Source organism: Megalops cyprinoides, chromosome 1 (assembly GCF_013368585.1).
Source record: "Megalops cyprinoides isolate fMegCyp1 chromosome 1, fMegCyp1.pri, whole genome shotgun sequence".
Lineage (NCBI taxonomy): Eukaryota > Metazoa > Chordata > Actinopteri > Elopiformes > Megalopidae > Megalops > Megalops cyprinoides.
Window position 1 is genome coordinate 36,901,867 of NC_050583.1, and position 60,948 is coordinate 36,962,814.

General features: G+C 40.4%; 8 protein-coding genes across 11 annotated transcripts; 4 read left to right on the forward strand and 4 right to left on the reverse strand.

Moving 5' to 3' along the window:
* Positions 1–704: 704 nt before the first annotated feature.
* Positions 705–10,747, reverse strand: patl2 (PAT1 homolog 2). The gene is made up of 18 exons (XM_036538000.1): positions 10,727–10,747; positions 10,020–10,179; positions 9,579–9,841; positions 9,392–9,457; positions 8,426–8,479; positions 7,933–8,010; positions 7,518–7,666; positions 7,118–7,192; positions 6,693–6,816; positions 5,759–5,879; positions 5,025–5,122; positions 4,869–4,919; positions 4,644–4,786; positions 4,177–4,333; positions 3,783–3,923; positions 2,772–2,869; positions 2,416–2,556; positions 705–741 (listed from the first exon to the last, which is right to left on the reverse strand). The coding sequence occupies exons 1-18, from the start codon at positions 10,745–10,747 to the stop codon at positions 705–707; spliced, it is 1,977 nt and encodes a 658-aa protein (XP_036393893.1).
* A 2,873-nt stretch (positions 10,748–13,620) lies between these two features.
* On the forward strand, positions 13,621–15,109 carry LOC118789997 (cytochrome c oxidase subunit 6A, mitochondrial-like). Its single transcript, XM_036546784.1, has 4 exons — positions 13,621–13,716; positions 14,161–14,249; positions 14,534–14,673; positions 14,935–15,109. Exons 2-4 carry the CDS (start codon positions 14,165–14,167, stop codon positions 15,022–15,024), a joined length of 315 nt encoding a protein of 104 aa, XP_036402677.1. The 5' UTR covers positions 13,621–13,716; positions 14,161–14,164; the 3' UTR covers positions 15,025–15,109.
* Positions 15,110–16,768: 1,659 nt separating this feature from the next.
* On the reverse strand, positions 16,769–26,028 carry LOC118789656 (transforming growth factor beta-1-induced transcript 1 protein-like). Of its 4 annotated transcripts, none has more exons than XM_036546166.1 (12): positions 25,791–26,028; positions 23,397–23,447; positions 22,821–22,990; positions 22,166–22,227; positions 21,656–21,792; positions 21,230–21,356; positions 20,950–21,034; positions 20,175–20,360; positions 18,842–19,015; positions 18,551–18,632; positions 18,067–18,215; positions 16,769–17,843 (listed from the first exon to the last, which is right to left on the reverse strand). In XM_036546166.1, the coding sequence occupies exons 1-12, from the start codon at positions 25,801–25,803 to the stop codon at positions 17,577–17,579; spliced, it is 1,503 nt and encodes a 500-aa protein (XP_036402059.1). In that variant the 5' UTR covers positions 25,804–26,028; the 3' UTR covers positions 16,769–17,576. The 4 variants fall into 4 exon arrangements, with proteins under 4 accessions (XP_036402059.1, XP_036402051.1, XP_036402074.1 ...); XM_036546158.1 differs by having other exon boundaries at positions 22,806–22,990; XM_036546181.1 differs by lacking the exon at positions 23,397–23,447.
* A 3,963-nt stretch (positions 26,029–29,991) lies between these two features.
* Positions 29,992–31,473, forward strand: LOC118789916. Its single transcript, XM_036546657.1, has 2 exons — positions 29,992–30,205; positions 30,630–31,473. The coding sequence occupies exons 1-2, from the start codon at positions 30,136–30,138 to the stop codon at positions 31,232–31,234; spliced, it is 675 nt and encodes a 224-aa protein (XP_036402550.1). The 5' UTR covers positions 29,992–30,135; the 3' UTR covers positions 31,235–31,473.
* A 589-nt stretch (positions 31,474–32,062) lies between these two features.
* Positions 32,063–34,901, reverse strand: LOC118789713 (putative nuclease HARBI1). Its single transcript, XM_036546275.1, has 4 exons — positions 34,840–34,901; positions 33,567–33,846; positions 32,965–33,205; positions 32,063–32,815 (listed from the first exon to the last, which is right to left on the reverse strand). Exons 2-4 carry the CDS (start codon positions 33,837–33,839, stop codon positions 32,106–32,108), a joined length of 1,224 nt encoding a protein of 407 aa, XP_036402168.1. The 5' UTR covers positions 33,840–33,846; positions 34,840–34,901; the 3' UTR covers positions 32,063–32,105.
* A 1,393-nt stretch (positions 34,902–36,294) lies between these two features.
* LOC118789981 (elongin-B-like) lies at positions 36,295–41,792 on the reverse strand. Its single transcript, XM_036546759.1, has 4 exons — positions 41,571–41,792; positions 40,002–40,136; positions 39,398–39,506; positions 36,295–37,605 (listed from the first exon to the last, which is right to left on the reverse strand). The coding sequence occupies exons 1-4, from the start codon at positions 41,571–41,573 to the stop codon at positions 37,493–37,495; spliced, it is 360 nt and encodes a 119-aa protein (XP_036402652.1). The 5' UTR covers positions 41,574–41,792; the 3' UTR covers positions 36,295–37,492.
* pkmyt1 (protein kinase, membrane associated tyrosine/threonine 1) lies at positions 41,139–47,327 on the forward strand. Its single transcript, XM_036546133.1, has 8 exons — positions 41,139–41,208; positions 43,885–44,581; positions 44,683–44,920; positions 45,029–45,317; positions 45,581–45,687; positions 45,798–45,970; positions 46,087–46,316; positions 46,732–47,327. Exons 2-8 carry the CDS (start codon positions 44,207–44,209, stop codon positions 47,120–47,122), a joined length of 1,803 nt encoding a protein of 600 aa, XP_036402026.1. The 5' UTR covers positions 41,139–41,208; positions 43,885–44,206; the 3' UTR covers positions 47,123–47,327.
* Positions 47,328–50,041: 2,714 nt separating this feature from the next.
* LOC118784083 (zinc finger protein 107-like) lies at positions 50,042–59,733 on the forward strand. Its single transcript, XM_036538116.1, has 6 exons — positions 50,042–50,487; positions 51,838–52,039; positions 52,225–53,184; positions 56,172–56,243; positions 57,560–57,751; positions 58,457–59,733. Exons 2-6 carry the CDS (start codon positions 51,850–51,852, stop codon positions 59,455–59,457), a joined length of 2,415 nt encoding a protein of 804 aa, XP_036394009.1. The 5' UTR covers positions 50,042–50,487; positions 51,838–51,849; the 3' UTR covers positions 59,458–59,733.
* The last annotated feature ends 1,215 nt before the right edge of the window (positions 59,734–60,948 follow it).

Sequence of the window (60,948 nt, forward strand, 5' to 3'; positions counted from 1 at the left end):
TCAGTACATTCAAGTATAGTGGATACACACACTAAAGGCTTTCCTTTCAGCCCTTGTCACAACTGGGTTCAAGACTGAACTGAACTGTGGGAACAGCAAAGTTATCGTCTTATGGTGATGGACTACTCTGTGGAGCACTAGGTTGCTACCCTTACCTATCATTTTCCTGGAGGATACCACAAATGTGTAGTGCAACAGACTAGAGCAAGTCAGTCTGCGCCATCTGTTGGACAGTGGAAGAATTACATGCCAGCACATCCCCACATGCCATTGGGTCTAAACTATCACACTGATAAGTGGCATGAACTAAATGTGGATTAAATATATTTATCAAATGCAGTCCAAAAAGACTATACTGTCCATCTCTCATATCAGTGAAATGGTCTGTATGGATGAGCATGGTACTGAATTTCAGGCATGTGGGCACTGATTAGAGTGCAGATCCTGGGGTTTGAAGGAATGACTGGAAAGAGGAAGAAAAAACATGCAAAAAATAAGGAGAACACTGACAAAAAGGTGCAAGAAAACGAGGATAGAGGGTGTACGAAGCAAGAGGAAAAAATGGCAATGTCTCCTTCAATCAATCTAAACCTCTGTGACTGGTGATTGTTCTTCATGGTGACACAAGTTTAACATCGGGTCTTAAGTAGGTTATTTTTCCTGTTCCTCACCCTCTTCTCCCCTTCAACTTTCAGTCTTGGGTATTAGGAAGGGACAGCGGGAAAGCCAGTTGTTGACCTTCTGATGAAGAAAGATTAATATAGCAAAGAATACACTCTGTATCACCGTACTGAGAAAGAAAATTATCACTGGACATCAGTGTATTCCTTACCATTCTTTACCAACCAAGTCACTTAATATGAATGACTTAATTGAATGACAAGCTAATGCAATACATTCACAATCTTAAAAATGAGACTATGGCAGTTTATACTCATATGCTGCACAATGTATCATGGGAATTAAAGACAGAAATCATGTGGTCATTTGTCTCTGCTTCTGTCTTCAGAGTTAAATATTATTCACCGCTGCATAACTTAAAATATTCAAGACAGGGCATGGTTAAAATTGTCTTGCTCTGTCAGTTTGAAGTGTGCCATTTGTCAGTCATAACTGATGACCAAGACATGGACCAAATACACACTGGATATTATCCATTACTGTACGTTCAAAGATCATATTTTTAAACTGCCTTTTATGGGAAAATTCAGATTTTAACAGGTTTAAATTTCACAAATAAATGGGAATGACAGATCTGCACACCTTGAGAAACTAATGATTGAGTGTTTATGTTGAACTGTTCCTGCTGTCCAAACTGGAAACTAATGGTCCTCCACATTAGAGAAAGGCCAGCTTTGAAGGCAAATTCCACACTTCCATGACAACACCCTCTCCAGACAAACACACACTCACTGCAGTGATATACTGGAGCACATGCTGCACTGAATCCCCTTCACTGAATTCTGCCACATCCTGTCCCCTGCCTGTCTCAGCTGATGACAGTTTGTGAGGACTGACCCACAAGTATTCTTTAAGAAGGTGAAACATTTCCATCCCTTACAGGAGCTTGGAAATTCCACTGGAATTTTAGGTTTTTCAAAGTACCATAAATGATAAATGAAAATAAATGCTAATATAACACATTGTTATTTAACTCACTAGCCATGTAAACTCAGTGCAGATGCAACAGTTTAAATGCTACCATCTGCTAGGTTCCTAAAAAGGCATTCATTTTTTCCCCACTTTTCATTACATTCATTACATTTCTATTCATCACCTATAACCTGCTTAAATTACTTCATTCATAATAGGCTGGCTTGCGGGTGGTTCCCAAGAAAAAAAAAAAAACTGGTTGTAGAGCCTTTTTACATAGAGCTGCTCTATTATGGAATAGTCTACCCATCTCCTGGAAGAGCCCCCAGTTGTGATCAGGAATCGCAGGGCACAATCTCAATATTTAAGTACAGACTGAAAACTCAAACTTTACAATAGGTTCTATTGTCACACTGGACACTGAGGAGTGCAGTGGCCCACAGCTATAGAAAATTTCTGGTGCCATGAACTGTCTTTGCTGTTACCTCATTTCCTGTCCCTTGCTTTTAGCTGGTTCCTTCACGGCCATGAGTTTTTATGTTTCTGCTCAACCCTTTCTCTGCATGCTGCCATAGTTGATCTCCGCTGAGGCTACCTAATGTTGCAGTGCCCCATAACCATTTCCAGGAGTCTCTTGGCTGCGTTTTCCTGGGGTCAGGGAATAATGGCCCTGGGTTTTCTATTTAAGCCCCTCTGGGAACTCCCATATGCTACACATACAGCATTTTTTTTTAACAATTCCAACAGTAAAAATGTATGTATGAAGGTTACAATAAATGCCTTATGATTTCAGTAACCTACAGGAAAAACGACAGTACTCACTCCATGCTGTTCTCCAGCTGGTGGACGGTGCGCTTGTCCAGGTAGCGGCAGAAGAGAGAGAGCAGATTTGAGGGCAAAAGCAAAGGCTCCACCAAGGAGCACTGAGAGAGCTGCCGTGCCACCTGGAACACAGTCTCTGTCCTGAGACAGAAGAGGGAGGGAAGGAGATTCAGCACAGATGAGACTAACATAACTGATAAAACCTCAGAGCAGAAATAGAATAGCTGTCCTTTTAAGCTGGAAGGTGGAATATTATAATAATTTCAAAATGACAAGTATACCACCAAGGGTTGCAGAAGGTTTGGACGTGTGACGCAAAAGCACAGAAGATGTGAATCATGAAGGATGCATCTCACCATTTCTCAAAGTCCCCGATGCTGGGCTCCATGGGGATGTCGGAGGACAGCAGCCTTTCCCCTTGAGAAAGGAGGGCGTAAAGCAGGGAAATCCCAAACTGAGAGACGCAGACAAAAGCAATGGAAAAAATCTTGTTGGTTGAGGCTGAGACACCATGAGGCCGATGCACCACATTGTGTGAGGGGCAAAGGTTTCAAATATACCACATTCTAAACGACCTACTACACTGACTGACCAAACGTTGCTGTAGTTATATGAAATTGCACACCTCTGCTGCTACTGTAGAAACAATATTGTTCAAAATGATGCATTGAGTTGAATCAGAAGTTGTTACTTTTTTCCCTACTGCAAAGCCCATCTCCATTCCCAATGGCAATAGATAGCAAGCAAAAAAGCTACCATGGTTACCATGGTTTGGGCTAGCTTTCCACCACTATGTTTTTTCAGACAAAAAACACGTTTTTGAAATGGTTATTAACATCTACATTTTTCACCTTCCTCCTCATTCTGTAAGATTCTTTGTAGTTACTGCAGCAGACATTGTGAATTTTTAAACCAGGCTTAAATGAGTAAATAGGACATAAAAGCCATTGATACTTTGAAGTAATACAAAGGCATTCGACACAGCTGCATGTTCACTTGTTTTTTGCTGTCATTGCCAACAAACATATATTAAAGGTAAATCATCTTACACAAGCAGCAGCAAGTAGTTCAGCAAACAGCTCCGTAGCTCAGTTCTAGTCTCTGTGCACACCCTGATATTATACTTCTCTCTCCAAAATAAACGATATGGTTGGTTGTTTGCTAGCCAATGGTGACCAGTTATGCATCCAGTTCCCATGGTAAACTTATCACACAAAGGTATTAACATATCAGCAAGTCTGACAACCACAGTCACTCATGACTAACTGCGAGTATCACTTCTGCTTGTAACTGAATTTATTTGATACTCACAATTGTAGCAGATACTGAGAGAACAAGCCATAAAAAAACTGGCAAAACACACTGACCTTGTTTTGACAGGCCATTGAGAGCAGTGTCTCTTTAGAATCAGGAAGCATAGATGTAAAGCTCCTGAGGACCCCAACAAGCTGACTGAAGGACAGCTTTCCGATTATAGTGGAAAAAGGAGGATACAGCACTGGAAGAGCCTGACAGAAAAAAATTGATACAATTGATAAACATTTGCCCTGGGACTCCAACAATGCATGTAATAACTATACAAGTTAATCTTATTGACCACCAGAAATACCACTTCAAGGGAATGTGTTCAATAAGGTTTGGGAAAGCTCTGGAAACTAGCAATACATGTGCATAAGGCTAACCAACTCATCAATTTAAATTTTGTAGAAGGTAGGGATGTTGTTTAAAATTGTACTTAGAGATGCACACATCCACACTGACCTCATCTGTGTCTCTGCTCATCAGGACCGATAGGTGTGATGTCACCACACTCAGAACATGTAAAGCAGCATCATGCGACAGGAAGGGGATGAGCCGAGCTAGCAGTCTCTTTCCTTTGGATACCAGCAGACATGGCAAGAACTCCTCACCTGCCTCCCTGAATGGAGTAGGAAAAAGCACCAATCGGACAAGAGGGAGGCAGTGAATGGGGATCAAAAAACTGATGTTCACACAGCGGCCTGCTATCCTGTGCCCTGTTGAATGTACAATGTGGTGCTTCGATATCCCCCCCATGTAAAAAATTTCAGACAGCACTGCTCTGGTTGTGTCCCTGAGGCTTGACTGCAAATTGAAAATCTGAGTCTTTTTAAATTTTTCTTTTCCTAATGCCATGACTGTCCCAACTTTAATGAAGACTGGTCTCTACGCAAACAGAACTGTAGAGTAATGAGTAGGATGGGACTCACAGAGTGGCAGGGTGCTGCAACTGTCTGTAGATCAGCTCTACTCGTCTTTGCATCTTCTCCCTTATCCTGCTCCTCTCCACATCGTTGAATGCTGTGGCCCTCCTCTTCTCCCCCTCCTCCACTTCCAGCAGGACTATGAACAACTGAGAGAAAGGGCTACACAGTGTACTCACAGAAAAAGGAAAATTCTAAATGGGAAACTTCCCAAGTAACATCCTCAAGTACCTTCTCAATATTGTGAAGAACTGCCAGCCTCTGTTGTCTAGTGTCTTTTTGCTCCTGTTGAGAGATGCACACCACCAGTGTTGTAGAAGGGACACTCAAAATTCTATTTTACATTGCAAAACATGGAGCATGTCCCAAAGAAACATTGACTTTTACCTCTTCGGGACAGTGCGCATGGACAGCATCAATTGCACGCCGAGGGGAAAAGCACGTAGACACAGCCACCTGCCCCAAGGATCCCTCAATGTGCACAACTGAAGCACAAGAACACATGATCATTACAAAGATATGCACGCAGCATTAAACCAAATGTAAAGATAAGACTGAGTGAATGGGGAAACAATGTATAGGACAGGGCAGTCACCTGAACCAAAAATAAACATTAAAAATGAAATTACATATTTAGCACGTCAACAAGTATGGTTACGTTACCACGTGTCCACAAACTGTCCAAAAGAAGACTATCGAGACAACCATTCAACCAAATTTCCCTCATGTAACACTGACAATGTAAACAGTTGCATGCCAGGCTTCAGCACAGGCAGGGGAACTGCAATGAGCTGCAATTGTAAAATGCAGAGATAGGTTGGCCTGTGTTTTGCAAAGAGGTATAGAAGACTAGAAGCCAATTTGTCTATCTAGCTCACTACTCGCTAGCTAGCTTGGTTAGCCAAAACAGTACTCAAATGTCATTAGCCATCCAAAATATTTAGAACACAAAGAATATGGAACTAAGGACAACCCTTAATCTAGTGTTACAACAATGATAAAGGTTTCTAATCTTCTGCAACAGCAAATCATTGTGACTAGGACAGTAAACTATCCTAATTTACCATGGATATTTCAACAATCATGGTCGAGCATGGAAACATTATGGTCACATGGCCAACCTGGGGTATAAGACTCTGTCTTGGTGACATAAGGGGTGGTGAGTTTGGGGGGCTCCCTCTTTGCCCTGTCTCCCAGCATTTCTTCCTCCACCATCTTAACTTCCATTCGTTGGTAATACTCCTGAAAGAAAAGAAAAGAGAATAGGCTGAACAGTGCAAAAAAAAAGATGGGCTTTGGACCATTTTTTGTGCTTCATGAATTGAATATGAACCTCAAATTAGGAATTTAAATGACATTTCTGCACAACTATTAGTTGATGGCTGAGGAAGGAGAGTATTTACTAATCATTAATGGAGGAAGAATTAGGCTGTGTTCACAGTAACGTGTCTTAATCTTTTTTTACCCAATCAGCAACTTTCGCAGATAAAATTTGCACTGACCACTTTGAGTATGAGAAACAAATTTAGCCTGCTTTACATATTTACAAAACTACTACAAAACTTCTTTGCTTACTTTGAAGGTTAACAGTTTTTCCCTGTCAGAAAAAGCCTATCCAACTGATCTCAAAAGACTACACTATTCATACTTGTAGCCAACTTGTTGAATGTACTTTGGATACTGGAAAATCAGATGTTCTGTGAAAAGGATAATCACATTTATTCATAGCAAGTTAAACTATCTAGCCAGCCAATATTAACTTGGTTGCTTATTCCAAGGGACAGTCACCTAACTGCATAGCTCTGCATTATTACACTACTACTGCACTGTTGTATTGGTAATGTAATGTAAAGTAATGTAAAGTGGATGTTGTAGCAATCACAGTAATCATGGGTTTCCCAAATGAAATTTTTGAAGGTAAATTTGAGATTCTAATTTAAATTATTTTGGCCAAATACTATGCGTGTTAAAAAAAGTGCTGTATTGCAATGGTGAATACACATATTTGAACACTAATGTGGTATTGTTGATTTCTAATAGAAAAAGTGACAATACCTGGTAATAGTAGTCATCAAGGTGAGGGTTCTCACTCTGAAGCTGAATCATCTGCAGTCGGATTATCCACTCTTTCTCCTTAAAAGACATGAGCTGACCATGTGGGTCCCAAGGCTCTGCCTTTCTGGAGGAGAGAAATGAGTGTGAAGAGAAAAAGTCAAGTACATACACAGTCACTAAATAGATGCTACATTACAACAGTGATAAGTGCAGGAATGCAGAATGCACAAACTACATTTTCTCCAGTGTACACCACACCTTTATTTTGGTGCCATCACCAGTAAGCAAGACTGAGCACACACCAGTATGTAGACAGAATATTACAGAGCAATAATACAGCACTGAACAAAATCCAGCTGGACCAGATTCAACTTAGACCTCTGCCAGTAAACGGAGAGGGACAGCCAGAAACAGCTGTCAGTCACCTGTGAGCTCTCTGCTGTCGTTGGCTTAGGAGCCTGCGGTGCTGGGGGTGGAGCTGGGTCACATGACCTGGGATCCTTTGGTGGGAAGAGGTTTTTTAGCACATTTTCAGACCAGCTTGACAGAACATGAAAAATAAGGCAGTATGCCCGTTTTGAGGGTTGGGGGATAAGGGTTAATATTAGACTACATCAAGACACAGAATGGACACAACGCATCACTATTATATAAATGCATCAGATGAAACTCGTCCGAATGAGGCTGATATACCAAACAGCATTAAATATGCACATTACAGTGCTGAGATTACACACAGTAGTGCAGTTTGGCTCTTACATTTGAGGAACTATAATAAATGGATGGAGAAAAGAGGGAATGCCCTACACAGAGGGGTAAAAATACCTGAATCTCTGCACAGGATTGGCAGAGGGACTATAAACAGGAGCAGGGCTGGGAGAGTGGGCCCCAAACCTCAGCTGGATCATTTTGGGGGTAAAAGGCTGCGAGATGGGAGGGCGGGGGCGTGAAGAGGGGGAGTGCAATCCTCCAGACTGAGTATCATTGAAAAGAACCATACAACTAAGTCAGGTAATGACAAAGCATGCAAAAAACAGGAATTTATTGTTCACAGTATTCCATGACAGTACTTCAGCAATCAAGAGATTGACAGAAGTAAACAGTAGCATCAACATAACACTGCTGTTAGTCTTAAACAGAGCCATGGAGGATGACTGCATGAATGAAGCAAAAATGTCATGGGAACAAACAAAAACAGGCACTGTCAAACCAAAGAGATGGTTTCCAGCGAGTCATTCACCTGGACATACGGTTGCTGAGGCGCAAAAGGTCGTTGAGGGCGGACAGGGGAGTGAGGCATCATGGGCTTCATTGGCATCTGTGGTGATTAACATTGTAAAATGCTGATTGGACAAAAGGAAATGGGACAGTGGACAAGATGATTAAAACATTCAATACATACATGGGGAAGATATCTTTGCCCAAAAGGCCTCGTTGAGTGCGGCCCTTGCTGACCCCCTCTCCTGCTGTCCCCAGCCCCGCAAAACGCAGGGAAAGGACGTTGGAGTGTTGACATAAAATCCAGATTGGAAGGCAGGATTCGGCCTGGAACTGGTCGGTCAATCACTCTGACAATAGCTTGGTCCTGAGAAGATTACTGCAGTGAATATACTAGCTATATGCTGCAACTGGTCAAGATACTTTTGTTTGAAGGCTGTTTCTATAAATGTGTGACGAATGGTCAACATGAAAAGTCAATGTGAAATGCTGGAACTGCAGTATCTGCATTGTACCTGTAGTATGGATCCTGCAGGGTGTTTCAGACCACCATAGGAAGACCGCATCCACTGAGGGAGCAGGGCAGAATGGGCAATTCAATAGCAGGCTTGTGCTGCACCACAGTGGGAAAACTGCAGCAATTTTATAAAGCCAAATGTAATGTTTACCTCCCTCTGTGCATGACTGAACATTTATAGGAGGGTGAATGCAAACTGACTAAACAGGTAAGACAGATATAAAATATGGTCTTTCTGGATACAAGTAAACCATACACTTTTTCTGAAATGTCAGTAAGTACTGTCAAGACTGATGGACGAAAGGGACAGTAAAGTCAGAGGAAGACTAAGGGAAGAAAATACAAACGGAGAGGTCCCTTTTTAAAATGTGCTCTGTCTACCATTCCACATCATCTAAAACATTCTCAATTTCAAATCGATGTGAACACTTTAGATGGTTATTTCCAATATTTTTATGTCAAATTTTATATTTGCTAAACCAGTATAATTAACCAACTACTGCCTAAGTAGAACCATTTCAATGTTCTACTCTCTGTAATCCATTCATGGAGGTAAATTTAAACTGAACCAAGAGAACACATCAATTTCCAATCTGGGAAAGAAATCAATGGCCTTAAAACTATAATGTCTAATGCATTAACCAGTATATCAGAAAGATACCCCCTAATATTACCTATGATTAGCTAGCCACTTGATGTAAAGCAAGCAAGTGCTTGCAAGCTAAAAGAACCATTTTTGAGCCGAACAAGACTGTCCACCAGTGTAACAGCTGAGAAAGTACATGAGTATTAGTATTATTTATTAGTAGTATACTGTTTTGATACACCTTTCTCAGTTTACATTTTAAGATTTTTAAAGTTACTATTGCAATGCTTCAAAAAGTGTTTTTTGTTTAACCTAGACAAATGCGCATTATGGAAAAAACACTGCTACTAACACAGCTATAAAAACACCGTGACTCACAGCATCTGAGTCCATATCCTGCCAAGAAGAGCTGGTGCCGCTGTCCACTATGGCACTGTCCAGACTCTGAGAAACATCACAAGAATAAAGTCCACAACCATCTTAATAGCTTTCAACAAATTAAAGTACCATGTCAAATGGTCAAATGTTTAAGATGGTGGCTCTCTGGCATTTTCCCCTCACTCACCTTCAGGCTGGGTCTTCCTTCCACAGTCCTCATCACAGCCGGATCTTCAAACACCTTTCCCCTCCCTCCTGCTTTCTCTTTGTCTCTCTCTCTCCCCCGCACGCCTGTCAAGGGCTGTGCTCGAGAATCAGGCCTGGGCCTCGAAAGAGAAGGGGAGCTGGGTGCAGGAGGTCCTGGCGCAGCCGGGGCTGGCGACTGTTTTCCACAGAAGAGCAAAAGGTCAGTTGGATCCTCTTCTGTCTCCTCCACACCCATGTCAAGATCTGGAAAGCAGAACATTCATTTTCCTCTTGCTGGTACCCACCAGTTGAATTTTAATTTCTGCCATATTTTCAAGCAATTACAAGTGAACACAGAGCAATGTGTAGTTGATTCAGCACTGAAAAACTTTTCATATCTGCCATTTTTCTTTGCCTTTTAACCTTTACACCACTTGCATACCCAATCCAAAGGTCTCCTCATTGTAGAGATCTATTTCTTCATCTTCTTCTACCATCTCCTGCAGGAGGCCACATCCTTCCCCTTTACCTCCATCCTCTTCCTCACTCCACTTGTCCCCATCCTCTGGCCACTGGGAGTGCGACACAGGGCATTCTGCCTCCTTGGAAAGAAGCAGAGGTTAAAAGACTTGAGTTCGTTCGTTTTGTACCAATTTATTCCCCATTCGAAAATCAAATGACAAAAAAATGCATTAAAAACATTGAAGCTCCGTAGGTCTGCTCATTGTAGACACGTGCTAGTGCTCTAATTCAAAAGTGAGATCGCTCATTAGTGGGAAAACCCATGCAAATCAAACAAATTCTGCATTGAGAAAGGATATGGCGTCCTCTTAAAATACTGAGGAAAGACTGACCACGAGAAAGCAAAATGCGTCAACGCTTAAGTTTCACCTATCGATAAACGCTGGGGTATTATTCAGTCACGTTGGGTCCCATCACAAACTTAGGCAACACGTTAACTGTTTTCAACAATGGCAAGGGAGACATGACGGATATTAGATAGTACACATTCTCCATGGTCTTTTATGGTAACTGGATTCTCATCGACAAAGAAATTCAACGCAAAAATAAAAGCAGAAGAAACGCGTTGTTTACATGTGCATGTGTTCTACAAATCTAAAAAATGTTTAAAGTAAGTATAGAACTTACTTCTTGTCCCGATTCACTCATTTTTTGGCGAAAACCACCTGAAACCACTCGCAGTACGTCGTTCATTAGATAGTTCTCCTTGGACAACTGCCGCGCGTCCCGCCACGCTTTTTAAATTTGCAACACCTGTGCCACCATGAGGACTTTGGGAAAATGGCATGCGCATTGAGGAAGTTTCAAAAAAACGTTACTTCCCATGAGTGAGTTGGTTGTTCGCACGGCATGAAACATTCGTCAAACCATTATTATGGTTGATAATGGCTTGTAAACAAAAGTTAAACAATGTGATTTATATGAATGATTCAGTTATTTCTTATACTTCTAAGAACTCAACCAGCACTTGGAGCTAGTTGTGAAATAAATGTCAGTCATTCAGTTTCTTTTTCAAGTCTTAATAATTGACTAGAGAAATGTTATTATCTATAATTATAATTATGTCTGTAAATAAATTGCTGTTATACCAGTATATCCGGAAATCACGATAAATTAAATTACCCAGAATTTAACTTAGAATCTTTCAAAATGAATATTCATATCAAATCAGCTTGCCATTTTCAATATACAATAAACCCCTCATTAATGATCAATCTACAGACGTAAGGCCTTTGCATTGGTTATGAGTTTCATTGATTAGCCAAAGCAGATCTCATATTCAGTGTCTCTCCCAATGCAGTGCATATCTATTTTTCAATGTGGCTCCTGACTGCTTTTTCCATTTTAGATCTTGTCCTCAACAATTACTAGGTGCAAATGGTCAGGGGCTGTCATCTAGAATGCCAGGACCCAGAACAGGATTTGACGTGTGGGCCTGTATGGGCTAACCTAGGCATACTAACCTATAGCGTAGTAACACACAGGATATAGTGACCTTGCTCAGTTCAGTGTGAACCCAGCCTTAGATCTAAAGCTATGTATCAAACCAATGAACACCACCAACATGACGCAGGATAGACCTAGTCAAAATTAGGCAATTTTTATTATCTCATAACCACCATATTTCAAAGCATACAGTGCATTACCGACCACATCACATACAGAAATTCACATTTATTTAAGGTGTTCTGCAAATTGGTTTCACCTTGAAAACACAAGCGAGCTGTTGCTGTTGTTACTAACTACGGGAGTCTCGCGACCTATGCTGGAAGACTGAGGCTTCCTAAACTGAGTCTCAGGTAACGGAAGATTCTAGCCAACGGACACTGAGTGTGAGTGACTGAATTGTATTGGTCTTACAAATACAATTTCAAAGAAAAAAAACCTGTGATTGTTTTTGTAATTGTACTATATCTATGTTATTTAAAAGCACAACATGTGCCTTGTTGAGCTCTCATATTACAATAAATATATTGGGCTACAGTACGGTGACCGTGACGGTCCCAAACGCCCGGTTTTTCACAGGAATTAAATAAATCCATGAACTGTTTTATATGTTCCAAACTCAAAAAAAAAAAAAAAAAAAAAAAACATGTCAGAAATATAATTAAATCAATAAGGCTTTGTTATGATATTCAGGTAATTCTGTATATTTGTACTGTATCACAGTCTTCAAATTGCTGCATATTTCGATTAGGCAATATGCTGATGGCGGTTTTTAAGATGTGGGACGTTGAAAATGCTCGGCTTCTTTTCTCTCCCGGTTTTGGATTTCAAAAATCTGGTTACCCAAGGTTATTGAAACAGTGCCATAAATCCTTAAGTTCTATCCCTGTCCATCGACAGTAGTTAACTAGTAGACATTATATGAAATATTGCATCGTGGTTGAGCTATCTAGCTAGTTGATCTAGCTTTTCTCCTGTATTTATTGGCCACCTTAACACTGACATCCTAAGTTCGGTGTTATGACTATGCCGATGGCTCTAGCAGTACCGTCAGTGGAAATAGGTGAGTGGGTGCGTCGTCGCTGCGGACATCTGATTGGCCTTGAATTGAATCCAACCATTTTCACAAAAATGTAGTAAGATAATAAGGCACAATTAATGATTATAAGAAATTTAAATATTGTCATGGACATACATTTAGAATCTATCTAAATCTGGTATCTATCTAAAAATCATAAATCACTGGAAAAACTTACATATTTGAGTCTGTCATAGGGCCTCCCGTGTGTCGTCGTTGTCGTCCCCCCCCCCCCCCCCCCCCCCCCAATGACGGATTTGCAAATAGTCACAATCCTTAGGATCTCCTTCGGAGTTTTCATTTTTAGTAAGATTCTGGTTTATTACAACCAAAGTCACAACAGCCTTGGTCCTGAAAAACATTTAAAAACTTTGCTGATGCAACTGTTGCATAAGAAAATAAAACAGTATTTAGAGGGAGAAGATTTTTTCAGTGATCACACATACACACAAACGGTAACATCTCTATCAAGGGGTTGGCGATTTTGTGCAATACTGCTTTCCAGTAGGTGATGGCATCTGTTGTATGCATTGCCATGGTGTTGTGTGGCATACTATTCTCCCAATATTCCAGAAACAATAGGATTTTGCAATTATTCTTGCAGAAATTAATGTTTTGTTCATTGTCTACAAAAACTTTCAACATTATAAATAATGCATTGCTTAGAAAACTTAAATTAACAGCACTGTGCAATTTGCTTCCCTGCTAGATTAAGCCAAGGAGTGAAAGAAATAGGGAAGGGATCTTTTTGCGGGTACAGAATTGGTGATATTCTTCGAATTCAGTAGGAACTTCATGCATGTGTGCACACACACAGGGTGACTAGTTCAGACTAGAATCTTTCCCCTACTGTGTCCCTCCTATCTCTCTTTCACAGTTGTGCCTCTCCATGCACTGAAACCAAATATAAACTGCAAGTTTCTTGGCAGACAGACAGACTGCAATGGGGAGGAGCGTTAGAGTTCAGTCCAGAACAGTCTGAAGGACAAACTGACATAGAGGTGGGGAAAGAGAAAGAAAGACTGAGACATACGGACCAACTTGAAAGGACGTACAAAGAGTCAAAAAAAGCATATCACGGATTTGGATAAAGGTCTGTAAGTTGCTGCCAACTTTGCGTTTAATATGTTTTTACTAACATTGTTGTATTTTAATTTCTCAGTTCAGGTAAAACCAGAGAAATACATATGTGTGTGTTTTTCCTTAGGGCCTGAAACAAGTGTGTGGCTTATGTTTTTTGTTTTTGTATTCATGGTCAAAAATGTCATAGAGGTGTCATAGAGGATTTCTTTGCTGTAAACTTTTTTTTTTTTTCATGAGAGCCATTTACTTTGTATGTTGTTAGTCAAACTAATCACTGTCATTTTCAGGTATGTATTGATTTTTTACAGAAAATGAAAATAAATTTTAAATGTCCGTCATGTAATGTGTTGTGGTACCGCATTGTATTCTACTGAGTCACTGTTATAGCAACAATATACGGTGACATAAATATGGTGACAAACTTATGATTTTGTCCATGTTTCCTACATTGAAGAAGAATGTCCCTGGCTACCAGAGCAACCCTGGCCCGCAGGGCCTTTGCCTCGGCAGCCGCAGGGGGGCATGGAAGCCATGAGGGTGGAGGTCTGTGTGTGCCTTTCTGATGTGTTCCTTTCTGCTATTGCTTTTTCTGTCTTTCTCACTTTGCTTGTCTGCATATTTCAGTGTTTTGCTTTTGGATCTCTCAGTTTATCATTAACTCAAGTGTTGGCACTGCCTCTCTCCCCTGCTGTTAAATTCATGCACTGTTAATCCCAGTTTAATCAGTCAAACTGCATCTAAAATGTGTAACCCTTTCTGTATGAAGGTCTGTATCACTGTGCTTTAATAGGCGTGTCAGATGTATTGAGCCTGATGTCTCTCAATAGCTAAGACTTGGAAGATCCTTTCTTATGTGGTTGCTCTGCCTGGAGTGGCAGTCTGCATGGCGAATGCCTGGATGAAGATGCAGCATAGTCACGGAGCACCTGAGTTCACCCCATACCCACATCTCCGCATCCGCACCAAGGTGATCTATGTGCAGGACACAGGCAGGCGTATCAGCAGGCTGACAGATAGCATCACTTCAGTATATTTGCCTCAAAGATTCAATATTTTATGGAATTACATTTTCCCACAGGATATATAACTTTGTATTTCTTATATCTTTTCTTTAGATAGCATACTAAATCTGAGTCTGCCATTAAGAATCATGTATTGTTCAGAGTGTGAAAGAGATGTATGGATGTCAACTGGGATTAACCCATCTTTTTTATCATTATTTATGCAGCCCTTCCCCTGGGGAGATGGCAATCACACGCTCTTCCATAACCCCCACACGAATGCCCTCCCCACCGGCTATGAGGGACCCCACCACTGAGTTCAGCACCACCTTCTGTTAGTGTTGTGCACACACTGTATACAGTAGCTGTTCCAAAGTGAGTGCTCTGAAACTTACTGGCTGACTGAGGTACACAAATACACGATTGGGGTGGCTTGCTGAACCTTTGTGAAATAAAGGTTTTTATTGGAATATGCTGTGTGTTTTTATTTTAATTTTCCATGAGCTAATTTTGTTGAAACCATGTTGTTTTACTATTGTGTGTTTTGCAATGTCCCATTGGTGTTTCAGTATCTTAGTGTAATGTTACTTTCTCAAATTTGTAGAAATATTCCAATTTCTGCACACAGTTTTGTGTATAATATTGACAGTTATTGTTTGATTTTATGAGATAGTCATAACTTTCCAATAAATATTTATGTGAACATTTACAGTAAGTCATTATTTTATATCTGCTTAGTATGTCCAACCAAACACATTCCGTGGCTCTCACCATCTAATACTTACCAATGTTTTCAGGAAAATCAAATAATCTAATCAGATAATCTAAATCAAATGCTCGGAATAATTCCGCTACACATATCTCATGCATTTCTAGCTAAATATTCAAAACTCCCCTATTGCTCCCTTACCTTCCACTGGATGTGACCAATGATAAATGACTGAACCTTCTATTCCTTCTATTCCACATACACTAAAAGTATTTGGCCACACCTGTTTTTCAGGGTTTGGGCTGGGCCCCTTATCTCCAGTGAAGGGCATCTTAATGCTTCAGCATACCAAGACATTTTGGACAATGCTATGCTTCCAACTTTGTGGCAACAGTTTGGGGAAGGCCCTTTTCTATTCCAACATGACTGTGCCCCAGTGCACAAAGCAAGGACTATAAAGACATGGTTTGATGAGTTCGGTGTGGAAGAACTTGACTGGCCCACACAGAGCCCTGACATCGAGCATCTTTGGGATGAACTGGAACGGAGATTGCGAGCCAGGCCTTCTCGTCCAACATCAGTGCCTGACCTCACAAATCCTCTACAGAATGAATGGGCACAAATTCCCACAAAAACACTCCAAAATCTTGTGGAAAGCCTTCTAAGAAGAGTGGAAGCTAAGCTGTTATAGCTGCAAAAGGGGGACCAACTCCATATTAAAGTATATGTATTTGAATACAATGTCACTACAATGTAATGGTCAGGCGTCCGAATACTTTTGTCCATATAGTGTATTTAATTTCCCATCCTTACATGAAATCTCTGCAGCACTCAAAGTCAGCAGGTGTTGCTCATCAACTACATCAAATAATAACTGGTCGTGAGTCATGGGTCTTGTGGCTGCCACAAAGAGGATCAGTCAGGACCTGTTTATCTGTAACATATTTCCTATATCAGCACTTTAATCTTTGTCTTTGACTGACCCTGGGCTCAAGTGATAAATATATATATAAATAAGCGTTTCCGTTTGTTCACAGGTCAGTTCTTCACAGAAAAATTCATTCTGCAGAGCAAAAAGGTGAAAGGCAATGTAGTTTATTGATCTTTGGTCACAGAGGGTAGACAATCACATCCATAATTATGATAACATTTTGTCTTGTAAAATTACTGCATAGTTTAAGCATAAAATAGACTATATATCTTCACTGTCATGTCTTTGGCAATGTAAAAAGTACAATATGGCTTTAAAGATGTTTTATCAAATTTTCATTAAGGATTTTTTTAAACAATATCCAATGGCATTTTAAAATGACACATTTCTTAAATAAATCTGGAAATCTTACAGGGCTTAATCCACTTAAAAAAACAAGAACAAAATATATATCTAAAATGAATGCAGCAATATTGGTGACATCAACAGCTTTAACTGCAATGCAAAGCACATATATATATATATATACTCCCAAAAGGAACAGGAAATATAAAAGAAACATAAAGGGTCCTTCATCCAAATAATCAGAATCAAATCTAATGACTTCAATATAAACTTCAGAAATACCAATTTGAATCATTCCATACATTCTGCCCTCTCTCTCCATTCTCTGTTCTACAAAATATTTCATACATTTCTGTCCTGAGGGAGAGCAAGAGAGACATATGGGGGACATATGTCAGTGCATTAACATTACACTCAACGGCACAGAATGAAGGAGAGTAGATATACTGTATGGTTGTTGACACAGAGAACTGTCATTCAGGTAAGTAATGCTCCACTCCACCACCACCACCTCAGTCATTCACTGTAGCATTCTGATGTACTGTACTGCCCTATCAGCCCATTAATGTCATTTTCATTCATTTCCCTCTCTGATTTTCTGTATTCCAAATCTCTCTCATTTGGCACTCTTGTAGTTTTCATATAGTATTAGCCAAGGATTACATTATATCCCTTTTTGATGTTGTGTACCTGGCCCCACCCACCTGTTCTGCCTTAGCACTGATTATTGTCTAAACTTATCCGACTGTGACTTGCCTGTCTGTCTACAATCTGCAGCTTGAAATTTTGACAAAGAAAGGATATAATTATCTCTCATCCTCCTGTCCCTCTCGTTGAAGTTTGTGGAAGCCGGTCAGACACTCGCTACCTTGCTCACCCCTTCCTTAGCCAAAGAGTTTGAGGAAGCAGGTGTGGCAGTAGGGCTTGTTCTCCTGCTCCTTGAAGCAGCCCTTGCTGAGGGGCTTGAGGCAGAAGTGGCAGACCAGGTGATGGGGGTGGAACTTGGCGCCCATGGCGGTAACGCAGCGGCCCAGGATGGGCTGCTGGCAAGCCTGGCACACGCTGCCCCTGGACTGATGGTAGTGCGCCTCGCACAGCGGCTGGCCTTCATGCTCAAAAAAACTGCCGTTCACAAAAGGTGTGTAGCACTCCTGCAATGGAAGGGGCTGGTTCAGAAACAGGTTGTGATAACTGGGAGTAGGATTAGTTGGTGGTGTCTGAGAAAAACAGATACGCAGACGCAGAGAAAGTTAACTTTAGTGAATGAACAATGCATCAACACTGGCTGTGTGAAGGAGGGACAAGGATGTGCACCTAATAAAAAAAATACCATCACACACCTATATATTGATGCACACAGACACACAGACTCACTCTGCAGACGAAGCACTGTGGGTGCCAGAGGGAGTTGAGGGCAGAGATGTAGTTCTCCAGGATTGGCTGAGAGCACCCTTGGCAGCGGGAGGCAAACAGGGAAAGGAAGCACTGCTGACAGTACTGTTGTCCCTCACGGTCATGGAAACCTAGGGAAGGAAGCCCCCATTTAATAGCCTGGATCAGCTCTACACAGCACGAAACACAATACAACAAACGGAATCATCATTATCAGTAGTAGTCATTAATCATTAATAAGAAACAAGGGCTTCTTAATGTTCATGACAGTATTTACAGTTGGCAAAAGCTCTGCCAATATGAAAACATAAATAAACATGCACAGAGACACACATATACACAGGCGCTTAAATATTTATTCACTATATATGGGTATGGATAGTGTACTACAGTGCATAAAACAATGGAACTTGTGTCTGCTAGTCAGTAGTCAGCATTCCATGGCCCTAACAGGAAACATTCTCACCTTCCTCCCCAAAGGCCCGCCCACACTTGACGCAGCAGAAGCACTCTGGGTGCCAATTCTTGTCCAGGGCAGTGACCATTTTCTACAGAGGGAGAAAGAGACAGAAGGGATATGACGCTAGAAAAATATAAATGGGCATATATGAGTGGATAAAGGGAAAGGAAAGCATTGTGCAGAATCACTGGATTGAACGAAAGAGTCCAAAATGCTTTGAAAACACATATTCCATACTAAAGGACCATACAGAGAGACCATGTTCTAATAGACACAGATGAACACACACTGACTCACGTTGAGTATGGGCTTGTTGCAGTGTGCACAGTGTGGGGAGTAGAGGGAGAAATAGTCAGACTCGCAGTAGGGTCTGCCATCTTTCTCAAAGAAGTTCTGGTTTCCAAGCTCGCTCTCACACTCGGTGCACACAAAGTGCTCTGGGTGCCACACTCGACCCAGGGCAGTCACCACCTAGAGGAGAGTGGACAGAGATCCATCGTATACAGCTTGTCTGAGCATGCACGCACAAACACACACAGCAATACAGTTGCTGTGATGCATGATCTCACACCAGCCTCTGGAAATTACAGGGATATTTAAATATTAAACTGGTACATAATTTAATACTGTTTTTATAATGACATATGGTGGCATTGGTAAGAGCTACATCTTTTGGTAAATACATACCAGCACACACACTTTATTGGTTTGTTGCAGGAAACTATTTCACTAAAACCATGAGAGATGCTGGCTTGTGGTAGGTAGAGCCTTGAACAGCCCTCTGTTCTCCAGATGTCACTGGTGAATTGTTTCCAAAAGGGCAGTGTTTTGAATGGATGCAAGACTCCTTCAGTATGTTCTGTTTCTTCAGCAATTATTTGTTGAAATAATACACACAAAAAAACAAAAGCATACCATACAAACTGTCTGTATTCTGTATTTATGTGTCCTAACTTAGACACCATCTTCAGTTTCCTCTAGGGGGCATATTTGTTTATTGTAAGCAGAATTCATTTGAGCCGCTGTTTGAGAACTTGATCTCCTGCTTCTCTTCCTTTCGGTTTGGATCTGAGATAGATATTACTTAAAGAGTGCCTGTTGTGCCTAAGGTGTGGTTAATGAATTATGACTGGTTTTAGGTGAAATCGTGTCATTTCAGCATTTATGGTTAGAATATATTTCCAGCAAATATGTACTTAGCAAATACAAGAGCACGTCAGCTGGTAAAAACTACAACCGCATAAGCAGTGACTATCCACTGTTTCAGATGGAAATATACTGAGAGGGGAGCCCATCTTTAAGTTGATGTAGGCTGCTTAATTTGAATTGGCACTTCTCAATCAGTATGATAATAGTATAGTCAATAGATGCTTTCAGTCTTGAGTAATTCCTCACCATCTAAATAACCACTCATTGCAAATTCTTTATAATCTGATTTTTCTCTACAATGACATATTACCCCACGTATTACACGGCTGTATGCAATCAAGAGTGCAATCACCACATGAAGACATTCAATATATCTGACCTCAATTAATCTGTTATCTGCATTTTCATAAAGCTGAATGGTACACTTCTTTGATCCAGGACAGCGTACCACTGTTGTTGACACACAACCACAATTCACTACCTGTCCCACTACTGGTTTCTGACAAGCAGAGCAGTTCCCCTTGGAGGAGGTGGGGACTCCCTGCCTACTGAGGTCCGATTGAAGGAGTCCTAGCATGCTGTCCAAGGAGCCACCAGAAGAGGCCTGTGGTGGTGGGGCTTGCTGCCGTGGAGATGTGACCACCGGCTGGCTGACAGGAGGAGCTGGCTAATTAGACAAGCATCAAACGCTGGTTGAGATCAGAGTAACACGGGGGTTTCAACAGATTACAACAGTAACATACAGAAAATCTAAGAGATACATCACTATTACTCGTGTAATAATGTTTAAAAATTAGACATGTAAGTACATAATTCAGATTACCAAGAGTGTCAGAGGGAGAGCAGAGTGGGGAAAGACAAAGCCACACTGACAGAGATTACTGCACTGCAGATTTCGCATTTATATATTTGCACTCGCAACTAATCTGAACTAATCAAAAATAATCGAGCATATCAGTCAAGCATATTTTGAATTTGAATTTCAGTCTGAATGACATGGTGATGGAGATTGACAGTAGAACTCCACCACACAGAGATAGCCAACAAGTCAGGAAGGAATGAATGAGTGAGGCAGTGAAAGGCTTAGATAGCTCCTGAACCTGAAGTTAAACAGAGAAAAACAAAAGACAAATGGGGAGAAAAGAAAGACACATACAGCATACAGGGAAAGGCAGTGAAAAGCAGTCTTCCATATGCAGGATGCTGAAAACAACCATTTGTGGGAGAGACAGACAATCAGAGGGAGAGGAACTCACAGAGCTCTGGACTCTGAAGTCAGAGAGGGATGCCATGAGTTTGTCTAACTCCAGAGTAGCAGAGGTGGCTGAAGGCTTCACAGAGCTGTGAAAAAGAGAGAAGGTTACCTGAGGAGTACTCAGTGGGAGACCACAACATTCAAAGTATTAGCAATAAAACTGAGAGTTACATTAAACGCAGCATGTTCATTCGCAGTTACACAATAATACAAGAGAGTATTCAGACAAGGAGTAAATTGCAGGACAAATCTCTATATGAAGTGAACTAAGATTGTAGTACCCAGAAGGGGAGGTAGGAGATCCTGCCTTGTCTTTGCCTGTGTCCTCACGACCCCGAGAGCCCTGGAATTCCTTCAGCTTTTCCCCCTCATCCTTTTTACTTGTGGGGAATTGGGCAAGAATCTCATCTGAAAGACAGAGGGATAGAGGAATTCCTTTGTAATGGAGAAACATGCACTGGCACACACAATATTGCACTATACACAAAAGACATATCAGTGCATACACACAATAAATTATACAATATCAGAACAGATACAGAATACATATCAGTGTGATACAGTACAGACATGCAACATGCTGTATTAAGTAATAAAATGCAGAAACAAGCATGCAAGATGATCATAGACAGACAAAATGTAAAGAGAAGACAGAAGAGATGCTTGCACACACACACTAATACAGACCAACACAGCCCAGTCCTGACCTGTGATGTTAAACTGGGTGGCATTGAGCTCTTGTAGTAAGTGGTCCAGCTCACTAAGGCCACCCCCTAAAACAGAAGAGGAGGAGAAGGCTGGGGGAGGGTCAGGGGAGCGAGGAGAGCGGGGCTTGCACACCGTGCTGAGAGAAAGAAAGAGCAGAGGAGAGGATGTTACCACTGTATTCACCATTGGAGTAAAACAGGTTTAATACTGTGCTGTGCTAAACTGTGTCAACAGACTGGAAACTATAGTACGAACTACTGCACTGTACGGAGAAGGTTAATACAAGAATAACAGTGAGATACATAATCTAACAAAGAACCAAACATGTACTAATGGAGAGAGAGACAGAGGACAAAGACAAATGCAGCCAGAGCATCAGTGGAAAACTCCCATTTGTCTAGTTTCAGGAAATGATCCTGGAATCCTTTAAGGTTTGTGGAGAAAGAAGTGCTACCACCATAAAAACACAGAAAAACACTGAGATAAAGACACACTGCCACTAATGTTACCTGTACAGTTTGTCAGTGTCCGGATTCTGAGAAACACTGGACTTCATTGCAGCAGACACAGTCTAAACAGAGAGAGAAAGGGAAAAGAAAGAGGCACAGAGGAGCTGATACAAATATACTGACAAACCAGAGAGTACATCATATATCAACAACTCTGTGGATTGGTTAGCCTGTTAGGCACTTAAACTCTCCATGTAATAGCCAGCACTTTCAGGAAATATGCATTGCTCATCCACACACAACTGTGGAACTGCATAAAAAGCTTTGGAACAAGGTAAAGTAAAAAGAATGATCTAACATACAGGCTGCACGACATTTTTGACCTGACCTAATGAGGCAAAGAAAAATTAACTAAATACACTTGGCTGAGGAGACTGTCTCAGATTTGTTGAGATGGGGCAGATATTAACAAAAACATTGAATAAATATTTCCAAGAGCATATTTCATTCACAAAGAATTTATAGAACATTAAATGCAGTAATGTCAAATAAAGATCAATATTGAATGAACAAGTAACACAGCCTTAAAGAATTGAGCACTCAGCTAAAATGAAAACCAGCATGTATGATGTAATCCTAGGATCAGGCCTGGGAAAGAATGAATTAATATACAATGGCTCCTTATTGTCCTGTTTCCCACCATTTCCTCACTCACTTGCTGAGGGGTGTAGGCCGGAGGTGGGGGCCGTGGCTGGATGGGGTCTCGGGTGCCAGAGGAGCCTGAATCTGAGAGAGACCCAGGGGCAGCAGGTGGTTCAGAGGTGAGGAGGACAGGACGTCTGGCCAGGGGAGAGGTGGAGTTCTCCAAATCAGCCAGAAGTGCATCTATACAGAAAGACAGACAGACAGAAAGACAGGGGGGGGGGGGGGGGGGGGTGATAAGAGAGTGAAATTTGAGAAAACAGCTCCAGTACATATTTCATTACAATTACTCTCACAGAGAAACTAGGGAGCTCAAACACCTCGAATTCACAGGACACACAAGTACAGAAACTGCACATTTGCCAAAGTAAAGCAGAAGGACAGATGTACATAAGCACAGCAACAGACAAAGACATGAATGGATACACACAGTGATGCATGAAGGGACAGCTGGACATGCATAGACATATAACACTGTCACACAGGAAACGTCTATAACATGGTACGCATACCACAAACATACATAATGAGACACTGGACCACATATGTAGAGCTACACAGAAAAACAGACACACTGACAGTTACGTACCAAACACAACAATACGAGGACTGAGAGGGGAGTAAGGTGGGTCAGGCAATCCTATAAAGAGATAGATAGACACAGTGACCATTCTCAAGCAAGGCAAACAGCCAGCCAGCCAACTGCAGCAGAGGACATAGCAAGGAAGGTCAATTAATAAAAAAGCACAAACATTGACTGATTGCAGCTCCAAATGCAATGTCATCTTACTCTGTAATCACATCATAGGCAGATGTGTTTAACAATCACAAGTAACATGTCCAGCCAAATGTATAAATAGCAGGATAAGATTCAGGGAAAAATGCTGCATTGCAAACAGGGACACACAGGCACACAATGACAAGACATAAAAGCTACCTAATTATGGTATTACAGAATTAAACAATGCATTGATATCATCACATGGTTTTGCACGGTTGCAACTACATCAGTTCACTGCAGCCTGTCCATACCAATGCTACGACCATAAAGGAAGGACTTCTAGTTTGTCTGCCTACTGATAGGCTTCCTGTTTCATTCTCACTGTCGGTCACTGTCTCTCCACTGTGATCATAATTACAGGGAATGTTTAGAGGAAATATGTATGCATGTCTGTCTTAAAGTTCTGTGTGTGTGTGTGTGTGTGTGTGAGAGAGAGAGAGAAACGGGGGGGGGGAGAGAGAGAATGTATAGCATATTTTTGTGTGGATACAGGTCTATTAACATATTTGCACTGGTCTTTTCAATATTTCAATGAGACTTGGCTGTGTGCTTTCTGCATTGAGCAACAGCAAGTAGTTGTCTTTTCCTTAAAATTGGTATCCAGTACACTAGCTTCATTTCATACAAATTACTTTAATCAGGCCCTTTCTGGATAAAAATGGTGTTTGTAAAACTAATGTGGAGTTACATTCTTTGAGTAGGCATTTCTCCCCACAATGATTCATGTTTCCATAAACATTAACAGTCATTCACTCACATAAACACACACACACACACACACACACACACACACACACACACACACACACACATACACACACTGGACTGCTCATATAAGGAGATGAAATTCTCTCATTGAGAATTATGACCATATTTAGAGGTGGCTTAACAATTTTTCATTTGGTTCTTGGCTCTCCACACATTAAAATCCAGTGTCTGTAAAAATGCAAACAACAGCAATAAGACATAAATGCATCCATTCTGCCTGTTTCATCAGAAATCATACTTCTTATGATTATTTGCTAATGCTGGGAAACTACCTCCACTAACTCTAAACATACTCTCACAAAGAGATTTTGCCTTCAACACTAATGAAAGTCACATTTTCCCATTTCATGACTAACCGAACTCTCTTTCTCTCTTTCTCAGCAGAACAGAGGATCTATCTATAGCGTCAAGTTCACTTTCTGTTGTACTTGAAAGCATTCACATACTTCAGATGAGGCTGAACGGCATACTGGGATTAATCTATTTGAATAATTCCACACATAACATTTTACTTGTTGTGAATGATGTCGAGTGAACTGTGAATGCCAAATTCACAGACATGAGCGAATTAGTGGTTTATGAACACTGAATAGACGGTCCACTAGACAGGCCTACTAAAATCAAAAAGTCCTCATACTTCCAAGTACCCCATATGCTTTCCCATTCTGAGCACAGTGCTGGGGGAAATCCAAAGGAATATGAGTTACTAGATACTGTGAATGATATTCTTTGTCATTAAAAGTATATTTTGCAAGAAATTTGTAACAGTGTGATATAAGGGTAGTATTAACGTCATACGTGAGTAAGTGGGTCCCATGCAGGACCCCCATCCTTTTTTCTACACACACGTACAACGCATATAAATATAACTCATCTCACACCTGTCTACCTATCTATCTTGTTCATTATTTCGCCTATCAACTTCCCCCTGATTGGAATATTTTCAGACAAGAATTAACAGCCCTAAATTAATTTATTACACAACAGAATGGTCATTTATAACGTTAAATTTCAAGTTATACTGCAGCCTTCAATGTAAACCGGCAAACCCTTCAACAAATACTTGTAACCCTTCACTTAATACGAAATCAGCAACGGACCAAGCCCTGATAATTATTTCTTGTGAGCGCTCAAAGTACAACCGCTTCATGTTCTTCTCCGCATGAAGCAAAATGGTTACTTACTAATATAGTTTTGACATCCATGGGTTTAAAGTTAGTTTTAGTTTATTTAACATGGTGGCGTATTAGGTGTTCTTAAATTACTATAAGAAAGATTACTTTTCTTCGAAAGGCAAAATGCATCTTTTTTCATCCCACGACTACTCCACCCCTCCCTTTCCCACTCCCTGCCAAGAAAAGGGACCGTTAACTTGCGGGAGAATACATAGTTTCAAAGGATAGTACAACATGGCAGATAGTGTATTATACATACCTAAGTCTTCCATTGTTTTCTTCGAATTAAAGCTTATTCGTCTTGATGTGGTAAAAGACGTATAATAACATTAATCCCCAGATTTCTTTTTATTATGGTTAGGCTGATAATTCTCCTTTGATCATCTAAGAAAACAGCGTCTGACAGCGTTGTAACTGAGGAAGTTTCACATCGCTTGCGCTATCCGCCAAGTAGGGATATAAAAAGGGCGTATTCTTTCCTTTTCCTCTACGATCCCTTCTCCCTCTCTGTACAATGTCAATCAGTACCACAGACCGGAGAAGGCGTAGTAGAATAACTGCGGTTACTCCCCCTCCCTCTCCGTCCTTCTTCGCTTCCCAGGGAGATGACGTCACTACGTACATTCCTAGACCATATTTGGGATAGAAAATTGAGGATTTGCGGCGAACACCGAACTCGGACATGTGTGATGAACCTACAAAGTTGTGCACGATTTACAGTAAGTCCTTACCACGTGGCGCACTAGAATAAATAGGCCTACATTACTGAAGACCCTACATAATATTAATTCGAATATTATGAAGAGAAAATAGATGAAAGGAAATATACCGTGTTTATAAATGTAACTAATTGGTGTACAGCTTTTTAAACCCTAACAAAGTCTTAACTTCCTGATGTAGCCTCCTGAACATCAGGCCAGTACTATAGCCTACAGACTCAAATGTATCAAAACCAGTTACAGAGGTTTAGAGACATAAAATATTCTAGATGGCATTCTAAAAATAAAATAATAATAGTAAGAAACAGTGTGGGTGGTAACGTCACTCAAAGACAGTGTGTGCTATACTTATAAGAGGATCAACTGACAGGCAGATACTGGGAAGGAGTCCTTTTAAATGATGTGCGGATGTATGTAACAATTACACAAACATACAGTCATTAGATCACAAAGATACAGCTGTTTACTAGTTATAGATTAATGACAGGAGAAATTTAAAATCTTCCTCCAAGAGAAGAGAAACAGTTATTGCCTATTAAATAAGCACTGCAGTTACACAGAGATGGTAAGACTACTTCATCACTGGATGAGGGCACTACCCTAAATTGGAACAATACAATGACAGACTATTTGATGACAGACCTGTTTACTAGTGGCAGAGACAAGTCACGGTACAACCTGTAGTTATCAAAGATGGTACCGGATGGGAGCCATGGAGCCAATTCAGACCCTGTAGACAGTTAGGACTGCAGCTCAAGTGGCGCAACATATAGAAACCTGCCATTATGGCCCAGATGTTTAGTGAGGTAATACAGATCAGCAGAGATATTGAAGATCAGTTTAGTAAGAGTAGTATTGTATTATAGTGACTGAAGGAGTGGAACAGAGCAAAAGGAGCAAAGGGAGAGGTAGATGGAGAGCGGAGGATGGGCTTGTATGTAGCATGTGTTAAGGGAAGGAGAGGGGCAGTAAGAATTTGAGATACAGAGGCTGAGGGACAGACAAGAAGAAATCCCATCAGAAAGATAAGTAGTGGGAGAAGGGGAGGGAAGAGAGCAGTCTCCTTCTCTACCCCCAGGAGGAGAGAGCTGAGTAACAGGGTTTTTTTTAAAGATTAGTGACTGATTTAAAAGAATAATTACCTATTGGATATGCATTCAGTTTTTCAAAATTCTTTCCTCATCCCTTCTCCAGTCTTTTTTTTTTTTGCTTTTGTCCTCCCCACTCATATCTCAATCATTTATTTTGCTCTGCAAACTTAAAATTTCAATTTAACCTATCTACCTTAAGCTAAGAAGGCTTGATGACCCTTGGCCCTGCTCTTTCCCTGATTTCTCCTTCCTATTCACCTGAGGTGGAAAGTCAAAAGAATCAAAACAGGAACTGATGATTTCTGAAGAGGAAGAGGAGCAAAGGGACAAGTCCATGTCTCCAATAGCTGGTTTTTCACTTTTAGTCAGCTCAACCATCCTGGCATCCAGAATTTACACCAATCCAGCTCCTTGGAGATGCTCCTGTGCTAATTTGTCATAAATTAAGGCCAAAACAGCCCATCGAGCAAGGGGGCTGTGCTGACAGACTCTAAGGATTCCAATCAATACCTCTAAACCAGCACCCTCTTTGACTTTGGCTCATTCACTGCTATCTTGCAATATAAACAGAGAGCTTTGAGAACCATCGAAGACTTTTGGGGATACCCCTTCACAAAAACATTTGAAATTATGCCTTAGGATCCAACCATACGAAGAATATACGCTTGGGAACATAGATTAGCCAATGTTGTCAGATTTGTCTAAGTGGTTGAGTACTCTGTCTTAGAGCCAGGGCCCCAAATTGAGCAAGTATCTCTGATCTTGATACTTCCCTCACAAACTCTCAGCAACAGATCCTAGTCAAATGTTCATGTAGGACCTTGAGAGAGGCCTGCCTCATGCTAAGTGAACAGCAGGGAAAGGCAAATAGAAGAAGCATCTCAGAGGTAGCAAAGGGCTAGCTAATTGGGCACACTAAAATTCTTCAGAGGTAAGAGGGGTGGTGAGAAACAGAGGAGATGGAAGAGAGTGTAAGAAAAAGAGGAGGAGAAGTTGGACACCACCTGTAAATAATGGATAAGTGTTTACACTGTTGTGATTCATAGTAAAATATGCAGTAGTTTGCTTAATACAGTTAATTGTCAAGCTAATGACAGATACTCAAATGTACTGGCAGCATGGATGGCAGAATTATCTGGGTCAACAGGAAGGTTTCTCAGGGCTAAAACAGCTTGGTTCTGAACTTTCTTCAAAGCAACACTCTTCATAAACTTCACCTCATTGATATCATTTCTTTCTGACCAGTCCAGACTCTGGGAACTGGACCTAAATTGTTTGGTTGGCACCGGATTTTTTACTCACCCAAAGGGGGGATCCTTCCTAGTTAGCATATCTAGTAAAAATGTAGTCAAAACATTCTTCCCCACTAATGGACAAATGCTCCCCACCCAATACCCTTTCTATCTACACCGTCCTGCACCCCTGTGCCTCACCATTTTCACTCGTTTCTCCTGTTTGATTGTCCATGCAGCGGGTTGCCAGAGTTCTAAGAGGTAGCTCTAGCAGACATTGCAAGCCACCATGTGATTTATAGTGCACAATAACAGAACTGGCACTCATCTATCTGTTCCCATCACTTCTCATCACCATATCTCTGTTTCTGCATCTCTTTTTACCACATTTAAGTCTGAGCTTTAGATATTACAGCCAGACACTGAGTCAGCAAGGGCTCCTGAACATCTATTGACAAATCCCAACATATATATTTTTCACTCCCATGTAATGTCAGCAATACTACTCTTTCCCATTGTCCAGTTCTTCTGAGAAAGTATGAGCTGATGCCTGCAAAAAGGCATATTGGGTGGCAAATGAAAGGGGGCTTTATTGCTGGCTTCAGTGTTTTTATCTGCATTTCTGTCATGTATATTTTCACATCGTAGTTGGAAAACAGTCAACAAAGTAGTCAAAGTCTCTGCATGAACTTCTTCCAGTGTCCTCATGTTTTTGTTGTTGACTGACATCTCAAGCAAGGAGAATCAAAACTACATCTATTAGCATACAAATCAAATGACGACAAGGGTGGGTCGTGGCTTGACACAGACCTTTGTATTGCTGTTGGGAATTGTATTCTATTATCAACTCCTTCCCTGCCAGAAATGGTTAATTTTAGACCTTATTGAGCAGGGTGCAAAATAAATAAATAAAAGTCATATGGGCTTGGTAAATGGGATCCTCTAACAATTAATAAACCTATGTCGGTTTTCAGGTTTTCAAATATTAGTCAATTGTATTTCTTTTATAATGTCCTTTCCGTCGATTTTGTTTGTTGTTCTCTCAATATAAGGGTATAATGTAGGCCGCTGGCACCGTATGTTAATGAAACCCACCAAGCAGGAAAGCGGCAACTGAAACATGAGAGAAATGGGTGAGAATGTCTGAGGACGTGAGGGAGAGGTCACGCTTATATTACTCACTTACTGACACTGTTACTTGTAGTTTCGGATCAGTATAACTGAATAATTGTAAGTTGTTCGCATTACAATAAAATGGCATTTCCCATTGAAAACAATCCATTCTACTTTCGTGTACATCTAACTAAAGGGCGTTGGAACCGTATGTTGACATACCGTTGAACACGAGCGTCCGTTTCAAAAGAAAAACTACATTACCCATGAGATGGCTGCATGTACTCTTTCGTGACTTCCGTACAACACCCAGGGAGCTACGCGTACCGTTGTTGTTATAATCATCGTTTGAGTTGATGTAGGAAAAAATTCAACGGTGCCACAATATTTTTTAATCAAAGCGTAAACGATCAGGATCTACTTTATTATTTCTGGCAAGTACTGGATCGATGGCAACAGAAAGTGAAACGGACATAGAAATTCCACCGGCTGGGACTCACACAGAGAAGTCGAAAAAAGGTAGCTAACTAGTTAGCTAGCCTATGTTATCGTCTTGCTTGCTAAACGAAAGCAGCGAGTTGTCTCAAGCTATATCCAGCGAGTTGAACTGAAGACTCCGATTCCACATTGCCATTGGATTCCTGACCACGTCTTGTAGAAATTTGAGTTTTGTGAGAATAGCTGCTGCAAAATAGCTTGTTTTATTGGCTGTAGCGTTGTGAAGTTGGCAAACTCTCAGATTCGCAACCTGGCATGCTCAATTACTTGCAGTAGAACAGAGAAGTAAGGCCCACTAACTAGCCAACAGAGGTTGCTTTTTTGGCAACACTAGCATGTACTCAATGGAAGTGTTAATGTTGGAATAAATGCTCATTGTTTTAAATGAGCTAACCCTGCGTCTTGTCTAAACTGTCTCCATCCACCCACCCACATCCCTTTTCAGAATTCGTCTGGACCCAACAGGCCACATGGCTACTACTACGCACTCGTTTATCCATGGATGCCGACTTCAATCGGCCAGTTTGCAAAATGAAGAAACTTTGGGCGACGGTGGCCGAGAGGGTGACAGCTAGACTACGGGAGTCGGGGGAAGACGTTTCTGTCAAGTCCCACGAATGTGACAGCAAATGGAGAAATATGCTGTCAACTTACAGGAAGAACGCGGAAAGAGCCAAAAGACTGGGGAATCATATTGTTCATTGGGAGTTTTTTCAGGCCATGCATGACGTTCTGGGTAAAAGCAGCGACGAGCTAGAGGAACAGAGAAGGGGGAAACTGAATGGAAGTAAATTAGCCACACTCATAGCAAGTAAAAAATATACTCCAATTCTTCCTACTCCCCCTTTGCCTCCTGCCCCCCTCTCCTCTCGCCCTCCCCAGGATGTGCTTCAGTTGTACTTAGAGCTGCAGGAGAGAAAGATGGACCTCTGGGTGCAACAGAAAGCTCTGGAGGAGAGAAAAATCGAGGCTATTAATAACCTGGCCAGAGCCATCTCCAGCCTGGCTGAGGACCGCAGCTCCCAGTCAGCAACAGAAAACAGCGGGTAGGCTAGCATGCAGGGTATTCCCCTGCCTAAACCTCAGTACCGTACCTTTGAGCGCTGTGGTACACTTAACTCACTGATATAAATAGAGTTATCACAACAGATGAACATAATCAGTAGTTTTGAAGGTGTGTAAATACAAGTGTTGTTTGTGGGTAAAATTACTGCTGCCTTCAAAAAGAAACCTTGTGGTATGAAATGTTGTGGGTAGCTTCTTGGGTATCCAGAGATTTAAAGTTGGCTAGCCCTCCAAAATGGTGTTTTTTATTATTATTACAATTATTGCCTTTAAATTCATGTTGAGAAATGTATTTTTATTTTAAACATTAGTTGTATGTTTAAAATAAAATTAGTTGTAATCAAATCACTTTTTCAAGAAAATGCATTCAATGAGTAATGTTTTGGTACTCTGGACAGTAACTGATAACATACCATATGGCCAAATTAGCGTCTGGCGTTTTCCAAGAAATTGATCAAAAACAGGGGTCTAATCATTTAGCAGATCTTATATTTAACTAAAAAAAAAAACAAAAAGAAAACAAATGACAGGGTTAGACAGGCATGTAGAAACAGAATATACATAAAGGCAACTAACAGAACAAACAAACAAAAAAAACATGCAAAATACTTGTAAGAGTATATTTATTCTTACTATAGTAGTACACCTAACTGGATTTGTTTTAAAGAAGGTGACACTCAGATATACATTGGAACTGCAAAAACAATTGTTTTTTTGTCTTTTCTTTCAATAAAACTTAAGGAAAACTGCATTGAACAAGCTTTATCTTGTCCATATTTGTCACAATAAAAAAAATGTTCCATCTGTCTTTTAAAGTGTACTGAAACCCCATTTCTCTGAGCTGTACTTCTTCACATCACGGCTCCACATCATCTTCTTTGTCCATTTGTCTGTACAGTAAATCTGCAATGGCCTCCCGCTTTCTCTCCCCCTCCTCCTCTTTCTCTCCTTCCTCCTCTGCCTCCACTGTCTCTCGTTGATCTTTTGAAGGAAATCTGTCTCCCACTGCCAAGAACATGTTATGCAGTATGCAGGCAGTCAACACCACAGCCTTTGCCCTCTCAAAATTAACCATGTCCAGATACCTAAGCCTTTGGAACCGAGCTTTGAGTTCAGCTGCAGCATGGTCCAACACATCCAAATGGGCTTCAAGGCACTGATTATAAAGTTTCTCCTTAGGGCAAGTACTTGTAGGATACGGAGTAAGTATTTGACCAGAGAGTGGGTAACCCACCCTGGCTATCAAGTAAGAATCCTGGGGCAACATTTCAGGTTGACACTTGAGTCTCTCTCTCAGATCACAGGCTTTGTCAGTATCTGTGCCCTTACTGATCCTGCAATGAATGAACTTGCCCTGGCTGTCACATGCTAACTCCAAATTCAGCCAAGAGTCAGGGTGGACTTCTTTTTCCAAAATTCTTTCTTCCATGCCCCCTCCCTCTATCTCTTGTTTTCCTGGTCCCCGGAGAGGTATGCGAGTGCAGCCCAAGATTCCAAAAACCCTAGGGAGACCCTTTCTTCCGAGCAAGCCCGAAAAGGCTTTCAGATTCTCCTCTGCATCTTGACCTATGAACAGAAGGGAAGGCAGAAAAAAGACTAATTTATAATGGTTTGCAAATACTACCATTCTTTTACATGTTGCAAAATAACTGAAATCTTTTCAACAGTTTGTAAATAAAAGGTGCAGTCACAACCATAATCCTCCCAACACCTACCAGTTGGCCATCTGATGTGCTGGTTTTCCAGTGCATTCACTCGTTCACAAAAAGAGAAGAAGATGCGGTGAATGTTCCCTTTCTCAACACGAAAACGGGCAGACACTGATCGATAGCTGAGGCGACTGGAGAGAAGAGCAAGGGAAAGGAGTACAGTGTGGTTGAGAGAAAGGCGAGGCCGGCCTGGTCGTCGACTCCTACTGTAACCGGAGTCCGAGTTTTGGAGAAGGTCTTTGATGTACTGAAAATTGAAAACAGGAGTTACTTGCAAACTGAATGGATTCAGCATCACATTAACATTAAACAGAGGAGAAAATTTATGAGTACAAATTAAATAGTCCAAAAGTGGCATTAGCACCATACAAATGAACAGGGGAAAAAATAAGGGGATTTTTGTTGACTACAATGATCAACACTGGACGAAGAGGATAATACTACAATTGCACTAATTCACAATTTTATATATTACTCGCACTGTTTCTAAAAATGAAAACATTGGGACATTGTTGCTTTTACCTTATAAGATCCACTGGACTCGCTAGCTACCTAATGTCCACTAGTTGTAAAGTCCACTAAATGTAGTTCACCAGCAAAGCACATACCCGAATAGTTTCATTCTCATTCCCTGGTTCAATTGACAGTTGTGACTCTTCTGGTGGCTCTGCATTTTCTAGCTGTTGAGACTGTTCAGGCTGCTGTTGACAAGTTGGCCCAACCAGGGCTCGTGCTTTCTCCATCAGATCAGTTTCAAGGATTTCCTCAACAGCATGATCCAGGCGCTGCTCAAGTTCTCGGTGAGACAGAGGCTCCCAGTCTGACTGTATGAGATCAAGCACAGCCCGGCCGGCTGAAACCACACAAGCACTGTTGTACATCACTGGTCTGTAGAGAGGGAGAAAGTTAGATTCACATGCACGTTAAATCTTTTTTTTTAATTTTCTTTCCTCTGCACATATATATTTTGGTTTCCCCTTAGAGTATGTCCTAAATGAAAAAGGAAAACTTGTATTTGTGGTTATCACCTGCATACTCATCAAACTGTATTTATGTTAGCAATTTACATTTATATTTATTCATTTAGCAGATGCTTTTATCCAAAGCGACTTACATAGGTTACAGTTCTTTACAATGTTATCCATTTATACAGCCGGATATTTACTGATGCAACTATGGGTTAAGTACCTTGCCCAAGGGGATTGAACCGGCAACCTTTCAGTTACGAGTCCTGCTCCTTAACCACTATGCTACACTGCCGCCCGCAATAACAGCAATAACAATTCAAATACGGTATCCAGTTTCCATCCTTATCACATACCATGTCTTGCAGTAAAATATATATATTTTTATATATTTTTTTTTCTAATGCCAAAAAAGTCCTACAGCACAGATAAATATTCCTGCATAAAACCCATGGCATACACTGTTTTATTCAAACTTATCTTTATAAATCTGGCAACTGAAAGTTAATTCAATTCTTATCTGGATTTTACATGGCTGAGTTATCTACAATAAATATGTTTATGCATGGTTGGAGGTGAAATGATGCATGTAACGTTTAATACATGACTTCATCCAATTTATGTTATATATCTACTCCTAAATCTGAGATTTATTACCCAAGTGGCCAGTGAAATAGTCTAAATTGAAGCATCCAATGGCAATCCAGCAAGGTAGGTATTCTACAAGCCGCTAAGTACGTAGCTAGCTTCGGAACATTGGGGAGTAAGCTTGCAAGTCCCGATAGACAGCTATCCTAGCTACCTAGCAATAACAATTGCTTAGCAAGCTTGCAGCAATAACAATTGGGCTGGCTGGCTAGTTGGCTGCTTCCTTCGTCGGCTGTCATCTGTATTAATTATTTAAAGTCATAGTTACCTGTTCAGCCAGCGTAGGCTCAGCGAAGGAGGTAGTTAGCAAGGAAAATGTATACTTTTAAAGATTCAGGGTAAATTTATTTTTTCATGAGCTACATGACACGGAACGACAACCACACTCCTTCCGGGTGTAAGGTTATTCTTTTTTCTTCAAATGAATGGTACAACGCCACAAAGGCCCGCTCCTGTCACCCACTGTATTGGAGGGTGAACAAGGTAATTGCAACACACCGGATTCCAGACTCACATCTGATGTGTCTGGTTTGAAAACTTCGCGCATTACGTAATCCGATTTACATTTACGCGATAATCCAAGTTTATGTATTTTCATTTATTTTTCGTTCCATTATTTATTTTCACGGCACCTAACAAAAATCAAGACATTATGGGAGATGTAAGAATTAGATGAACCGTTCTATTTAGAAATGCTTATTTTAATCTTTCACAGAGCAAAGATGTAAGGTCATAAATAATTTTATTCCAGAAAACACTGGGATGCATTTATTCACATCCCTGTACTTTGTACTATGCCACCTCTCCTGGAATGGATTACACTGGCAAGAGGTGTCCTCTACTGTTTTACAGGTTTCTGGTTTCTGGTAGTGGAGAGCTCACTGTTCCTCTGGGCAGAATTGCTCTTGGTCCTTCAGAGCTTTTAGTTTTCATTTGTGAACTCTTTCTTGAGGCTATGGTTCACCAATTCTTCCCACCATATAAAAGAATAGATAAAAGAATTGTCATGCTGGAAAGCCAATTTTCAGCTAAGCATATTGGCAGAAGGAACCTGGTTTTTGGCCAAAATGTCTTGGTAAATGTTTGAGTTCAGAACTGCTTCAATCCATAGATTCAAAAACACTGAGCATATAATAGATTCCCTGCCATATTTTTAAGTTTTTTCCAACATAAGCTTCACCTTTTAAAATCAAACATAACACTCAAGAACATGTCCAAAAAGTTTAAAACTCATATTATTAGACCATGACACATGCTTCCAGTTGTGATTCAAGTCTAGTTTAGGAAATACCCCAAGAAAAAAGGAAACCTTCAGATGATGTGTCTCTAAACACACATCTCTAAACATGAGCAAGAAAATGTAAAGAGAAGTGTGATGCTTGAGTAGAGAATGAGACCTTGTTGTGACAAGAAGTAGTTCCTTTGTCAATTTTAGTGGTACAGTATTGTAACCTTTTTTCCCATTTTACTGCAAAGAACTCACTTAAGCCTGATGCAACAGGTCTGTAGCATTCCCACACAACCATCTATCACTGTGAACATTATTTTTTAATCAGTATTTTTTTAAAGTAAGAAACAATCAGAACCATGTATGTACAAGTTATGGTTTTCCCTAATTTAAACAGAATTAAGACTATGACAAAAAAGTACACACTAGCCAAATCATGCAAAAAGACCAAGAGGGTTTGAAAAAGAAATAGCAGTCTTTATTCAACTCAGTTACAGATTGTTTGTTGAAATACCATGGTATCAAACTGCATTTCTGTCACATAAGACAAAGCACACAGGAGACACCTGAAAGACATTTCTAAAGCACGCCTGAGTCAGTGTTAAATGTGCTACAAAGAACTGACAATTACTCAGTAAGTAATGTACATCATCAGTTCTCCCTCTGGACCAGGAGTTCCAGCTAATCTGTCTAAAAAAAAAAAAGGTTCACAGAATTCACACACATTTTCTTGACACTGTGTCTTTGGTTTTAGCACAGAACGAAAAGGAAATTTCAGGATTGATTTTAAACTTATCATCAAGTACAGTTTAAGAGCTACAACATTATACATATTACATAAAAGATTATGCCAATTGTCCAAATGAGAAAAGGACAGTTAACCTGGGATAAAAAAAACAGTACACCTATGGGAACTCCCAAGACCAGGGTGAAGAACTAATGTGTAAAACAATACAGGAAACCAAACATTAAGAGTGAAAATTTCACAGATTTACATTAAAATGGTTATCTTCTTGTGCAAAAAAATTTGCAACAGCCTGTGTGTGAATCTACATCCAGGATCCATTTTGTGTCTGTGGGTATTTCTATTCATTTCATGCACATTATGTCTAGTTAGGCAAACACACACAACAAAAATCCCCCACACTCACACATTCTTACATAAAATAATTGCAATCTTTACTAATAATAATAATAATCATAATTACTGTAGCACAGTAACATAACTGCAATCCTTCCCAAAATACCAAACATTCACACAAACACACCATCTACTTTGTCACCCTCCTCCAAAATTAGACAGGAATACATTTAAATAAGATGTTACATTTGTATCAATACCCTACTTCTTCCTACTTTATCTCTGTCACTCTTGTATGACTGACAGTTGGTCAGTCAGTCATAGTGACAATGTGTATAAATTGAATGTGTTTGTATGCTATTGTTAATTAAAGAAAGGTATTACTAGAATGTGTGTTTGCTTAGTATTCTGGAGTCATAGGGAGTGACAGACCAGCTAAGTGAAAGATGATGAAGCTAATCACTCCCCTCTGCCTTTTCCACAATTTCCACCAGTCCCCTATCATATTCTCCAAGTATGCCTTTCCCATCTCTTCCCATGCTCTATCCTTCCTTCACCGTTATTTCACACTTCCCTCTCCCCCCCACCCCTCTCCCTCCCTCCCTCTGCCCTTCACTGCACAGCCTGCTCGTTAGCAGTGCTGCCAGAGTCCTGGGGCTTCATTACATCAGGGAGCTCTGGGGGGCTAGAGAATGGCTCCACCCGCAGCTGCTCAAATACCTCATCTGAGAGAGCGAGAGAGAGAGAGAGAGAGAGAGAGGGAGGGAGGGAGAGAGCACATTTAAATACAGCCAGTAAACTGATATCACTCCAGCCAGCATGCAACAGATAATACAGTAAAATTAATGTCAAATGGAAGCACATCAAGACAGCAGAGGAACAGTATGCTTAACTGCAACTGTCAGAGAAATGAAGACAGTACACACACTGGCCACACTTCATAATAATGCTGATTCCTAAAAGATTAGATTACTTTATCTGCTTAACAGTCTCCTTCATAAAGGGTTATGCAAGGCTTTTTAATACTACACTCTGACTCCTCGATACAAGTGGATTTTACTTGAGTAACAAACATTTAAAATAAATCCATAGAGAGTCCAACGTCTAATGTACAACCAGGTATTTGAAACCCTGGCCTCAAATCTAGAGTCAAGTACTCCAACAGCTACTCTACAATGTCAGTGAAAAATATTGCTAATGGAGGGAATTTGGCATTTCAATATCAGGCATGCCATCCATCAAGTTCGGGGTTGGAGTTATACCCCATACCATACCATATCCAGCTGCGTTAAGCCCTTTTTGCAATTTTTGCAAAGCTGAAATAAAATATAATAACCCTGACAACTGACTCCTTCTATTTACTTCTTTTTTTTCCAATTTACACTGTCTTCCTTATCCTCTGCTTCTTCTTCTTCCATCTTAATTTTTCTGCTACATTGCATCACTCTTTTCTCATGTTTTGCCATTTTCATTCACTTGTGGCTGGCAAGTAAGTATACAGAAAAGACACCAGTATGAATAAAAGGAGCACAAAAGCTCTCCCTCCTTCTCCCATAGACGTTTATCATTTATGTTACTATCATAACATATCTATGTAGCACCAAACAAAAACAGATCAATTAAGGCTTGATAAATGAAGCCTTCTGTGTTACCAATACATCATCTGAATATTACTTGTAAAAATATTTTTCATAAAGAAAATATTTTAATAAAAGTTCAATATCACAGTCAAGCTTGTATTTACAAGTCCTATATGCGAGATATATATGGTATCTGTATGTCTGTAAGCTGACAGATCATTCTAGTGTGATTGTCTAAGCTTAACCATTCAATTCTGCCAAATAAATGTGAGGAACACTTTCTTTTCCAAAGCAAAATAACTAACGGCAGGTTTATGCATTTGGATGTATGGGAAGACACACTGAATCATATAAGCAAATGCAAATATAAATTCCAATCAACTGCTGATTCTGAAAATGAGTTAACATCTACCAAATATACTAAACAATGTCCAGTGTTGACTTCTAAGGTTAATGCATTGCTGTTTTTTCCACATTATTTGGTTTTAGGTGAGATCTTTGTACTTCTGAAAAACCACCCTGCCTTACTGACCACACTGTTGGGATTGGGACTAATGTTGCTGGTATTTTGTTTATGACTGAGCCTCAAAAAATTCATTGTTGCCTCTCCGCTCCGTCTCAGCTGCTGAGACGCAGCTGTATGGAATAATAATATCAAATATAAGGTTAACAGCCTGGGAGCAGACAGGTTTCCCTAGTGCAGAGGTTTGCCAACGCCAAAGCCTATTTTGTTTTGGCATTTTTCACACATGGCCCCAGTGACCCATCCAGCAGAAGCCGAACTTAGTAACTCTACGCTGAACCCATGGAGTTTGCAGTACTGAACAATAGTGGCAATATGCTCTCACATCTAAAGTTAATCTTCGTCAAATATACGAAAAAGACTATGACAGAGATTATAATGCCAACACACAGGCACAGAAATGAATTCACTCACCATTGATGCGGAAAGCTAGCCCAACAGTAGCTGGGGCCTGGGGTCTTGCTGTTTGATTAGTGAACCCACAATCTCCAAGAGTCTTACTGTCCTCAAGCAACTGGTCATCCTGGAAATGAGAGGTATAATGTGTAGAACATCTAGTCATACCTTGTGGCACACTGAGGTAATAGCACTATGTAGAGACCATACAACTAAAAGTACATACATATTATAATATTTAATAAATGAAATTGTAAATCAATGTCAAGTGTATGTACTTTTAGTACATACACTAGGAGGTACTGAGGGGAACATTAATGGGTTTACAGTCTTGTACATAGATGAGATTTTATGTTCATTTCTATCTTGAGCAGTAACACTACACACTGAAGCCAGATTCCAGTATATATTAACATCAGTCTAAGCCTTGGTTAACTATTAAAACAAGCTGTCCACTCATTATGCAATTCAGAACTGTGTTCTAAGGAATAAAAAGAAATCCTGATATACATTGTGTGAAATGAGTATGTACTGGTGGTCACAATAAAACATACAATGACCAATGACATTGTAAGTGTATAAGACACACCAGATCTGTTCCCTTGCTGACACCTGCATGTACCTTGAAGAGTCTCTGCTCCTCTGGTGCTCTTTTGAGGATCCCCTCTACAATGCGCTTCAGCTCATAAACAGTGGTAGACTCCTTGGCGTCAGTGAAGATGGTTGTCTTGTGACGCCGAATCATCAGAAACACATCCTGAGGGAGGATTAAGGAATGCATTCACAAGAGGAGCGGTACACACTGGTTTAACATCACTGGGCTTTACACTCCTCGAATAAAGCATGTACATACCATCTGAATGGTATCACCATACACAACTTGTGTGATAACCCCTGTTTTTCTTTTTTTTATACTTACATGAGACTTTTAATGTATAGCTTTTGTTGTGAAACATATTGTACAATGAAATAAGTACTGACAAGTTAGTCATATGATGATATTAGGCGTTACCTATGATAATGCTTCTGTTAATTTATACTCATTTTAAATTGAGAATATCATTAAATAAATGGAAACTTTATATAAACAACATGTAACAAGTCTATACTATATCCACACAAAATACAGGTTACTGTGCTAAATGGTGTAATATCAAGCCACCTTGATATTATATCAACAGTACAGATAGAGGTTAAATTCAGAGCAAAATCTGACTTCCTGTCATTTATAGAATACAACAGCTCTCGACACCTCTGCGTTTCATGAAGTCTGATTAATAACTATATATTATTTAAATCTTAAAAAGAAAGACCAAGATTTATAACTGCAATTAACAGGCATTCTGCTAAGATTGTAGATTTTAATGCCAAATGCAAAATTCAGGGATCATTCTCAGAAAGAAGAATCACCAACGGTCGTGGCTGTCTCCATAAAGTGATAGATGGAGCAAGGTTTAGCTAATTCACAGCAGCCTACTCTGCAACAACCTTAAGGGCTAATTTCGGTAACTATTAGAAGCACCACATCGATTTCTTCATCTCTTCAGCCTTCGGGTCTGAACATAATCCATCCAAATGCTAACTCAATGATGTTTTCACTAATTATGTTTCCATATCAATATTTAGCTACGTAGCTAACACAACATTACACACCGCCTTGCTTTAATACAGATATGATCCGAATTATTCCACTAGCTAGCTTATTTACAACAATGCAATGAAGGTAACTATATAAACATGAATAGCTAGCGGCTTCGGCGCAACGTTTAGCATCTCCCATATTCATATCGAGCTAGCCAGCTACTTCACGCGTTCCACGCATATCACAGGTAAGTTGATAGCCGCCTAAATACGTACATAGACACAGCATACAGCCAGAATAAAACACGGCTCTTTAAAATGGTTAGGTAGCTACTGAGCATGTTTGTGGGTCTGAGCATGGATGCACAACAACGGCACCACATAACAGCTTCCTCTCGTTTAACGCATAAGATAGTCTTGTAAGAAAACAAAGGGACTTGTTTCAAATGTTCTTTGTCATTAAATGATCTTAATTTTATACTGGAAAATCAAGTTCAAACGTATTCCTCCCCAGGGGAACTGCCCCTATATCTATGTTGCAAGCTTAAATTTCTAACAAAGAACAACATATAATTCAGACATTGCCTGTTTCCCTTTATCACCCACTCACCATTTTCTTGGTCAGTTGCGCTTGCCTAACTCCGCCACTGTCCCACACTGCACTGCGACACTGTTTCCCGTTGCTACAACCATCGATACATACTATTTTTACACACGTGATATATATCAAAACAAATTCTTTGCAGAGTTGCTCACAGGTACGAAACGTTTATTTTGTGTAAGTATATACACATTTGTACAACTACCTCTGCCACTCAAAGTAATGGTATCAGTCTGACGTCAGTTTACACCAGTTTGGACTACTGCACCTTTTCAGCATTGCAGAGGCAGTATTCTAGTTCAGCGCTATGATGTTTTTTGCCCTGTGTTTCCCCCCACTGTTAGAAAAAACACATACGGTGTGAACACTTTGGATAAAAGCGTCTGCTAAATAAATAAATGTAAATGTAAATGAAAACTTCTATTAAAGCAAAACCCTCCAGGTAACTATTGTGGCCCTATTGTCACACCTGGTGCTCTTATTTGGCTACATAAATAGATGTTATAGGCTGTGATTAAATTAATGCCATCCACATAGGACAAATGAATAGTGAGAGGTATTATTAGTGTGCTGGTGAATCTGAAATGATGTATTGGGCAGGGAAATTGAGTTGGACAAGAAGATGAAGAAACAACAAAATGTAAATGGTCTGAGTTTTGTCATTTATTTTATGGGCATATGAATTTGTATGTGAATTCTGTGTTTAAGAGAGGTAAGATGGCACAGAGTTAAATGTTAGTAGGGTATTAGTCCTGAGTCATTGCAGTTATTTTCCTGGCAGCCCATAAATCTACTTTGTAGGTAGGTGTGGGCTCCAGCCCATGATGTGGCTGATGGTACCTGACATGCAATAATTTAAAAAATCGTTTTTTTATCGTTACACAATTACGAAAATAATTGGTATGACGTCAATTTACATTTACATACCTACAAACACAGCAAAGAGGCACTTTTACAAATAAATCTTAAATGTATTCCTTCAAATAATTTGACCTTATGTTGTAAGTTTGCATGGTTATGGTTGTCTGGGCTGTGTCTAAGCACAAGAGGGGGTAAAAGACCAATCAAAGTACTGAGGTCCAATCAGTAATCAAGGCACACTGAAAACACTACGTTTTCGTTCAGTTCGCAGCGCACAAAACTCGAAACTGTTAAAAGATCTTACTGGGGTCGAGTGTACACAGTAATTTCGTTGACGTACAAGTCATGGCAAAAGAGGAGGGAAAAGAAGAAGGGGTGTGTTTAAAACACAACGAACGTCTGCATAATAAAGGCGTGGCTTCAACTAGTCGTCCAATAGCAGAGCGGTAATTGCGTGGTAACCGGGGAAATGTTCGTTTTTTGGCGCGAGCCAGATACGTTTTGAAGAAGGTGATTGCTGGGCGTTGGAGCGCGAGCTGCGCAGGCAATGACAAAATTAGCTGCTATGTGGCATATTTGATATTAACTGACTAATGTTCTGTCAGAATGTGAAAACTGAATACTGTTCACGAGACAGATTGTCCTGATGTAAGAAAAGTGTACAGAACTTAGAGGTATCTTATTAGCTGGAAACTAATTGTGGTTTTTGACTGCGAGCTAGGTACACTAGCTAGCTACATAGCTAACAGTTGGGTGGCGAGCTTGGGAGACTTTATTTACATTCAGTTATGTAAGTAACATCAGCCAGTGTTAACTGTTTTGTACTATAAAGCGATAGATAGTCTGTCAGCGTCAGCATGTGGATCGACAAGTTACAACGGGTAAGTGACTAACTTTAACTAGCTTTGTTTGTATGTCAGCTAGCTATACGAAATGCTGTGTTATTGGCGATCTGGCGCAGGACATGCAGCTGTAAAGTTAATTTAAGTAGATTTCCCCTGTCGTTATAGCTAGACTCGTTAACGTATACGTTATGAAGCTTGCCAGTTAGGTAGCTGTCTAATTAGTTCATGCTAAGCTACCAGTTGTTGCGTACTAAAGAAGTTCACTTGCATTGGTATTTTGCGATAATTACAGATGTATGTCTGTTAATGTAGGTAGTTACCACAGCAACAGAGCTGGCTAGTTAGCGAGTTATTTTACTAATTAATAAAGCAGTCATTTCATGCTTAGCTAATACAGCTCTGGTATGTTTTCTAGCTACCCTGCGGGTAAATGTAGCAGTCTAACAAATGCAAACTGTCATTTGGAATATAACATGTTATGTGGATTATTGTTAGAATGTAAAAGTAGAGTATGCAAGAAGATTGTCAAAGTGGCTGGTTATCTTGCTGAAGAGTTTAAGAGCACTGCCTTTGCTAGGATTTATTCCAACAACCATGTGTGTTCCTGTGTTTCACAGCTTTGGCTCTGGACCTGCATTTAATTGAAGAAAAGTAAACTGGAGTTTCAGTAGCTCTGTGTTATTCATATCCTCAACCAGATTACTTTGACCAGTTTCTGCAGCTCAGTACTTTGACCCCCTCCTGTTTGTCCCATGCCCCTTTTTCCTATTTTCGGTTCTCTTTCTTCCATAAGCCATCTCCCCTCCCTGCATACTCATCTCCATCTCCCTGCCCGAGTCTTTTTTTATTTTTATTTTAACTTTTCCCTTAATTCCCTAAATAATCCATACCCCTTTTCCACCTCTTTCTGTACCCTTTGCCTGCTCCCATATCCTGGTGATGTCAGTGTCCCAGGAGCCCAGACTTGCCAGCACTCCTCTCCCTCTTCCAGCACATTTTGTGCAGGCTCAGCAGCCGTTCTCCCTCAAAAAAAGGCGCCTTCCGTTCTCGCACTCAACTTCATCCTCATCATTTTCCCCACCTCCCCTCCTCTCGCAGTCTCTGCCCCCACGCCCCCCTTCCAAAGGCTGCCCCCCTCTCAGCCGAGTCTTCCCACAGCAGCCCCCTTCCCCCTGGACACCCCTCTCCAATTCCCTCTCCCAGTCTCCCCCGCCGCCATCACTTTATGACCCAAGCAAACCCCAGTCCTACTTCAGCCAGTGCTTCACCAACCTCGGCTTGCTTGGGAGGGGCTCCTTCGGAGAGGTCTACAAGGTAAGTGCAAGGGGCAGAGGGACAGGACATGTTATTTGCATTGCTGTCACGCACAGTTGTCTATCTCATATTTCCCCCGATTTCCCTTCCTATTGTCATAGGTCCTCAGTCTCCAGGATGGGGAGCATTATGCAATCAAGCGGTCAGTCCAGCGTTTCCGAGGTGACAGAGACCGGCAGAGAAGCGTTAGGGAGGCCAGGAACCATGAACGCCTAGGTCGCCACCCCCACATCCTGGGTTTCCAGGCTGCTTGGGAGGAAAGGGGCCATCTCTACATCCAGACAGAGCTGTGCTGTACCAGCCTGCTGATGCATTCTGAGGCCCAGCCATCCAACACAGGCAAGTGCCAGGTCTCTTGTACTCTCACATGTACTAGAATACACGGGCAGGGAGAGAGAACTGTATGCATCGCACACCGTGTGCTTAAACAGCCTTTCTCTGCTACAGATGAGTCAGTGGCCTGGGCCTACCTGTGCGACCTGCTGTCTGCCCTACAGCATCTCCACTCTCGAGGATTTGTCCACTTGGACCTCAAGCCAGCCAATGTCTTCCTGACACGATCGGGCCGCCTCAAGCTGGGTGACTTTGGTCTGCTCCTGGAGCTCTCAGGAGGGCGGAGGGCTGGGGCGGATGGGAGGGAAAGAGAGGAGAGAGAGGAAGGACAGGAGGGAGACCCTAGATATATGGCCCCAGAACTACTGAGAGGAGAGTACAGTCCTGCTGCTGATGTCTTCAGGTAAGTGAGAAATCAAACTTGAGGGAAAGAATTGTAGCGTACCCACATCAGTTGGTGCACTTGTCTTTCCATGGAGCAGGCAAACACTGTAAACATTTTAGAGTCATTGAATATCAGGATCAGTATTTGTGCAATGCAATATTAATTTTGGATGCATTGAGTGTTTTTATTGTGAACGTAATGTTGTTCACCTGGTTAGTATGTTTAATTTATCCATGTATATTTACCACTAGAGATGCATTAGTGTCCATTCTGTATCTTAGTCTAGGTGTGTCTATCCTGGAACTGGCCTGTAACATGGAAGTGCCAAAAGGGGGAGATGGCTGGCAGCAGCTCAGACAGGGAGACCTGCCCTCTGAATTTACTAATGGTACAGCTACTGCTTTGTACTTTGTATGCTGATTTAGAGCTGTCGTTGTGTTTGTATTGGTCTGCATGTGTCTTGCCTGAGGAATTTCGCCTCTCTTTTCCTCCTTTCAGCCCTGTCTGCTGAGCTGCAGTCTGTGCTGAAGATGATGTTGGCTCCAGACGCCTCTGAGAGGGCCACAGTCCCCCAGCTTCTGGCCCTCCCAGTGGTGCGGAGACAGAGGTGGAAACGGCAAGTTTCCCTCCTCCTGACTGAGTCCCTGCTGTTCCTCTTCTCCCTTTGTGAGGTAAAGATAGCTTAACCAGGGCCCTTTTTTGGACACTTTATTCCTTCTAATGTTGGTATTTACTGCAATGGCAATGTTCGTGTTCAACAAGCCACCTCCTCTTTCTCCTCTCTCAGATCATGTTGTCGGCAGGAAAGCGTCTCCTATCTTCTCTTCATGTCCCATTCCTCCTTGGCTGGACACCCCCTGTGCCCTGTACCCCTCCTAGGGATACCTGGGTCAATGATGGAACCTGCAGTACCCCCCCTCCCAGCTTTCTATACACAGACACAGGGAGCCTGGGAGAAGACTTGGTGTTTATTCCCGATGTACTGGAGGCTGATTACTCTCCCACCGTCTCTCACAGGTAATGTCCTGTTTTTTATTTATTTTTATTTTTTTTGGTTATGTCACTGCTGTCTTCCTCTATTACAAAACATTTAAATAAATGTACCCACCTGATTAAACAATTATTGTAAGAGCTACCATACGCAAAGGCAACAGGTGAAATTGTGGGTTGCGCTTTGATTTGTCCCAATGGTTTTGTTAATACTCCATCTTAAACTCCAAATGCAGCACCCCCAACTGTAAAGGTCACTATTCGTAATTTTGTATTCTATTAATCATTCACGTCAAACGAATGTCTCTCTCAAACGAATGTTTTTTGGTAGTTGATGCAGGGTGTGATGATGAAATGATGCTCAGTATGTATTTTTGGGACAGTACACATAAGTGCAAACACTTTTGTTTAGTCTGATGTACTAAATCAGCTCTTTTCACAGCAGGATGAAATCACGGGTGTTTGAGGATGGCACCTCCACTCTTCTCTCCAACATTTCCTCAAACTCTCACGACAGTCTCACGAACACTCCCACCCACAGTCTTACACACAGCTACAGCCTCACACACACCCCTTCTGGCACACACACAGGTGGATCAAAGCATGCTCATGTAGGCTCTTCCGATCAAAGACCTACAGACACACATCCACATAATCTTGCATACTCCATTACACACAGTCCCACTAACAAAGACAATCAGCAGCCCACAGTCACTCAGTCTCACAGTCCTGTCTTAAACTGGATCAGACCTGAGCCATGTTTACGATCCACCTTTGAGCCCAAGAACCTGCTCAGCCTTTTTGATGAGACCTCGCTGGATGGACAGTCCTGAGAACAAGATGGCATGCAGAGCCTTGCTGATAAGCCCCAGCAGGACATGGACACATGCACACACGCTGCACTTAGAGTACAAAGACCATTGGAGTGACATGCCATGCCTACACTTTAATGGATCCTAGCCCTTAAATTGTGACTTCAAAGTGATGTATTAATATTGTATATCTAAGTTTGTGTGATTAAAATACTGAATCCCTGAATCCCACCTTTATTTGAAGATTAAATTGTGAATTATTTCACATTCAATGCATGCTGTTGATGTGATGTGCCATCATATAATTGAGAAATGATGAAAGAGGATGTTGACTCCTGTTCAGCAATTATTGTGTTTCCTGTGTTGTCATGACTATCACACAGTGAAATAAAATACATACTTTAAGGGTGAAATCGAGGCCTCTGACACATGGTAATTTAACAAGATTGTGCGATATTAACACAGAAAGATGCCATACAATAGTTTGTGGAATACTGCTTGTTGATTGATGTTGATGTTGTGATTGATGATGATTGGCCTGCTAGTAGCTGTAGGAGGTCAGAATTAGAAATGGCTGGAAAAGAAGGTGAGCTGGTGCTTTGTTGGTTGATGTAGGGAGCTGGAGATGTCTGTTTGTGCAGGTGTAAATTCATTCATAGTTATGATGGAAGAAGGTTGAGGGGTATTTTTCTTGGGGAAAAAATAGGAAAATGGCAAAATAGATAAAGCTACAGAAGAAAAGGATGAGAGAAGGTGCTGTCACTTATCCAGATCAGATCAGTAGGTTTGATTTTTTTTTTCCATTTTCACACAGCTGCAACTTTCCACTCATAGTGCACTTTAGTCCTGTTGGGGAGTGCTTCAGTCAACCAAGGAATAGAAGAGGAAGCCTTTGGAGGCCTGTATGTAAGTGGACATAGAAGTCCAGAGTGTAAGACAGCACAGGTAGTACTGACAATGTTGCAGTGTCTACCTTTAGTTGTGAGAATGCCTCCCTTGGAATGGAGAAAATTACTTTTTCAGAGTAGGTTGTGGGTGAGAGGTTCTGCATGTTTCAATGGAATTTTCTAGGGTGTGGATGCTGATGTGGTACGCCCCCTTGAAAGTGGGAGTGAAAAGGAGATGGAGTAATGGTCAGGAAGCTGAAGTGGGGTCACTTCAAGGCTGTTTGTGGTGCAGTTGCCAGGTCAAGGTCAACATGGTTGCCAGCCTTGTGTGTAGGGGAGGTCTGTTCCAGCTTGAAGCTGATTGAATTAAGTAGTAATAAGAAGCCATACAACTGAGGGTTATGTAAGTTAATCCCCAAGAAAGATCATCAGGAGAATCATCTGCAACAGAACTGAGGAGGAAGTCCAGCTCATCAAGAAAGCTGCCAAGGGGACCTAGTGGATGATAAAAAAAACCACAATGTGCAATTTGAATGGATTTGTGACTGACAGCATGATACTCGAATATTGAGATGGCCAGATGAGAGGAAGGCGGGACTGAATACTCTCATATACTTGAGGTATGTCAGTGCCCCATCCATACCAAACCATCGGGCTGTACGGGAGAAAGAGCAGGTAGCAAACAGCAGCAACTGCAGCTGTTAAGAGGCAGTGTCCAGGTCTCACTGAAGGAAAGATATTGTGTATATGTGAATAAATGAGGAAAGCCTGTGTGTGTGTGTTGTATGTATATTTTTTAAGGGTGTAAATATTCTTCATATTATGTTTATATATTATGTTTTATGTTATTATATATTATGAATATTTACTTGGAAATTGGGTTTTATAAATTACTATTCTCAATGATGTTGTTACTGGTCAGGTTCTCTCATCTTGTACCAGGTACTGTAGAGCTATTTATTTTTTCTGTTAACGGGTACAGTGTTTCATAGAGCAACTACACTGTAAAAAGGAGTGGAGCTGCAGTCTGCAGCAGGACACAGAGCTCACACTGGCTGAAGAGAAACAGGAGCTCACTGAGGAACACACAACCAGAGAGAGAGAGACGAGGATCGCAGTGGACTGGAATCGGATTGTGCAAAAGAGAAAGAACATTTTACACCGGAACCAAACACAGTGCACTCCGAATGTGCTTCTGAAAACTGTGATACAAGTTTTATGTCATGATATGTAAAGGGTAACCCTAATGGGAATTACATCCACATAGCAAAACCTTAAGATAAAGGTTTTCAACCATACAGACGTCAGCTGTTTTCTATGTGGTCTGAGCAGGCAAAAAAGAGACTAATGGACTAAAACGTTCTGCAGCAGAGCACCACTGCAAATGATTTAGAATCTGTATGGCTACATGCCTAGCGTTATTGAATGCACGTTTCGTATGCCACTGTGTATAAATCCTCTGCCAAATTAATAAATGTAAATATATGGTTGATTAGCCAGGGTCCGCTCCTCTCTCAATTGTGGATCATGAGGTGTTTGCCAGTCATTTGGATGACATCAGTGGGAATGCGCTTATCCTCCAATCTGTGTTCATTCCACTGTGGGTAACTGGTGGACCTGTAGTGTGAAAAATTGTCAATGGCTGCATACAAGTGTATTGGAGGATTATATACAGTATATAGGCTATATGCAGAGGTGGAAAACCCCGGCTTCAGAAAGTAAAAGTCCTGCCATGTATTTGTTCTAGCCATTCACTAAACAAGGTGATTTCACTAATTAGCTCCTCTACCTGGCTGAAGAGTTGTGCTAATTAAATTCAGCTGATGTAGTGCATGGGTGGAACAAATACGTGGCAGGACTTTTACTTTCTGAAGCCGGGGTTTTCCACCTCTGGCTATATGTATCAGTTATTCGGGTATTTAAAAACCCATGTATACTCCAGTACTGCAGGTGGCAGTGCCGTCAAACAAGGTAGTCTATTTATCACCCTACTTGCCGCCAAAGATCCAAAACCTCTTTATGTAAATGAATACGTATGGACCAACTTCCGTAAATAAATCAAAAGGAACAGCAGCTAACTTGTGACGCGATCTGTACTATCGTTTTGCGGTGTATCAGTGAGAGTAAGGTTCGTTATTGCTTAAAAGGCACGTATTTTTATTAGTATGTGTTGATGACATTTCACTTGCAACAAACCATTTAAAATAACGTTACTCAACTGTGCGCTGTCTAGCTTAGTATCTCGCTTTGGTCGCAGTCGTTGATGTCTTTCATTCACACTCTCAAAGGACTTATAGCCGATAACCTTGGACAGAAAATTAATTAAGATTGAAGCTTCACAGTCACAGTCAGTATTGCCTTGGACAATCACCTCGAAAGAGCAGAAACCTTTGTAAACAAACATGGCGGATATATCTGCAACGTTGGGATGATTACCTTAGTGAACGCAGTGCTCATACGTCAGAGAAGATTTACGTTGATTTATTGTTTTGACTGGGGGTAAGATTTTAGTTTTACTTGATGTTATATGAAATGAAAGTCTGGTCCGATTTAACTGCACTAACACTTAAATGTTTCCTTGAAATTATTGGCTCTGAAGGATGTGTGTGATGGAGGTTAGATCCCTAGATCACACACAAAAATGACACTGACAAAAAATTTCCACTGTATGTCTGGTCAACTATTGAAACTTGGTCATGCAGCACTTCTAATATTGTGACTCCTTGTATGACTTCTGCTTGTGTTGTACTTTGTCTCACTTGTCGCTTTGGATAAAAGCGTCTGCCAAATGAATAAATGTTATGTAATGTATATCATGTTGGATGCGTATTGTCACGACGATCATATTGTAATCGAAGAGGGGAATTTAGAATAACTGACAGATTCGAACTGCTCAGCAAATGTAAAGAAACTTGCATAATCTGTACCTGACTTGGACTGTATGTTTCTTTACATTTTTGCAGGCAAAACAATATCTTTTTAAAGCAAGTCCAAAAACAAATCGCAGTCATTTGTTGCACACTGTTGCACTACCCCTCTCAAAACAAATAAACAAATAAAGACATTTATAATAATGAACTTGTTGTCTCATTTGTGTCATCTCTATTGAGGCAATGGCCTGAATTGACACAGGTCAACATTTCTGTTCTACTCATGTATTTGGCTATTCTGCTAGTGTTATATCAATTCATTACTTTTATGTATAGAGCTAAAACGGCAGACTTTCACAGAACAAACATGCACAGACGTTTGAGAGATTTACAGACCTCTGGTGAGAAGAGAAAATGTGGACCGTAGAAAGGATAGACATTAAACTTTTAGGGTTCTAACTTGGTTAATATTGCAACACAACTAATAACTTTTGTGGAGGCAAAGAAACAGCACCTGTTCTACCTTGACATTTTACTGTAGCTTTTTAAAATGCTGAGACATTTGTGAAAGTTTGCTTTGATAAACATACTTGAGATACTTACAGTGTGCTGCATCTGTTGGGGGGGGGGGGGAGATCATCTATATTTTGCTTATCATTATTAGACAAATATTGAAGAGGTTTGAACTCTTGAGTATACATGCAGTCATTTAGATTTTCATATATCATGTACAAGACCGCAAGAAGCAAGAAGCACTACCATCCATGTGCTTTAAGAACTCATTGAATACAAGTTGCAATTATAAATATGTGACGTTTATATTATATTCTAATAGTGTATCAATAAATCATCATGGCATAAGTGCTTCTTTTGCAGTGGTAATTGTTACAACCTACTTCACAATAATTGAAGAATTCCATAATATGCTTTAATGTTTTCCAAAATACCCAATTCTCAACATATTTTTCATGTTTTACAGAAATTTTAGAGGATGTCTAAAGTAGACCGTTTGAATGCCCGTGTGTCAAAGCTCCTCACAGTGGCTGTGCAGGAGGTTTTGGAGGTGGTGAGAGAGACGGTATCAGAGTACCAGGAGAAAACTGCTCGAACACAGAGAGAGAATGAGAGACTCAGACGGAGGCTGCAGGAGCTGCAAGACAAGGTGACGAGAGTAAACACAGGTAAGTCTGAGAGGCTGTAGAGCAGAGAGGCAGGTCTTAAGTACTTGTGTGATCAGGAAATGATTGAGATTTGCAACATTGATATGGAACACACAGTGTTAGTTTTTGTATGCTTGTATGAATTGAATTACTATTCAGAGCTGATGGCAAAGAATATTATTAGACTTGTCGTGTTCTCTCTCCAGCAGCTGAGCAGCCTGTTGCTCCCCATGTCCCTGCTATGAAGATTCCCACAGAGCAGCAGGAGTGGAGCTGCAGTCTGCAGCAGGAGACAGAGCTCACGCTGACTGAAGAGAAACGGGAGCTCACTGAGGAACACACAACCAGAGAGGGAGGCGAGGATCGCAGGGGCCTGGAATCGGATCACCCGGCAGAGTCAGAGATTGACTGTGATAAACTGATGTTGAACACACCGGAATCTGAAGTTATCACTGAGATTTCTGAGACTGATCTCTCAGTTTTCACACCTCAACCTCTCAAAAGTGACACTGATCATGATTCTGTCAATATTTCAAACATGCTATCTCTAAGCACTACCAATTTGGACATTCAACCATGTCTGACGTCTGATGAAATTAAAATGGAGGCAGAAACACAAGAATATACCTCAGTACATCAACACAGTAACCAACACCCATTATATGATTGTGACTCACATAGTATTACAGCCAAGAATGAACTTACTCCCGGGCCTCCAAAAGTTAATACGAGTTCTCATGGACTGGTTTGCATTCACTCAGATTCTATCAGTTTTGAGAAAAGTATGAGGACTGCATCGGATAGAAACAAATACAAGCAATGTCACCAAAATGAAGAACAAGGCTGTTGCATCCGGTGTGGAAAGATGTTTGGTCGGTCGGGAATTCACAGAATACGTCAGCGATGTCACGCTTGTGAAAAACCTTATTCCTGCATACAGTGTGGGAGATGCTTCAGTCATGCAGGTGACTTCAAAAAACACAAGAGAGTTCACACAGGAGAGAAACCATATCATTGTCCTGTGTGTGGAAAGGGTTTCAGTCAATCAGGATATCTGAAAATACATCAGCGATATCACACAGGGGAGAGACCATACTGCTGCTATCAGTGTGGGAAAAGCTTCTGTCAGTCAAGTCACCTTAAAAAGCATGAGAGAATTCACATTGGCCAGATACCTTAGTCTTCATTCGGTGGAGGAGAAGAAGACATACCTGTCAAGAATGAAAGTTACTAATGGTTTTGTCTGTAGCTTCTTTTCCACTAAAAAATTTAACATCCTAGAATTTGTAAGTAAAAAAATGAGCTGATGTATGTCAGCGTAAGTAAATCAGCGTAAGTAAAATAAAAAGTTACATGATTTTCTCATGCAAGTGATCGTAGAGTCACATGAGGCACATGACCCCTAAAGGGTAATGCTATATATAGCTGTGTTCACATAGAATTTTGTAGTGCTAATTAAATTACGTATTTTCAAGACTGCAAAAAATACACGCCCACAAAAGAAAACTCATACTTCAATCATTTATTTGCTTTTTTGTGAATGGATTTTAACATTTGTATGTAAATGGTCAAAAAAACAAATTATTGGTTTCTAGAAGAAGTCACTTTTCTAGATGTGCTTCAGTTCATTTAACTGAATTTTTTGGAATTTTGGTTATTTTGGAGACAAATTAGAATATGTTGAAATAAAATGACACCATGATATAGATACCTGCCTTGGATGGAAAGTCATTCTTTTCTGCTTACATAATTTTTTGTTTATCCACCAAACAAATGTTCAGCAAATTGATGGAAAAGATGCTACAGCAACTTTAAATGGAACCAGCATTGAGAAATCAGGCAGACAATGCTGTATCTGTGGTATGATAAGGTTGTTTATAAATAGTTTATTTTGTGAAACGTATAAATAATATTTATTCATTCTGTGTTTGCAGTTAATGTTTCCCTGTTATCTGCTGTAGAAATATTTTCGATAACTTCATGTTAATCCATCACTTTAATGAAAACAGTTTTTATGTAGTTCTTGTTTTTTTAATTGTTGTTTCTTTTGACAAGAAAACTACAAGCTGTAATTTATGTTCAGACTTAAATGTGAAGTCTCAATGCTTGAGTTGGACTTAAATAAATAAATTACAATACAGTGACAGCTGTCTCCCCTAAAAATATGTCACACTATACAGTGTTTAATGTACATACCAATACATGTATCAGAGTATGACAGCATCGCAGATTAATATTGTTGAATAAAAAACATTTTCTCAGTTTAATTTCTGGAATTTCTCATTGATCAGCATTTGCCAGGAGAATTATCAGCTGAGTGGGATTAGAGGCCTAGTTCATCAAGTCAGAAAAAAGGTGCACTCTTTGGACATGTACATGAAGAATTAATAAGTGTGATTCACAAATACCTGACATGCTGTATGAAGGTAAATACAGTTTGGAAGTTACTAAAATAATTGCTGAGAACTTAAATGTAAGCTTGAAAAAAAAAAACAGTTTGAGGAAGGATTATTTCATTAGATGAATTAAATAAATGTGCACAAGTGAAAAAGACTGGAGTATAAAAGTTAATGTAAGCATATTTGGATATAGAGTCAATACAGTTGACAAAAAGGCAAACAGGATGCTGGCATGTATAGCTGGTTGTTGAATATAAATCAAAGGAAATTACAGTAGTGTTATATAATGCCTTCATCCACATTTGGAACACTGTGTCCAATTTTTGGTACCGCACTATAAAAAAGACATACAAAGCCCACCATATGTATTCATACCCCTGATTAAGCAGGAACAAAAATGTATAATTTCGAGAGCACTATAGCAGCACACTTTGGAGGTTCTTCTGGGTCTGAACAGGTGGCTACTATGGAGAATAGCTACACATTAAAGGCATAGCTGTTGGTTCCGTTCACCATACCCACAACAACAAGCAAGCTTTACGCTGTCAACCTTAGAAACAGTCCCACTGAAAGAAATACAGATATCTCAATGTTCAGTGTCTGCATGAAAATAGTATATTTAACCTTACATATGTGATCTCCAGAGCCTAAGTCGAGAATTTCAGAGCTGGGTGACCATACAGTACATGATTACTCTTTTTTGATTGATAATGGAACACCTCCTTGTGAAGGTGTAGCCCTTCACCTCACCCCCAACAGGTTAAATGTTCAATGTTAATTGTTTAATTGGTTAAATTGAGGATCCTCATTGTCTACTTTCCATCTCATAAAATAAGCGCTTTATTCAATCAATTACAACTGAAACAGGTTACATGTTTGTCTTTAATGATTGTTTAATTGTTTTGTTAATTTGTCTTTGTCTGAGAGCCAGTTAACTGGTCACACCTGCACTAATTAAGGCTTGTTATTTACAGGTGTGTGACCAGGTTCAGATTGCTGGAAGCCATTTTGTGTGCTGGAGGTAGTAGACTGGTTCTCTTGTGGTTGTGTGTTTTTAAATAAATTATTGTTTTAAGTTTATACTCCTGCTAATTTATGTGCAGAGCATTGGCCAGCTCTGTTACACTGCACCACAATTTATCCAAATTTCTAGATTCCTTTACATCTAATTGTGGAACTTATAAACAGTACTGTAATGGAAAAAGTAAATGAGTATTTTTGACAGTTTCTTAGAACTTTAGGATATCCTATAAAGAATAGAAATGAAATCACTCAAGGATGTTACTAATATTTTGTGAAAATGTGAACATATGCACCTTTTAAACAATTTAAATTAATGGGAATGAACAACAGAACACAGATAAATAAGAAATGCATTTTGGATATACAGGGCAGGGTGTTATACCCTACATATTTGACCTCCAGAGCCTAAGTCCACATATGAATTTCATAGCTGGGTGCCTATACAATACGTGGTCATTCTTTTTTGATTGAGAATGGAACACCTAACCACAATTTATCCAAATTTCTAGATTACTATTTTTAACGGTATGTCAAGAAATGCCGTGTTAACGTCATGACATGACACAAGACAAATAGTATTTCTTAAAGAACAGGTGGGAATACTTATCTCGCATCTTTGCTATGGAACACAGACAGCCTAGATGCGACTACCTACTTCTATTGCGACTGATAGGGCAGCGCTCTTCCAGTTGCTTGTTAATGCTATCGCGTGAATTTGCTACCCACCATCCTTTGCGAAATGCGGAAAAGCCCTGCAAAACAAAAGAGTAGAAGAGAAGATTGCTATCTGCAAACATACTTGGGTAAGTTCTCAAAATGTTAATCAGATGTTACACCTCTGCCGTACGAATTGTTTCTTTTATAATTAACGATAACTTAATATTTAATTACATTGCTACACTCAGCTTTACACAATGAAGAGATTAGCTAGCTAGCGCTACAGTGAATGTCTGCTTTCAGACATTAAGGATGACAAAATGTGGACTGCACTGTTCTGCTTTTGCGATCGTTATTTATTTAGTCCCTCAGAAAAATCTAACGTGACTATGTATCTAGCAGCGGCTGAATGGATTGCCGTCTGAGAGTAGGCATGCAATGAAAATACAGTAAAAGCGCTAGGTATCGTTAGCAAAAATAACGGAGACCCTGCAGTCATTTATCTGTTCACTCAAGTCTCTGTATGTGTTCACGTATTAAGTAGTTTCACTTTTTCTAAATGTATTCCACAGTCCGTTCCTCAGTTCGTAATTGTTAAATTCAGTGGAAAGGTGTGACGTGGTCTTGCGATTATGGAACAGGATGTTTAACGTGAGCTAGTTACCTTAACGATAACGTATCAGTGTGGCGTAGTGGGAAGGAGCAGGACTTGCAGCCGATATCCAGCTGTCGGTACCAATGTCTGACTGTATAAATGAAAAAAAACTGTAACCTATCTAAGTCGCTCTGGGTAAGAGCGTCTGCTTAATGACAATGGTTGTAATGTAAAAGGCCATGGGATTGATGCCTTGGTGGGTTTGCATGCGTGGACTGCTAAATTACAGTAAATATCCAGCTTTATAGGTAGCGTGGGCTAGATGACGATAGATTCTGTATGTGTTCTTTGCTAGCTACATACCAATGGCGTGAAAGTGGAAGATCAAGTGGCAAGAAGATTCAGATAAATTACTTAATTTTACAATTCTGTAATAATTAACTGACTTCAACCAGCTTTCTCTATATATTCGTTTCGACTTACCCGACTTGTATGTTTCGTCCTGGTGTGACAAGATACGGTGACTTGTACAGTCTGCACAACGGGGCATAGCTAGCTGCTATTCCTACATGCCTACACTTACAGAAGTGTGTAGGAAATCAGTGCAGTACTTTGGGAACATCAGGAAAACTGCTCAAGTATGAATGGTATTTTTGGTAAAGGTAATCAAGGTGAAACATCTAAGGTGGAATAACTTGGATCTGTCATCTGTCAATGATGCATGTTTGAAAGTAGTGAGGATATGAATTAGTTGGTTAAAAGGGCCTCTTCTGTGTTGTCAATGCATTAATACTTTGTTATTAATTGGTATTAAACTAACACGATTGTACATAATCTGTGACATGATTTTTCTTATCTGTGTTCAAGGAATGTCTAAAATAGAGCGTTTGAATGCCCGTGTGTCTAAGCTCCTCACGGTGGCTGTGCAGGAGGTTTTGGAGGTGGTGAGAGAGACAGTATCAGAGTACCAGGAGAAAACTGCTCGAACACAGAGAGAGAATGAGAGACTCAGACGGAGGCTGCAGGAGCTGCAAGACAAGGTGACGAGAGTAAACACAGGTAAGTCTGAGAGGCTGTAGAGCAGAGAGGCAGGTCTGAAGTAATTATTTATAATGTGTGGCCTGGAATCCAGATCTGTTTTGTCTTTGATTTGTATCAAGCCATCTTCCTTTCAGAAACATTTTGAAATCAGTACAATCCTCACTAAGACAAAGGGTGAAGATACAGCACTGATAGTAGACACTGAGTAGGCTATCAACACTATCAGCTTGAAAATGTCATGTTACCTTATAAAACCTACAATTTTACTCATCTCATATTAAGATTTATTTATCCAGGAGAATTTGATAGCCTTAAATGGAAGTATTGCCAGTGTACCATCTGCATGCATATTTAGCAGAATTCATGCTATTGAGCACAGGAAATCATGCAGTTCACAGCGCAGGAAAAGACCACTCCACTAATGGCCAGGAAGGTAACCAGAAGTCAGAATTGCTCATGTGCAAATATATTAAAGTAGCATACATGAACGTAATGTATGATTCATTTTTTTTTTTCTTGGCATGATTAAAGGTGTTATTCTTCCATTGTTCATTATAGCGGTACAAAGGTACAGTACTTATGCTGCTGTTCTTAGTTTAACTTACCCACAGTGTATCTGGTACAGTGAGGATTCTTTGCTTTTATATTTGGTGCTTAATGGAGAAATTCTTAATGTTAATTGTTTAAGATCTGTTGTTGCCTTATTCTTCATTCTTTCTCCAGCAGCTGAGCAGCCTGCTGCTCTCCTTGTCTCTGGTGTAAAGGCTCTCAAACAGCAGCAGGAGTGGAGCTGCAGTCTGCAGCAGGAGACAGAGCTCACGCTGACTGAAGAGAAACAGGAGCTCACTGAGGAACACACAACCAGAGAGGGAGGCGAGGATCGCAGTGGCCTGGAATCGGATCACCCGGCAGAGTCAGAGATTGACTGCGATGTGCTGGTATCAGGACACAGCACACTGGGAACTGGGGGTGTTTCTCCAAAGACTGATGCAGCTCTGTCAATGTTCACATCTCACCCGGTGATCAGTAACACTGAAATGGACTCAATTCACGCTGTGAATATTTCCAACACACTCTCTCCAAATTCTTCCAAAACTGAAGTCCTGCCCATTCTAACTTCTGATGAAATTAAAGTTGAACCAGATCCACTGGAATATAGCACATCCCAGGAGCACACAGCCCAAAACCATTTTTATGATGCAGAATCAGGTATAAATATAGTACAGACTGAGCTCTCTCAGGACCCTCATCAAGTTAACACAGAGTCATATGGACTTGTGTACATTAATTCAGATCATAACATGTTTGAGGAAAGATTTACATTTGAAAAAAATATTAGATCACTGTTGGATAGTAGAAAACATAAGCAATATCACAGTAATGATGACCACTGTATCCTGGGCGGGAAGACCTTCAGTGGTGTAGGGAATCTGAGAATACATCAGCGATGTCACACAGGTGAAAAACCTTACTGCTGCATGCAGTGTGGGAGACGCTTCAGTCATGCAGGTGACTTCAAGAAGCACAAGAGAGTTCACACAGGAGAGAAACCGTACCGTTGCGCAGTGTGTGGAAAGGGTTTCAGTCAGTCAGGATATCTGAAAATACATCAGCGATATCACACAGGGGAGAGACCATACTCCTGCAGCCAGTGTGGAAAGAGCTTCAGTCATTCAAGTAACCTCAAAAAACACCAGCAAATTCACATTGGTCAGACACCATAGTGTTGTTTTGTTGCATAGGAGTATGTTTGTCCATAGACTAAAAATACTAATGCATTATAGAGTTTGAGAACAGGGGACCTTATTATCGTTATGTTAAAAGCAGGCAGTCACAGAATGCTGTCCCTGTAGTGTGATGTTACTGATTTGTTGACATTTAGTTCATAAATTACTTTTCCTGGTATGTTTTGTGCAAGAAAGCCTATTCCTATTGTATTATTGTGGAAATTATTTTGATGGTCAGTTTGTGTTCATCTGTTTATTTCCTAGAGATGTATGTAATCATGCATTCCTTTTGACAGTGGTTGTTTGAGCATTGTTTCTGAATGATTCAAAGAAAAACTCTAAACCAGCATTTCCCAACTCAGATCCTAAGGTTACACTTTGTATGTTAGTTTTAATTCCAACTGAGCTTTTAATTTGTTAGAATTTGTGAAATTCGGTTTATTTGTGGTTAGTATTCATCTTAATTGATTAACAGTCCACTTAATTGTTCAATGAACTAGTTTAGGCCCTAGAATAATTTATTAATTATAATTTATAATGACCAGGTAAGCTTAAGTTAACTAGCTGCCCCTTTATTTATGATCAAATTATGGACATCAAAACCCTCAGTTATATTTTTATGTAAGCATAACCACAATTCTGACAACATATTTTTTAAGAATTGAAAGGAGACAAGTGAACATGAACCCATATTAATATTAAATCAGTAGCTCAAACTTTATAAGAAACACCTTTAAACAAAAACAGTAACACCGTGTTCCTTCAGGGAAATAAGGCTGGGAAACGCTGCTCCAAAACATTGTACAAAACTGTCCTTTTAGATAAATAAATTGTACCAAAGGTCCAGTTATTTTGTTTACATATTCTGAAGTATGCTAGCACATAGATCACCTCATTCCTGAGAGAATGACTGCTTTGGTTATATTTATGAGGGTCATTGTCAAATGTTTCTTTTTTAATTTGAGATGTGACAGCCTGGGATCTCAGGATTTTAGGTGTCTTAGCAAGGCATAAATGTAGTGCAGAACTAACACTGCAGCCAATTTAATTCTGTTTAAACTCTAGGGAATGACAACACATGATCAGGCAACAGGCAGCAGACTGCTGTGCAGTACCCCCAAAGGGACTCATTTTACATAGCGTGGAGCTCTCTTTGCACACCGTGTATACTCTTAACTGGTTAAAATCGGCATGTAAAACATTCTGAGAGAAACAGTAAAAAAGAACATTACTTCTGCCCCTGACTTCCTCTGCATTTGGAGTTAGCTAGATCCAGAAATGAGAGCCACCAAGGACATCTCAATTGCTTGAAGGAAAAGGGTGAACATTGGTGATTGGGGAAAGGGAGATATATGGCATTGATGGAGACTATTGCTGGTTGTGGGGCTGTGGGTAATTAAGGTGGATTTTTTGGTGGACTTGGAATCAGTGTGAAGTAGGATCACATGCATAACTGATGTGCCCTGCTTGTTAATGGATAGTATTATT

Bases quoted from the DNA above. Each gene is read 5' to 3' on its own strand.
- LOC118789916 (XM_036546657.1), top strand. From the start codon at position 30,136: ATGGCAACAGAAAGTGAAACGGACATAGAAATTCCACCGGCTGGGACT. The intron at 30,206-30,629 runs GTAGCTAACTAG...ATCCCTTTTCAG, and splicing joins CACAGAGAAGTCGAAAAAAG to AATTCGTCTGGACCCAACAG.
- LOC118789997 (XM_036546784.1), top strand. From the start codon at position 14,165: ATGTCCCTGGCTACCAGAGCAACCCTGGCCCGCAGGGCCTTTGCCTCG. The intron at 14,250-14,533 runs GTCTGTGTGTGC...GTCTCTCAATAG, and splicing joins TGGAAGCCATGAGGGTGGAG to CTAAGACTTGGAAGATCCTT. The intron at 14,674-14,934 runs GTGATCTATGTG...TTATTTATGCAG, and splicing joins ATCTCCGCATCCGCACCAAG to CCCTTCCCCTGGGGAGATGG.
- LOC118789713 (XM_036546275.1), bottom strand. From the start codon at position 33,839: ATGTACAACAGTGCTTGTGTGGTTTCAGCCGGCCGGGCTGTGCTTGAT. The intron at 33,206-33,566 runs GTATGTGCTTTG...TTCAATTTTCAG, and splicing joins ATGAGAATGAAACTATTCGG to TACATCAAAGACCTTCTCCA. The intron at 32,816-32,964 runs GTAGGTGTTGGG...TTCTGTTCATAG, and splicing joins GCACATCAGATGGCCAACTG to GTCAAGATGCAGAGGAGAAT.
- LOC118789656 (XM_036546158.1), bottom strand. The intron at 22,228-22,805 runs GTGGGAAACAGG...CTCTCTGTTTAG, and splicing joins AGCAAGTGAGTGAGGAAATG to ACTGTGTCTGCTGCAATGAA. The intron at 21,357-21,655 runs GTCAGGACTGGG...TCTGTCTTTCAG, and splicing joins CACCCAGTTTAACATCACAG to ATGAGATTCTTGCCCAATTC.
- pkmyt1 (XM_036546133.1), top strand. From the start codon at position 44,207: ATGTCAGTGTCCCAGGAGCCCAGACTTGCCAGCACTCCTCTCCCTCTT. The intron at 44,582-44,682 runs GTAAGTGCAAGG...CTATTGTCATAG, and splicing joins CCTTCGGAGAGGTCTACAAG to GTCCTCAGTCTCCAGGATGG. The intron at 46,317-46,731 runs GTAATGTCCTGT...CTCTTTTCACAG, and splicing joins TCTCCCACCGTCTCTCACAG to CAGGATGAAATCACGGGTGT.
- LOC118789981 (XM_036546759.1), bottom strand. The intron at 39,507-40,001 runs GTACATGCAGGT...TCTCATTTCCAG, and splicing joins AGGAGCAGAGACTCTTCAAG to GATGACCAGTTGCTTGAGGA. The intron at 37,606-39,397 runs GTGAGTGAATTC...TCGCTCTCTCAG, and splicing joins GCTAGCTTTCCGCATCAATG to ATGAGGTATTTGAGCAGCTG.
- patl2 (XM_036538000.1), bottom strand. From the start codon at position 10,747: ATGAGTGAATCGGGACAAGAA. The intron at 8,011-8,425 runs GTACAATGCAGA...TAATCACCACAG, and splicing joins CTGCAGGATCCATACTACAG to ATGCCAATGAAGCCCATGAT. The intron at 6,817-7,117 runs GTGACTGACAGC...TCTCTCCTCCAG, and splicing joins CGACAGCAGAGAGCTCACAG to AAAGGCAGAGCCTTGGGACC.
- LOC118784083 (XM_036538116.1), top strand. From the start codon at position 51,850: ATGTCTAAAGTAGACCGTTTGAATGCCCGTGTGTCAAAGCTCCTCACA. The intron at 53,185-56,171 runs GCCAGATACCTT...TACCCACCATCC, and splicing joins GCATGAGAGAATTCACATTG to TTTGCGAAATGCGGAAAAGC. The intron at 57,752-58,456 runs GTAAGTCTGAGA...TTCTTTCTCCAG, and splicing joins GGTGACGAGAGTAAACACAG to CAGCTGAGCAGCCTGCTGCT.